Consider the following 68972-nt stretch of genomic DNA (forward strand, 5'->3'; position numbering starts at 1 on the left):
TCATTAGGATACCAATAGTTTTATAACGCGTTTACAAACCATAATTTGTTTTCAAACAAAATTAGTTGAAAGAAAAGGAGATTTCTTGTATATGACCCTAAACAACGATAGGGTTACAGAAGCGAAATCCCACCCAAAAAGGTATCCTAACTATGCAATGAGGTCCCATCTTCATGATTCCTTACGTGCTTGTTAATTCCCTGAAAAACATACGTTTTAAAAAGTCAACGCAATGGTTGGTGAGTTCACAGGTTTGAGACTGGACATGTAATCACGTTATTTATAAATTGTTGAATTAGTTCGCAAAGAAGTATATGATAACATGTTGAAACAAATACGATGATCCTCCGTAGACTAGATAAATCTACGAATTACTATGACGAACCCTGAGCCTATAACCAAACCACGACTTATATCCTTTTGCCCTGTTCAAATCTCACAAATGGAATATATGCACCCTGTTTCGATGCAATATCGGAGGTTAGCACGACTAACCTAACAGCAGGGGAAATGTCAACGTTAATAGTACTATTCGTATATTCCTATGGCTAACTCTGTTAGATAATGGTGTATGCAAGCAAGAGGCTTATAACACTACATAGTTCAACTCATGTTCACATAAGGATTGTGTGTTTCGTTTCTAATTATCGTATATAAAAGTATATGTTTATGCCCCCCCCCCCCCACAGATTAATAAAACAATAAAAAGGGGTAATGAAACTCACCTTGTTAGTTTAGCGTTCAGTCTCTTTACGGATTCAGTTTAAACCCGAGGTCTGTTGCCATCACACGTCCTAAACGTGTAGGGTCAGTTGGTTACCGTTATCGAATCGTAAGTCGGTTTATGCAAGTCGCTTTCACCCAACTAGTAGTTTCGTTGTTTGTGCCGGTTGCTTTCACCAACCAGGTGTTTTGTTTTATTGTGGCGGTTGCTTTCACCAACCGATCGTTTCGTTTAAGGTGTCGGTTGCTTTCACCTGCCAATCGTTTCATTCAAGGCGTCGGTGCTTCACCAACCGATTGTTTCGTAAGTAACATTTCATATGTTAATTTTCTGACCACCCGTTGATGATAAGTTTATATTATAAATATTTATATACTTGTATAAAAACTAAGATGATAATTCTTATTAGTGTTGGTTCTCTTTCTGTATAACTGATTCATTTGGTCGAGTATTAAATAAATATATTCTAAAATTATATATTTATTTCCGGGTAATACATCTTTAAGTTGCGATTAATATGTTAGTAAACTATAACAGCGTTAAATTTTTGTATTCAAATTGCTGAGTTGTTTTCATATATCATTTTGATCGTTTAGTTCATAAAAAAACTATTATTTGTACGTCTAAAGTATATATATTCCTCCGATATAAATATTTTTGTAAAATTTATCATTTTGACACTAAAATGTCATTTTTTCTATCGCAAATATATTTTGTCATTTCAAGCCTATAGCTTACAAAATTACATTTAAGAGTCATATTTTAAATACACAGATGTATTTTTATCATAAGAATTTATAAAAAGTCCATTTTATTTATTCAATTTTTATAAAATACGTTCGGACTAAAGAAACACTTTTACCTTTGCATCAAAAACTACATGTACTTGTTTAAACCTATTTTCTTATTTATAATATTTGAAAACCAAGTTTATAACTTTCTTAAGACACTTATTATTCTCTTGTTGTGTACACTCGTTTAACTCACTTTTAACTCGTTTTAAGTGATTCTCTCAAATGTAATACTCTTTAATCCTAAGTTTAAGGATAGTTTAGCTCACTTAGTTATAGGATTAAGGTTTAGAGAGGGGCTAGAGGGTCTTGAGCTTGTTTCTTCACATAAAGCTCGTTCAACTTCCCGGTAGAGACCTCCAACACCGTCTTGGTCTTAAGAGAAAGATAGAGTGTATGTAGAGAAAAGAAATGTGTGGCTTGTAGTGGTTAATAACAGAGAGAGATTGTGAGTGGGTTTTAGAGAGACAAAAGGTGCATGGTGGTCGAGGATTGTGGTTCCAGTAGCATGATGAAAGCCGTTGTGGGTGACCACACTATCGACGGTGACAGAGGTGAGTTATGTGTTGGGTTTCAACGGTGGTCAAGGAAACGGTTTATCGGTTTAAACCCGATTTTAATATTCGTTTCATAATTATTAATCATATTAACAAATAAACGAGCACAGTGGAATTACGAGTAACCACCATAACGAAACCAAAACGAGGATCCGGTTACAAACGATACGAGTACGAAATCTAAACAACCATAAACGTAAATAACCGAATTTAAGTTTACCTCGGTTACAAATAATTGGTTGAGACACCAAAGAGTAACAAACGATGTTAGGTAACACAACAGGGTGAACTGACAACTCCGGCGGCTTCACGGCGGCGGCGCACGGCGGTTCACGGCGGCGGCAATGGCAGGCGGCTACGACTCCGGGAACAGCAGCGGCGTCGGCGGCGGTTTCGGGTAACCAGAGGCAGAGCTACGGCAGTGGCGGTGGCGGTGGTCCGGCGATGGTGGTGACGGCTAGGGTTTAGGTGAGGTGCTTGTGTGCTAAGGATACCATTATGTTATAATAAGTGAGGTATATATAGGCACAAGATTAGGGTTTAAGTGTTAATTAAACCCAATGGGCTTTGAGCCCAATCACCAAACTAAAATCCTTATCCACCATTGAACCTTGCTTAATTGTGTCTGGCCAGTTAACTAATTAAGTGGGCTTGATGTTCGTTATCCTCGGTGTAACTCTCACGGGTAATAATCGGGTCGGCCCGCGTTGACTTGACCCGAACCGCTCCATATTTCCAACATTATAGTGGTACGGCTTTGCGGCGTCGTGTTGCGATGGTGTTATGGTGATATTATTGTGACGTTACGAAAATGTTACGGTGTAACGCAGATGGAGCTAGAGAGATGAAAGTGGCTGGTGGTGTTTTATGTGGTGGTAGGTGGCGGTTTGAGGGTGTGTTGCGATGACGTTACACCGTAACGTAAACGGAACGAGAGAGCGTTGAGGGTGGTCGGTGGCGTTTCGTGATGGTTTAATGGTGGTGATATTATGCAAATCCATGGAAAGTTGTAGTGACTTATGTGGCGTTGATTGTAATAAAGAGAATGAGGTGAGAACAAGAGTATGAGTGTGTGTATGCTTGGTGAAATGTTAGAAGTTGTGAGTGGTTCTTGTTTATCTTATTCTCTATAAAGAATCGAAGCATGGCATTAATATTAATTAAAAATGGATGGGAATGATTGAACCAGGATTGAAAGTCTAGTGTGTGTTCACTTTATGTTTCAAGTATATGATTATAATATAGATATGACAAGGTGTCATATAAGAGATACGATAATTCAAGAAAAATCATGGACGTGGCGTGCGTTGTTCGATAAAAGATTAAAGGATGATAGTATAATGATAATGAGTGCATGAAAGTATGATGTGTAGCTATCTCGGCCAACAACTCATAGATCTTTCACATTATTATTGTTGTGGTGCATATTATCTCCAAATAAATAAAAGTGTGTGTCGTGGATATATTTTGTAAAGGTTCAATATGTAGCATATTTAAGTATCTCTAGTTAAACTAGGATATTTAAATTAGAATTAGTATTTAATCCAATGTGTCACATGTACAAAATTTATTTCATATGAGTACGAGTTGGTGGAGACACTACTAAGAAAACGAGTTAAATTTTCTTTAGTAAAGTTTCACTATGTAAAATGTGGAATATTTATTTTGTTGAGTATAAATTGTTGGCGAAAAGTGATAAGAAAACCCGTTTATAGTATTATCAAAATATATATGTATACAATTATTCATCCGTAACTAATGATAAAATATATAGTTTTCGAACAAAATATTATTTAACCTCGTAAAATATAAATTTGTGCATATTGTGTGATATTATTATCTCCGTCTCCAACGTTCGTATGACGTTATGTCGGTGATATTTCACGAACTAGGTTCGTTTAAATGATGATAAAAGCTTGAATATTTAGTTAGTTTTCGTTGTTGATGATTTATATAATGATAATAAAATATATTCGTATAATATAGAGAATCACACCTTATAGGTTCGTTACATACGTTCGGGTAAGAAAGTTATCACCAATGCTTGTATTCACCAGACAAAATCCGAAAGTTCGGGTAATTTCTAAAATTACTTAAATGGCATGTATCGTGGTCATATGCTAACCTCGTTGTAATTAAACTTAATAAAATTTAATCATGAGAAAATTAACATAGAGAAATCATGTTTAGTAATTGTACGGTAAACGACTTAATTTACGGGGTGTCAGATATAATGTTAAGACATGCTTCTCACACCTTGTAGATTGTTTTATCAAAATCGGAGAAATTAAAATTACTAGTTTAGTACTCAAAGTGCACCAACCTTTGTGAGTGGTTATATATACATGCATCCTACTTATATGTAACACTTGTTTTAAAATATTTTGAGGTGATCAGGGACTTAGGAGGATCAGGAGGGTCCCCTGACCCTCCGGCAGGCCAAACTTCAAGGTCACCGGAGTACTCAGCCGTTTTATTTTTTTTATAGTTGACCCTCTTGATTCTCCTTAAAAACGCATCAAGGTTAAAATAATAAACAGAAAAGATGAAGAACTGTTTTCCGGCGGCGGTGAGCGGAGGTCCAGCGACCGTTAAGCTTTACGATATTGTAGGGAAAAAGAAAAGGAAGAAAGACGCTCTAGAGTTCTTAAAAATATGACTCTAGGCTTTTAAAATACTTAGCTGGGCCCAACAACAGAATAAAATGAAAAACCCTAAATTTTATTAACAATAATAATTAAAAACTTTTATTGCTATATTTTCAAGAGTTTTTTTCTTCATTTGCCACTATTTTCAAACTTCAAGAAAATTCGTAATCAACTCCTCTTAAAAATTTGTGGGCATAGTTCCACCTTTCAACAACAATAAACATTAAGTTTCTTTATCTTACTTTTGTTATTTTCTAGGTTATCAATTTTTATTTTAATTGGAGGGTGTATTATGGACATGTCTTTCGTTAAATTCTATTTACTAATGAGAATGATTAAAAAGAAGTTGAGAGGAAATTAAGTTATTTGAAGATAAACCGTCGTGTTATATTGAGAAAGATGTTTTTATAAGTGTTGAAAGTGAAGCAGTTTTACAAAGGTTTCAAGCTATAGGGCATCGTAGAATACAATTATCAGTTGCTAAAATGAATGGTAAGAAAAGGCGATTCATTTACGTTGAGAAAACAGAAAAAAATTTCTATTACGATCCCCCGATTAAAAAGTTCTGGTTCCGTCACCAGAGGTGATCCACGAAACACAAATAAATAAGTTACGCATTTATACTCTGTTGAGCACCTAATAGCGCTGATTACTTGGCCAACTTTTGGTTTTCTGGAATGAAACGATTGCTCTCAAATTAGCCTTCAATTGTATTCGTATGTCTTGTTCAGTTTGCATCTGCTTGACCATTTTTTGTTTTTCTTGTGATTCAAGGTTTCACTTTAGGATATTTGCTCCGAACGCTATTGATCGCAGAGAATCAATCAACTATAAGTGCCAAAAAAAACCAATTTGTGTATTTGCTTAAATTTAATGAGACATAAAACTTCTTCAGGTCACATATGCGGTGGTTTCAAGAACTTGTCAAGCGCTTATAAGCATTATGTCTTTATTATTTAGGTTTATTTTGAATGTTTATCTCGTGTTTATGATCAAGTGGAACTAGGAGAACACACTTGCTAAGGTTGTGTTTGTTTTTGCTTCAAACATCTGCAAGAGGCTTATGTATGAGGGCGCGCATAAATAAGCCTCTAAAGACAGTTTGTTTATAAAAAATCTGAAAATTATTTTTATGGTCTTAAAAAATAAGCTAATATCTACCATCTTCACACTTCTTCAAACTTCTTCACACTTCTTAAGATCCTACCAACACCTAATGTCCAACACCACCACCACCCACCATCCGCCGCCGCCGCCACCCACCATCGTCCACCACCACCACCACCCACCGTCCGCCACCACCACCACCCACAGTTCGCCGCCACCACCGTCAACCACCCACCACCACCACCGTCCACCACCCCCCGATCGGCCACAACCACCGTCCACTACCACCACCCACCACCACTGTCAGCCACCACCACCACCCTCTGTCCGCCGCCACCACCCGTCACCCCCATCGTCCGTCGCCACCACCCACCGTTCGCCTCCACCCCCTACCACCACCCACCGTCTGTCACCACCCACCACCGTCATCACTGTCACCACCGCAGTCCACCAACCACCACAACCGTTCATCACCACCCACTGCCGTCCACCACCCACCACAACCGTCCATCACCACCACCCACTGTTCACCACCACCGTTCAACGCCTAACACAATCGTCTACCACCACCCACTTCCATAGTTCGTACACCACCACTTACTTCCATAGTTCATACACCACCACCAATTATTTTAGAAGTTTACAGACGTTAAATGACTTATATTTACTGTGATATATATGATATGTAACTAATTTTCAGCGTATGCAGATGATATCTAGTTTATTGATGTACATAAAATTATACATCTTTTTAGCATCAAATAATCACTAAAAACAACAATTTCTATCAAATAATATAACTCAGAAGGCTACTTATCACATTAAAATGCAGTTTCAGGTAAACTCAAGCCTTAAACAAAGAAACAAGTAAAAAGACGAAGAAAAACGAAAGAAAACCCAAAAAAACATCAACCACGCCCCCGTGCACCAAGAACCACGCCCCATGCTTCTGAACACAAGAAAAGACAAAATTCTGCAAGAAAAGACAAATACTGGACACAAAAGCACGGGGCCGTGCTCAATCAACCACGGGGTCGTGGTCACCTTTCAGATAAGACAAAAAGAATTAGTACATGTCATTAAAAAGCACGGGGTCGTGGTCACCTTTCAAATAAGAAAAAAATAATTAGCACATGTCATTAAAAAGCACGGGGCCGTGCCTCAGGAAACACGCCCCCTTGGTGAGTCATCATGTACGATTTGATAGCATTTAATGCGACTGGACAGTGGACACGGGGTCGTGCCTCTCACTCCAGACTGCCTATAAATACAGGCTCATGTTGCATTCATTTGGTGTGCTTGAAGAAAATCTCTAATCGGTTTCTCTTATAAAAACACCCACATTACACTCATATTGAAGATCTTGTGAGGAGTTTGAAGGCTTGGAGGTTACCATTGTCATCCATCATTACCATCATCATTATCATCCATCATCATCATTAAAAAGGAAGATTCATCCACATTTGATTAGATTGTTCTAGTTTAATCATGTGTTTGTTATCATCATCCCTTTTAATGTTCATAACAATGCTCATTATGAGCTAAACTCCATTTACTATATGTAATCTATGAAGAATCCTTGTTTTACTTGATGATTATGTGAAACATGTGCTTTAGTTCGGTATAGTACACGGTTATTTTGCAATTATCCTTTGATGAAGAAATGTTTTATCATTTTAACTCAATACACCAAGGCTGATGATTAATAATCATTCATGTTAACTCATGTTCTTGGAAACTAGAAATGGTAAAAATTATACTTTGATGAATTATTCAAGATAAAACATGGATCCTTATGTTGTACTTAGAAATGATGAGATATAGGTTATGATCTATTTCTCTAGTTTTGATAACTCTAAAATAACATTGTTAACACGATTGCTTAGGTTATCATGCTAGTTAAAGAAATCATATGTTAATGGAATGTGTAATTATAATCTAATTAAATCAACCAATGGGAGGTTGTGTGAGTCAACTACAACCACTCGAAGTTGTTAGGATTGGTATTTGAGAAATCGAAGTTAATCCTAATCGTTCTACTATACCAAACTGCTTGTCTACTTAAATTGACATTATCGTGGTAGCATGACATTAGGAAAGGATGGACTTTAAAATGCGCATGCTACTTTCTTTTATGTCATAGAATACGTTCACTTAGAAATGTGGGATTATTCTATCATATATTATTAAGACAAGTTTATCACATGTTTATTTAATAATCATCAAGGAATAATGAAATGGATTCTTGATCTTATATGTTAACCTTCATTTAATTGAATTATTCACTTAGAATTTCTCTTCTTGTCACATATATATTATATATAAGTATTTCAATTTTATAAAATGTTTAAAAATCAACCTCAAAATGATTAAACCCTCCGATTAAAATAAGACGAAGATTCATTATTGGAAACATTTGTGTCCTCGGATCGATACTAATACCAATACTATTCTACATATAAGATAGGTACACTTGCCTATTTTGTGTGTGTTTAGTCTTAGTAGAAATCACTTTTATAAATTTAATACCCGATCTGATGCGAAAGCTAAAACCCCAATCAGTTATCATTTTATACTAGCACGCGTAACACACATCAAGTTTTTGGCACCGTTGCCGGGGACACGGTACGTTTCTAAGAACGATCCAAGTTTTAATTTAATCATTGTTTATAATTTGTACAAATTTTTAACTTTTATTTTAATTTTTTACTAACTATTAAATAATATATATTTTTAAGGCTAGCTTAACCTTTACTTTACTTTAGCTTAATTAACTTAGACCTTAGTTTAGTTTTAGAATAGCTTAGCCTAACTTATAGTTTAACTTCAACTAACCTTTAGTTTAATTTAAACAGTTTAAATTTGATTTAATCCCATGTATGTTCTCTACATTCGGACCTGAGCTTGTTTCTCCGATTTCTGAACAGGAACGACTTTTTCGTCGACGAACACGTAAACGGACTGCATAATCCGCCGAAACAATCAAAGACGAGTCACTAGACGCCATGTTGGTCCTGGATATTGATCGCTCACACTCACAATATAGTCATAACCCACACAATAAATGTGTCGACTAGAAGGTTAATGACGGTTGCTATTTTGGGTAAGAAAACTGTTTGTTAACGGCGGAATCAGAAACAAACAGGGTTGTTGCTTAAGGATTAATAAATGTAACAAACACAAACAATCACTCAAAAGATTTCCATTTATAGAAAGGATTCACACAAATGTTAATCGATTAATGTTTCTTTTAAGGAATGTATTGTCGGTACTAATCCTATGACAGCCGTCACACTCAATCAGGAATATTCTTTTAGGTCTGAAAAGTGTAATGTCTGCCGTGGTAGGCGTGCCCTAAATTATTCTATTTATAGGACTTCCACCACCTGACAGCTGTCATTTCTTCTAGAAACCCTAATGATTGGTACATATTCAAAAATACACTAAGTGCAAAAAAAGGTCTTCCGGGTAGACTTTGTGTCATTTGTCTTTTTCGAGTAGGCTTTGTGCCTTTTGTATTTTACGAGTAGACCTGGTAACCTTGAAGTGTGCTGGTGAACAGTTCTCCGAGTAGAGTTTACTTGGAGTATTTTCCTAAGAAAATACTCACCTAGCAGACTTTAATCTTCTTGACCATAGCAAACTTTGCTCGATATGGTCCTACGAGCATACTATTCTTCATGAGTCCCTTCAACCCTTTGTTAGAAGATAACTTAATAAGCAAGCCATAGTGTGCTTGTAACACTGTTTGAACTGTGCTGGTAGCACTGTAGCTTGCTCGGGGTTGAACCTTGCTGGAGAAAGTACTTAGAATATTTCTTGATCACTTTCAACAAGCATGCTGGACTACTGTTTATTAATCAAACCTTGCTAGATCTTCCAAATACTTGGCTTCAGAAGCTTGGTTTAGCCAAGAGTTTGCTAGTTAGAAAACTATGCTCGGCTTGAAGAACACCTTTGCTAGATGAGGTGAACCCTGCTCGGACGATCACTTAAGAAGACTTCAAGAAGATAGCCTTGACCGATAGGAAAAATACCTTGCTAGGACAAGTAAAACCCTGCTCGGATGTCCAAGTGTGCTCGGTTTCCATACTTAGCCGTTTTAGAGGAGTGTTGAGAAGATTCCAATCTCCCTTAATCTTACTTAGGTCACTTTAAGTCAAATATTTGACTCAACACGCCACAACATCGGGAGAAAATCAAACCGAAGACATGATGGAAGCACAAAACAATTAACCAAACATGAGCCAGTATGCCAAGCCAACTCTCGAAGGCTACGGCAGTGGAGTGGCTCCGCCTGATATCACCAAACATTTCGAAATCAAATCAAGCACCATTCGTATGGTGGAAAATTCAGTTCAATTTCATGGTCTTCTCAACGAAGACCCTCTTTCTCATATATCTCGATTCTTACGAATCTGCGGAACCTTTAAAATTCAAAACTGTTCAGAAGATCATATCAAACTCAAACTCTTTCCTTTCTCTCTAAGGGGTCAAGCCCTAGAATGGATAGAATCTCTTTCCTCTGGTTCCACCACTACTTGCGACTAGATGGTTGAACAGTTTCTCCTCAAATACTTTTCGCCTAATAAAACTGCCAAATACCGAGCCAGCATTACCAGATTCTGGACCGATGATGAGGAGTCGTTACATATAGCATGGGAGAGATAAAAAAAAGTCTTCTAAGAAGATGCCCACATCATGGATTGAGCGTATGGTTAGAAGTACAAACTTTCTTTGACGCACAATCCAGTCAAAACAAACAGGCCATCGACCAAGTTACTAGTGGAGATCTGGGATCCAAATCACCTAACGAAGCATTTGAAATCATGAAAAATGCAGTAAAGAAAAGTTTCTCTTATAACCCACCAAGATATACACCAACACATAAAAGATTGCACCACGTCGATTCAAACACTCTTGTCACCGCGCAGCTTGAAGCCCTTTCTAAGAAATTCGAACAACTTCAAGCCGAACTATTAAAATCCAAGATCACATGTGACACCTGTGGAGGAACCCATAAGACGAGTGACTGAAAACAAGTCATTATGGCTATGGAAGAAGTTGCTTCATCTCCCGTTAAAACAACGCTTTCAGCAACAACTACAATCCAGGATGGACAAACCACCCGAATTTCAGTTGGAAGGACGGTGGTAACACTCAAACCCTACCCGGATTCGAAAAGAGGCCGATGAATCAATCCTTCCAACCTAAACCTCAATTTCAAGAACAAAGTTCTAGTAGCCATCAGAATCCAATCCAATCAAAAATTAAAGAAATGTTTATCCAAATCATGACCAAAACAAATGAAGCAGAAAAGAAGACAGACTCAAGAGCCGTTAATATCATCGGAGTATTATTAAAGCATGAAGCTGACCTTAAAAGTCAACAAGCATCATTCCAGAATCTAGAAACTCAGATCGGACAAATTGCCCGAGAATTGTCTGAAAGACCACCTGGCACTCTTCCAAGTAACACCGTAACCAATCCGAATGTGATAGCCAATGCTGTCACACTAAGAAGTGGCACAACCACTATTGCCTCACCAACGTCAGAACCAGTTATGGAGAAGGAAGTTCCTGACAAAACGCAGGAGATATTAGTTCAAACAAGCACCGCACAACATAAGGAACCAGTCTGAACTTATGTTCTGCCTATTCCATACCCTGGATGGCTGAAACACGAGAGATTGGAAGCTCAGTACGGGAAGTTTTTATAACTCTTCAAGCAACTATACATCAACATCCCATTCGTCGAAGCCATTGCTCAAATGCCGAAATACGCAAAGTTTCTCAAAGAAGTGCTGATAAACAAAAGGAAGTTGGAAGAGCTCTCACATGTCACCCTGAGTGAAGAATGTTCAGCTGTCCTCGAAAACAAGCTGCCGCCGAAAATGACCGATCCAGGGAGCTTTACTATCCCTTGTCTCATAGGAAATTTGTCTGTTAGCAATGCCCTGGCTGGCCTAGGAGCCAGTATTAATTTATTGCCTTATGCGGTTTTTGCAAAACTAGGGATACGAAAACCAAAGCCCACCCGCATGAGCATTCAATTAGCTGACCAATCTGTTAAATATCCTTGGGGCATTGTTGAAAAAATGCTTGTCAAATTTGACAAATTTGTTTTTCCAATAGATTTTGTATTTTTAAACATGGAAGAAGACAAAAGTGTACCTCTGATCTTAGGAAGACCCTTCTTAGCCACATAAAGTCTATCATTGATGTTTGCACCGACAAACTCACTCTCAGGGTCAATGACGAGGCTATCACTTTTGACATAGGAAAATCTATGCAACATCCGCAACATTACGATGACACATTATAATGTGTAGACATCATCGATTCTATCATGAGTTGCTATGTGTGGAAATATTCCCTTAATGCCTCATTAGAAACACAAATCTTAACTGACACTATTACCAAACCCATTTCAGAAAACGATAATCTCAATATTGTCGACAACAATCAGGAAACATCAGAAGTAGTATGTGAGATCACCGAATGCAATGAAAAATCAAAACCATCAATCGAAGAACTACCAGCCTTAGAATTAAATGAACTACCAAACCATCTTAAATATGCCTTTCTAGAAAAAGACTCTCAACTCCTAGTAGTTATTTCATCGCACCTTTCTGAAGAAGATAAAGACGAACTTCTTAAGGTTTTTAAGAACCATAAGAAGGCTATCGCATGGAAGATCATGGATATCAAGATCAGTCCCTCCTTTTGTACTCACAAAATTCTCATGGAGGAAGAATACAAACCCGTGGTCCAACATCAAAGACGTCTCAATCCCAACATGCAGGATGTGGTGAAGAAAGAGGTAATCAAGATCTTTGATGCCGGATTAATCTACCAAATCTCATATTCACCTTGGGTTAGTCCAATTCAAGTAGTACCCAAGAAGGGAGGAAGACAATTGTACTGAACGAGAAGGACGAGCTAATACCAATGAGGAACATCACAGGCTGGCGAGTTTGCATTGACTACCAGAAGCTTAATGACGTCACAAGAAAAGATCATTTTCCACGTCCTTTTATTGACCAAATGCTTGACGTTTATCTGGAAAAATGTTCTATTGTTTTCTTGATGGATTCTACGGATACTTTCAAATTCCCATTGCTCATGAGGATCAGGAGAATGCCACCTTACATGTCCGTATGGAACCTTCTCCTACCGAAGAATTCCATTTCGACTATGTAATGCTCCAGCCACCTTCCAACGTTGCATGGTGGCCATCTTTCATGAAATGATCGAACACTCTATGGAGGTTTCCATGGATGACTTCTCAGTCTTTGGAGACTCCTTCGATCATTGTCTAAAAAACCTAGACAAAATGTTGGCTAGGTGTGAAGAAGTAAACTTAGTACTCAACTGAGAAAAATGTCACCTTATGGTCAAAGAAGGAATTTTTCTCGGTCACAAGATATCTCAAGCAGGACTAGAAGTTGATAGGCCCAAAATAGATACCATATCCAAACTGCCACCACCAACTTTGGTCAAAGCCATTAGAAGTTTTCTAGGTCACGCAGGATTTTATCGCCGCTTCATAAAAGACTTTCCTAAAATTGCTAGACCTATGACCAAACTTCTGGAAAAAGACGAACCATTCGTCTTCTCTGAAGAATGTGTTGAATCATTCAACATATTAAAGGACAGACTTGTTAACGCACCAATCATGACTACACCCGATTAGACCCTTCCATTTGAAATCATGTACGATACAAGTGACTTTGCAGTTGGAGCCGTACTCGGACAACGCAAAGAAAAAAATTTTCACCCAATTTGCTATGCTACTAAAACTCTTAATGATGCACAAGAAAATTACACCACATCAGAAAAAGAGTTATTAACAGTAGTTTTTGCTTTTGAAAAATTTAGATCCTACCTAGTTCTTTCCAAAACCATAGTTTACACCGACCATGCTGCCTGTTAGGACATGAAATGTCACATGTATGTCCCCAGTTCTATCAGGTTGGTTCAACAAGAAACCAACGATCGTGAAACCAAGTTAACGTACTGAAAATGTCAAACGAAGCTGATTCGATCGAATCAGTCACTGATTCGATCGAACCAGATCTCATTCGATCGAATGGGTATCTCATTCGATCGAACCAGTTTTCGATATATAAACGTTACTTAGGAAATTTCACAGAGGCTTTTCAACACAACTCACATTCACGAAAATCAGAGAAGCAGCAGCCTCCCGAAACACTCTCGAGCGTTCTTCGTGTTCTTGGTCGTTTCCTCCAATCCTAGGCGTCAAACACCTTTAGGAATCGTACCTACGTGTCCGTTGATCACCACCGAATCGCCGTGTTAGAGGATTCCACACTCTAACACGTTGCCCCGTGAATCGTTGGGAAACCGAGTCCCGAACCGGTCCTACAAAGTGGCATCAGAGCTTCAGGTTCTTGATTCACGAAAGATTCGTGGTGATATTCGTGTTTTTCTTGTCAAAAACATATATTTTGCTTGAAAAATTTTCGAAAACAAGTGTTTTTGTTCTTGGTGTTCTTAGTGTTCTTATCAAAAACTCATAAAAAGTCAAATATTTTGGTTTTTGATCTCAAAATTTGGTGTTAAGAGTGTTGGTTTATTGATTTTCAATCAATTCTAATCATCTGTGTTAGTTTTACACGTCTAAATCATCAATGTTTGCTCTTAAAATTTCGGATTTTATCAAGAACATTCAAAGTGTTCTTCGTTTTTTAAACGTTTGATCCATTTTTGTGTGTTTGCTTGTTTGTTTAAGTGTTAAAACACTTAAAAGAGTCTTATTTTGCTTCTAAATCGATTAGGATTCGTGTTAGTGTTTTTAAAACCGAAAATCTGGTCAAATCTTCTAAGTTTGGAAATTCCGAAAATCCCGATCGAACAAGTCGTATTTTTGGAACTCATTCGATCGAATAAGCCTTCTATTCGATCGAACCAGTTTGAATTTTGACCGAATTAGTTTTTCGCGCCGTGATTTACGCCAAGTCCATTCGATCGAATAAATTCATCCATTCGATCGAACCTGCTTCCAGTCGATCGAACAAGTCTCATATTCGATCCTCCCATTCGATCTCCTACTTATTCGACTGCCAGAACCCTTTCGATCGAACCGGACACTCCTTCGATCGAACCTGTCACCTCATTCGCTCGAACAAGATCGTATTCGATCGGATAAGCTTCAGAAGACCAGAACTGTGAATCAGTCAGGCATTCGATTGAATCCGGACACATTCGATCGAATAAAGAATACATTCGATCGAATCAAGTCACATTTGATTAAAAGGCTGATTTCTCAATACTTAGCAAATTTTCAATTATTTTTCAGTCTTTTCAAGTGAATTTTTTCACTAGAATTGACTGACACTTTTGTTACTAACGTTATTTGTTAAGTGTTTACAGATCAAAGTTTAAAACAAAGAAGCAAACATGTCTGCCAGTTCAAGTGCAAACAAAAGGATCCAATCGATCCTTGAGAGTGATTCAGAATCTGGAAGCTTCAACAAGCCTCCAAAGTTGATGGCACTCAATGAGTTTACTACCTGGAAGACAAGATTCCAGATCCATATCACAGGTGTGAATCCTGGACTATGGGAAGCGGTTCAGACAACGTGGGTGCATCCTACAAACGATGATGGTGAAAGCCTGAGCTACTTTAGGCTGTCAGAAGAACAAAAGATAGCCTTTGATGCTGAGAAGAAAACCTTCTCTTTACTGTCTCAAGCTCTCTCCAGCGATCTCTTCCATCAATTTAACCAGTTCACAACAGCGTCAACTCTTTGGAACGCACTGGTAGAACGATGCGAAGGATCTGAGTCGCTTAGAGAAATTCACGCACGGGAGCTAAAGCGTGAATTTGATTTGTTTGGTCCAGAATCCGGCGAAGACATTGAATCGTTGCTGTCAAGATTCTATCATCTTATGTCAGAGCTAAAGTCCTATAATGTCAAAACAACAGGGACTGAAAAGGTTAGATGTCTCGCTCAAGGACTCCCAACAAGCTGGAACACCTTCCTGACTGTGATGAGAAGAAGTCATCAACTGGAGACGATTCTTCTTTCTGACTTTATAAAAGAAATCAGACAGGAAGATGCTGAATTAAGAGCATCATCCAGGAAACCCAGAGCAACATCTGACAAGTCGCTGTACATGTCAAATTCACCAATGTCAGATTCAAATGACCATGCTCCAATGAAGACTGCGTTTGTCTCCTCAATGTCAAATCAATCTAAGGGGACCGAAACGAGATCTTCTGCACCACCAACATCAAATTCCGGAAATTCAAGTTCTAACTCCGGACCCAAGTCAACTGAAAAGGCAACGTTAAACACCGAAGGCTTGGGAAAGGTAACGGTGGAAGTTGCCAAAGAACATATGGCAACGTTAGGCACAATAATTGAATCATACAGCTTAATGGTGGCTGGTAAACTTGGCAACAGTCATCTGGACAGCGATGACTATGAACAGCTAGATGAAGACGATATGGAACGCATCGACATAATGTGGGCACTTGGCAGCGCGTTCCGTAGGGCTAGAAAGTGGGCTAAGAAAACAGGCCAAGCCCTTTCAATCAATAATAAATCCAAGTTTGGTTTTGATAAAACCAAAGTTAAATGCTACAACTGTGGCGAACTTGGTCACTTTGCCAAGGAGTGCTCTAAACCAAAGAGGGAAGGTCACCAATATCCCTTCCGAACTACTTCAACTTCATCTACTCCTGCTGCAGCCGCTGCAAATGTCAACAATGAGAGACAACTGGTCCCTCAGAATCAAACAGCAGCAAACAACGCCAACATCAACAATGAAACTGCTCTTGCTGTTCAAGGTGATGAAGGCGAGTCCTGGAACTTCAGCATTAACATGGCTGACATCACCATTGTGGATGGAGACTCAGAATCTGGGTCTGATGATTCCTCAACTGATGAAGAATACATTGTCGAGGAGCCAGCTACTGAAGTAAATGAAGGAGAGCATGAAGCTGAAGTGTCATCAGTGGAGATTAAGGAGGATCAAGCAAAAGAGTCAAATGTTCCTCAATCATCTCCAAGTTCAACAATTCCTGCAGAAGCTGCTACTGTTGAAGAAGTCAACGAAGTACTGTCAAAAGCAACTTCTGCATCTTTTCTGGAAAGAGCGGGGAATCTTTACTTTGCGTTCATGGCAGAGATGTCAAATGATGCCAAGGTAAGTTCTAACCCGACTACTCCCAAACCAGAAAATACCAAATGTTTAAAATGTGAAATGTCTGAACAAGAAATTCATTCTCTGAAAGAGAGAATTGAAGATCTCGAGGCTTATAAACAAGCAGCCTCAAGATCCTTAATTGAACTGACTGACGCTCTTGCTCAAAACAAGGCTTGGAAGCAGAAAGAGTCTGCTTATAAAGAAAAAGTTGATAGCCTTAAGCGTCAGAACAAGGAATTGGAGATATGTGTTCTAAATCAACAAGACTCTATAAACTTTCATATCAATAAAAATAATGTCTTGAAAAAGGAAATGGAGAACACAAAAGCTGATCTTGAATCATTGACTTTCAAGTTAAAGAGTTACTCCAATTCCTCTTATTTGCTAGAACACATTATCCCCAAGTTCCGGTGCAATAAGGAAAGAGGTGTGGGATATCACAATGTCCCACCCCCAGTGCTGAACCAATTTGTGAACACACCAGGAGCTGTGCCAGAAGATGACTCAAATGTTAAAACACCCGAGGACGCAAAACAAATTTCAAAGTCCAAGGGTAAAGAAGTCATTGACCCGGCTCCTGAGACCAAGCCAAAACCAAATGTTGTTGCCACAGACTTAGGTTCCACAACTAAGTCAGGCCCATCCACATCTAAATCAAAGGCAACAACAAGTAATTCTCAGAAGAACAAGTTTAATCATAAATCTGAGAAAGTGCATGTGGAACATGGTACCCAGTTTGTCAAGGAGGGTAACTTTAATGAAAAACATAATTTTCCAAAACCCCCTCCCAGACAAACTTCACCCCAAAATGTCAAATCCAAGGGGTACTATGGTAACAAACAACAACAAAGTCGTTACTCTCCACCACGTCAAAGGGAGAGAAACTACTGTTTCTCATGTGGAGAGGTTGGCCATGTAGCAAGATTCTGCTACAAGTACACGGATCCTAAGCAATACATATCAACTCCGGATCCTAGATATGTCAAGTCAACTCCTATGAGGCGACCGACCGTTGACATTCAAAGTCAAACACGGTCTCACACACCGCGGTCGGTTTCTCCTAGGAAACCTCAGTCAACCTCACCACACAGATCACCGAAGAAACAACAACATCAAAATGTTAAAACAAAAGTTGTTGATCCCTCAAACCCAAGTGTTTCCACTTCAACAAGTGAAAGTCAGTCTTCAACCAGCTATGTCAAACAGGCTAAGAAGAAGACTGACAGTTGGAAACAAATGGAAAACAACACTGTTGATAACAATGTCAAACCAGAAAACAGTGTTAATGAGGGTAAATGGATTGAACTGTTAATTCGTGACGAAAATGGAAAACCCAAGACCATAAAGGCTTGGGTTTCCAATGATGTTTAAACCTTTTGCTTTTTGTGTGCAGGTTGCTCTTTATGATCCAAGATTCAACATGTGGATCATCGACTCAGGAGCTTCCAGGCACATGACTGGAAACATGAATCTCCTATCCAGTGTCAGACAGATAAAAGGAGGTGCAGTTTCCTTTGCTGGAACTCAAGGTGGTTACATCACGGCCCAAGGAATTGTTTCAAATGGGCGAATTTCGTTTGATAAGGTTAATTTCATCAAGAAGTTGGAGAACAACCTGTTGTCGATAAGTCAAATCTGCGACAAGGGTTTCAAAGTTATGTTTGATGACCGAGACTGCCACATCTTGGCTAAGGAATTCACCATTCCTGAAGACAAAGTTTTAATGTCAGCCGCACGCCAGAGTGATCTCTACATTCTGGATATGGCTAAGGCAGAGTCATCGTCTCCAACGGCGACATGTTTTGTGTCCAAGGCATCCGAACGTGATACTGTCATATGGCATAAACGGATGGGTCACATTAATGTCAGGAACATGAATAAGCTTGTGCACAACAGGCTAGTTGAGGGAGTTAATCTGAGAAGTTTCAGTCTCCCTGACTCATGTGTGAAGTGCAAAGCGGGAAAGCAAGTAAAAAGGTCCCACAAGTCTAAGAGTTTCCACTCGATTGATATACCATTGGAACTCCTTCATATGGATCTTTTTGGCCCAATAAGCGTCAAGAGTATCTCTGGGCACTCATACTGCCTAGTGGTTACTGATGAATATTCGAGATTCTCTTGGGTGTTTTTCTTGAAAGCAAAGTCCGAGACATTTGGGTGTATAAATCTGTTGGTTACAACTCTTGAGTCACAGTACAATCTGAAGGTTCGGAGAATGCGTTCAGATAACGGGACAGAGTTTAAGAATGCGAATGTTGAAAACTTTTGCAAAGAAAGAGGCATTGTCCAGGAGTTCAGTGCCCCGTACGTTCCACAAATGAACGGGGTTGCTGAAAGGAAACATCGAACGTTAATCGAGACAGCTAGAACAATGTTAGCAGACTCAGTGTTGCCTGTCACGTTTTGGAGTGAGGCAATTGCCAACGCCTGTTTCACATTGAATCGGGTAGGCATTGTCAAGCGCCACGGCAAGACAAGCTTCGAGCTTCTTCAACGACGGAGGCCTAACTTAGAGCACCTGGAACCATTTGGAGCTCTTTGCACGTTACTTAAAAGGCAAGTCGATAATAAGTTCGAGGAGAAGATCATCAACGGCTATTTTCTGGGTTACAGCGTACCTCTCAAAAGGGTCTTCAACAGATCAACAAAATTAGTTGAAGAATGGTACCATGTCGACGTTCAACGCTACACAGAACCAGCCAAGGGGTCAGGAGAAGACTGGTTGTTTGATTTTGACAAATTGTTCAAGTCATTCAATCTGTATGAGGTTGCTATTCAGATGATGTATGAGGCGCAAAATGCACCTCCTGATGAATCACAGCAATCTTCACCTCATCCTGGTCCATCATCGTCTTCCTCCACAGAGTCTAGCGAGCAAGTTCAAGAGTCATCCGAATCTGACTCTGAAGATGAATCACCAACAGATGATGTACAATCGGCACCGACACAGGTTACTCCACAACCTTCATCGTCAAATCAAGAAGCGCCAAATGCAGAACAGCCTCTAACGTCTACTTCAGAGGCACCAACCGCTCCAGTTCCTGAGCCGAACTTAACTAACTTGGAACAAAATGTTGTCGTTCCTGACAATCCGGTGGTTAGGACTGAACGTGATCATCCACAAGACAACATTATAGGGGACATTCAACAGGGTGTCAAAACACGTCGACAGCTGAATTTTGGCCTCTACACTGAAATGATAGAGTCAGGATCAGTTGCGCTAAATGCCCATGAATGCTTCTTAGCACAAGAAGAACCCAGCAGCATCACCGATGCGTTGAAAGACGCTAACTGGGTCTCAGCCATGCAAGAAGAACTATTGCAGTTCAAGAGACTTGGTGTGTGGAAGCTGGTGGATCTCCCCAGAGGACAGAAGAAAATTGGCACTAAGTGGGTACTCAAATGTAAACGCGACGATCGGGGAGTGATTGTTCGCAACAAAGCCCGCCTGGTGGTCCAAGGGTTTAGGCAAATCGAAGGCCTAGACTACAATGAAGTGTATGCTCCAGTTGCGCGTTTGGAGGCAATCCGGATGTTCTTGGCGTATGCGTCTTTCAAGAGATTCAAAGTATATCAGATGGACGTCAAGAGTGCCTTTTTGTACGGTCACATCGAAGAGACCGTATATGTGGCACAACCTCCAGGTTTTGAAGACCCAAATCACAAGGACAAAGCCTACCTGCTCAACAAGGCTTTGTACGGTCTTCACCAAGCCCCGAGAGCTTGGTACAAGGAACTATCCAAACACCTTTTGAACAACGGGTTCAGAAGAGGAACGATCGACTGCACGTTATTTACAAAGGAGAAAGAAGGAGATCTCATTATGGTACAAGTGTACGTGGACGACATCATCTTCGGGTCCACGAATAAAACACTATGCAAGGAGTTTGAACAAGTGATGCAAGAAAAATTTGAAATGAGCTCCATGGGTGAGATGAAGTTCTTCTTAGGACTTCAGGTTGATCAAACAGACTCCGGTGTCTTCATTCACCAGACAAAATACATCAATGACATCTTGAAACGGTTCGAGATGTTGAGTTCCTCTTCACAGGGAACTCCGTTAGCGGTTAATCACGGGATTAATCCTGACGAGAAGGGTGAATTGATCAATCCAACTCACTATAGAGGGATCATCGGATCTCTAATGTACCTGACTGCTTCTCGGCCGGACATAATGTTTGCCACGTGTCTCTGTGCACGTTACCTGTCAAAGCCGAAGGTCTCCCATCTTATTGCAGTCAAAAGAATTTTGCGTTATCTGAAGGGTACTCCAGATTGGGGTCTTTGGTATCCTCATGATGATAACTTTGATCTACATGCGTATAGTGATTCGGACTATGGTGGTTGTAAACTCGATTACAAATCAACAACAGCAGGATGTCAGTTCTTTGGAAGTCGTTTAGTAACGTGGCAATGCAAAAAGCAGACGTCAGTTTCCACTTCAACAGCTGAGGCGGAATATATAGCGGCTGCCAGTTGCTGTTCTCAAGTTATTTGGATTCAGCAACAGATGCGTGACTACGGTATTGAATGTTCTACTACTCCCATATATCTTGATAATTCTGCTGCAATTTCAATTACCAAAAATCCTGTCCAATTTAGCAAAACGAAGCACATCGAAATTCGATATCACTTCCTTCGTGACTGTTACGAAAAGAAGTTAATCGATGTGGTAAAAATCCCCACTCAGGAACAACGCGCTGATCTCTTCACTAAAGCATTTGACAAACCACGGTTTTTATATTTGCTAGAGATCAACGGCGTTAAACGTCAATCAGATGATGTTCCTGAAGATATCATTTAAATTGTTTTTCATTTTTTCTTTTCTTAAAAATTTGAAAAAATCCAAAAAGATTTTGCTTTTATAATTTTTAGGGGGAGAAAGGTTTCAAGAAAAACCAAAAACAATATAAAATACAATATAAAATACAAAAACCCAAAAACATCAAAAATTTTAAAATTTTGAGAAGTTGATCTTGTTACAAGAAAGATGATAGTACACAGACGCTATCATACTGAGACATCAAAAAGATTTTTATTTCTGTATAGCTTATTTTCATTTTCCTTATATTGAAAAAATCCAAAAACATTCAAATAATCAGAAAATGAGAAATTGTATCCAACCTTTGGGAAGTGATGGCACACTGACAGTAGCATGATGTTAAAAAGATATAAAGTGAAAAATTGGTCATGCATAGTACTAATGTGATATATTGGTAGGCTTATCTTACTGAATTGAGTCTGGATTTGACCTATCTAAATCATTTAGATTGTCAGCTATGGGTGTACATCTAAGATAAATTGACGAGACGTCACTGTCTAAAGACCAATATCAATTGAGGATATGTCTTATCACGCGTACACGAATTACCATCGGCCCAAATTGGTTCCCCCAAAACCTAAATTCTTAAAGAATGTTAGATCTTCGTGTTGCAGGTCTGCTTTCATCGAAAGTCCCTTCTAAATCATATGCTTTATGCGTTGATTAAGGAGGAGTATTAAATATTTTATACTCCACCGGCTTTGGAATGATCTCCCTCTGTGATACGTAAGTATCGACCTGGACAGCGCTCTTCCATGCTGGTATATCTAAAGTTATTATCTCCCTCTGTGATACGTAAGTATCGACCTGGACAGCGCTGATAACTTGGATATCTGTATTAAATATCTTATGCTCCACCGGTTTTGGAATGATCTCCCTCTGTGATACGTAAGTATCGACCTGGACAGCGCTCTTCCATGCTGGTATATCTAAAGTTATTATCTCCCTCTGTGATACGTAAGTATCGACCTGGACAGCGCTGATAACTTGGATATCTCCTGAAAAATATAAAATAAATGATTTTGGGACAAGTAGATGAATACCGAACACGTATGTGAAAAACATGTCTAAGCGAACAAAGGGGATCCTATAAGCTTATGGTCGTTTGTCAAAAATAAGATGCGCCGATTTGACTGTTCAATATGTTGTGAGGTCCTACATGAGTCAATCAAAAATATGGTGGGACACATAGCTGTGATCACAAGCAATTATCATAGAAATATGATTAAAGCAATTATCAAATGGTCATTGACAGACGAGAGGATGTTTGTTTAAGTTTAAATGGACAAATATACCCATAATCGCATCGGTAATATGTATCGACCAAAAGAAATTATAAGAATTGAACTTACTGAGTGCTACAATGTCAGTACTGATCCCATGTTCGGATCTTTCTCACAAAAAGAATGTTCATTATGTCTAGTTTAATATTGTATATTCTTTTATTCAGAAAAATCAAAAACATGTGAAAAATCACGGAAAGTCTCAGTAGATAGTCAAATAAGTCTGTATGATTTCTTATTATAGATCATTCTCAACCAAAAATATTAATTTTGTACAGTTGCTTATTTCAGTTTGAATATTATAAAAATTCAAAAAGATTTTTATTCTGAATTATTTTTATTTTTTATTTTTATTCTGCTTTAATGTTGATGAATAATCATCCTGTGACAGGTAGTCTGATCCCTGTCCCTCCCTGTAAATACTTAAAAAAAAAAAGAAAAAAAAAGAAAGTTTTTATTTTTATTTATTTTTCATTTTATTTAGTTCTGTTTGTTTGAAAATCGATGAGAAATCATCGTGACAGGTAGTCTGATCCCTGTCTATTCCTACTAAATGTTTATCCAGTGTGTAGGAATGAAAGAAAACTTCATGCAGGTTGCTAAATGTTTATCTGCGCAACCGGCTGTGCATGAAAGAAAGAAGAAGTGGCAAGAAAACCCAAAGATGGTTGTGCCTGATATTTTATGGTTGCTAAATGTTTACTAATGTTTTATGGTCTATATGTTCTGTAGGAACTAAGCTCACATTATCGGAAAATGTCTAAGAAAACTAACCAAGTGTCAAAAGTTTATGTTTTCTTGCAGGTTCAAAGGCACCACGATCGATGGCGGGGAATAAAAAGTTTAAAAGTTTATTTTTTTCAAAGTTTTCCCTCATTCGATCGAATATGTGACTATTCGATCGAGTAAATCGATCGAATGAGCCGATTCGATCGAGTCAGTTGTTGCGAGAATGAGAGTGTTGCCAAGAGACTTATTCGATCGAATAGACTCACAATCGATCGATTGGTCCAATTGAACAAGTCTTGTGAATCGAATGAAATCTCATTCGTACGACTGAATTGCCATTCGCACGAATAGGAATGTTATTCGATCGAATGACATCTCGTTCGATCGAATGAGTCCAGAAACACTATAAATACTCAGACTCATTCGATCGGTCAGAAATGTTCGAAAAAAATTTCCAGAAAATTGCTCTCAAAATCGTTTTCTCGAATCCCTCGTTTTGATCCATACATCTTACTCGGTTTTTCACGTACATCACAAATATGTAAGAATTTTTGGATTATAACCGTGTTTTGATCAAGTATTTGGTCGTTTTGTTCTCGGAATCGGACATTAGAAAGAAACACACAATAAACTGTTTTTAACCGTTTAAAACTTGTAATTTAATGTTGATAAATGTTCACAAACTTCAATCGATGCTATCTGTGTGTTGTGTATCGTTTAAACGATCGAAAATTTCGATCGGGATTCTTCAAAATCTGGGCTGCCGTTTGAATGAGTCGAATCAGTCTATTCGGTCGAACGAGTCTCTTGTCCATCGAATGAGAATTATTCGGTCAGTAGTTCGATCGAATCAGAGGTCAAAGGTGAAATCTATCTCATTCGACTGTCTGTGATCGAACTAGATCTCACTCGATCGAATGAGTAGCTCATTCGATCGAATCATTACTCATTCGATTGAACCAGTCCAGAAAGTTTGAAAATGTTAAACGCATTCAGTCTTTTCGATATCTGTTCGTTCTAACACGTTTATGTTTGCAGATAAAATGGCTGAAGTTGCAGAAGTTTTTGTGCCTTTCAAAACATCAATCAAGCACAACATTGTAGCCTTTCTTGACGAAAAGGCAAGCCATGGGAAAGACTTTGCAACTATGATAAAATTTCTGAAACGGTCCAGGATTCACGGACCTATCTCTAGGGTAGTCGAACCCGTCATGTCAGTTCAACAGGAATTCTGGAGGAATGCCACGCACGACAAAACAGTTGTGCCGTCGGTAATTCACTCCACTGTTAGAGGGCACGAAATTGTTATATCTGCCCAAATCCTTAGGGAAGTCTGTGGGTTTGTAGATTCTGATTCAGATCCTACTGTGTTACATCCTGCTGGAACCAGAGGCTGTTTTGCCAGAATGAAGTACGACGGTGACCTAAATGCCGGTCTACTCCATAAAGCCAATCTGTGTCCAGAGTTCAAATATCTGGCACACGTGGTGATGCACTGCATAAGGCCTCAAAGAACAAGTTTTGATAAATTGAGGGAAAGCATGCAGTTTACAATGGCTGCATTAGTGATGAACCGCCCCTACAACTTTTCGCAGATGACCTTCAGCCATATGGTGGAGAATCTTACAATAAAACAAGGGGCGGGTGAGAAGTTTCTACAGTACCCGCGATTTGTGCAAATGATCGTCGATAGTCAAGCTCCGGGTTTACTGAAAGAAAATGAGGGTGATGTGGTGAAACTGGACCACATGAAGAACGAAACCCTCAACCGATTAAAATCATACAAGGACCGCCCCACAAGGCCACCACACAAAAGGTATTTTGGGCACGTGGCAAATCAGTCTTACAAGGCTCCTCCGAAGAGGAAGTGGAGGAAAGCCGCCAGTGATTCAGACGTCGAGAACTTACCTTATCAGAAAACTAGCGACGAGTCTGACACTGAGGAGGAGGCGGTACCGGCAGACACCAGAACAGATGCCGAAAAAGAGGCTGATTCATTCTTTAACGTTGAGGATCTGGATGCTGGTGATGAAGCAAGTGCATCAGATGTGCACTTTGCTGGTGAGGTTAGGGCCGAGGAGCAACTGGCCGATATAATTGCGGGCGAAGAAAGGCCTGCGAAGAGGCAAAAGAAGAAGGTTACAAGGAAGTATCGTAGTCTATTTTCTGATCTCCCACGTCCTCCACCGTTACAATCAGTTAGGACTTCGTCTGCTGCTCCTCCCGTTCAACAAGCACCGCCACCACCACAGCAACCAGCACCACAATCAGCACCACAACCGACTACTCAACCTCAACCAGAAATGTCTATACCTCCTCAGGTTGCAACAGAACTAGCTGATCTTCACAAGGCAATGATGAAGATGTTCATGTTCAAGACTGAGCAAGAAGAGCTGAATAGACGGCAAGAAGATCAAAATCGACTGAAAGATGAGCAGATTGCCAAACTTCAAGCCGAAAACGACTTGCTCAGAATTGAAAACACTCAGCTGAATGCGACTGTCGCCGAACAGGGCTCTTCTATCAAGGAACTACGAGAGTCGAATCTAAGCCTTGAGGCGAAAGTAACAGAACTGAAAGGAGATGTTCTATGTTTGGAAGGTCCAACAAATGTCGATGTGGACACAAACGAACTTGACTCTTCAGATGATGGTGGTGAAGGTACTAAAGAGTGAGTTGAGTGGATGTAGTGAGGATTTAAATGTTAAATCTTGTTAAATGATGATTTTTGTATAAACTCAGTTTCATATGTAATGATATTGTATTTCATGTTTATGATATTACATATGTTTATTTACAATTGTTGTTACATTGTGTTTGTTTAATCAAACAGGTGATGATAATCCGTTTAATGTCCAACCGCTGCAATCAAAAACAGCAGCAGAATTTTTCACGTTTCTACTGGACAATCCAAATGAGCAGCTAAACTTCGCAAGTGGAGACTTGGAAGAAGGTGAAATTTCTCATAATTTCACAGAAGAAGAATTGGAACAAATGTTTGAGTTATCCAACGTAGAAACAGGCAAGTATCTGGCTTTGCCTCTAACAGAACAAACGTCTTCTTCTGCTGCTACACCTGAATCATCATCATCTACGGCCACTGATCCCTCACACGTCGATCCCTCTCAATTTGATGACGTTGAAATGGAAGACTTGTCAAAGGAAGAGTATCCTGAATACTATACGTCTCAAAATGACGATCTTCCTAACTTTGCAAGTTTCTTCCAAAATGTAACAGAGGAGGAAATGCAGAAAAAGGCTGAAGAAAGGTCAAACAATATGGAACAGCCTTCTGAAGCGGATCAAGCCGAATTTTTAGAGAAAACCGAGGAATGCAAGAAAGCATTCAATGCTATTCTTGAGAAGATAAGATCCAGACAACAAGCGAAGCCGACCATTCCTCATACAACGTCATATAAAATGAAGGGTCGCAGAACTTCAGGAGAAATTATCGCTTGGGCATGTCTGAAGGATCTTAACTGCGTAGCTGTCAAGAGGGAAAGGGGGGTTGAATACTTTCAACGTATTACTGATTTGAAGACCCTTCCTACTCATGATCTGAACCGTCTGAATTATCTTGATCTGCTATACGCCAACTCATCTCCATTTGCCACGTATTATCAGAATGTGTTGCGAAAAGAGTACAACACAAAATGGAAGATGATCACACCACAAAGGCCGAAGAGATATCTAAGCAAAAAGGAGATCGATCCGATCACCAACAGGCCAAAAGTTATTTTGAAGTACATGCCACCACTCACAATGAAGAAGATTCCTCTTAGAAAGATGAAGCAGGACTTCTACAAATCATTCAGGCATTGGTACTATGATGGAAAACTGCATGAGGCAGTTATTGTGCTCAATGACAATGGAAATTGGAGCACAATTCGTATTTTTGATCCAATGTGGCTCACAAATTTGTCAAGGGAGGATGTCTATACGTTGTACAAGACAGAGATTCTTTACGCTCCCGAAGACATAGAGCAAGCGTTAACGTACAGAAATGTCATTAGGATTTGCTTTGCCTATGACATACATGCAGGATCAAATTGGAAAGAACAACAGAAGAAGTATGCCCAAGAAACTGAAGATTAATTGTCATGTCTATCATTTATCTTGTTTCTTATTGTAATTCAAAGTTAAATCTTCTGGTTGTAATTGTTTTGAATTGAATGAAATATGATTTGGAATATTGTGATAGATTATGCTTTAATGTCTATTTTGCAAATCTAATACAATTGTGCTTAAATGTTAATCCAAAATTCCAATTGACAGCGTCTCAGGATATGCGGAACCTATGGTAAGTCTGACTGACTGTACCATTTGGTAAAGAGAGAACTCCATGAAGAAAGGAGTTTGTGGATGCAACGTATGCACCACTAGTTTTGAGAAAAGAGAGAGTGAGATAACTCCAAGGGGGAGTTACGGTCGAGCAAGAGAACTCGATTGGTTACAAGCAAATAGAACTGGCTCCAAGGGGGAGTTTGTTAGGACATGAAATGTCACATGTATGTCCCCAGTTCTATCAGGTTGGTTCAACAAGAAACCAACGATCGTGAAACCAAGTTAACGTACTGAAAATGTCAAACGAAGCTGATTCGATCGAATCAGTCACTGATTCGATCGAACCAGATCTCATTCGATCGAATGGGTATCTCATTCGATCGAACCAGTTTTCGATATATAAACGTTACTTAGGAAATTTCACAGAGGCTTTTCAACACAACTCACATTCACGAAAATCAGAGAAGCAGCAGCCTCCCGAAACACTCTCGAGCGTTCTTCGTGTTCTTGGTCGTTTCCTCCAATCCTAGGCGTCAAACACCTTTAGGAATCGTACCTACGTGTCCGTTGATCACCACCGAATCGCCGTGTTAGAGGATTCCGCACTCTAATACGTTGCCCCGTGAATCGTTGGGAAACCGAGTCCCGAACCGGTCCTACACTGCCATACGATACCTCTTCAACAAGCAGGATGCTAAACCTAGACTTATCCGATGGATTCTCTTGCTCCAAGAATTCGACATAAAAGTCAAGGACAAGAAAGGAGCAGAGAATGTAGCCGCATACCATATCTCACGCTTAGAATGCCCAAATTCAGAAGAACACCACAGTAAATTATCGATGATAATTTTCCACATGAAGTTCTCATGCACATCCAAGCAGTCATGCAGGAAGAAGATGAAAGTTCTTGGTGTGCCGACTTCGCGAACTATTTGGCCTGTAGAATCTTAAGAAAAGGGCTAACTCATCAACAGCGGAAGAAATTCTTTTCTGACCTTAAGTTTTACTTCTGGGAAGATCCATACTTGTTTAGGATAGATGCCGATCAGGTTGTGCGTAGGTGTGTATCAGGAAAAAAAGCCTTAGATATACTCAAACACTACCATGAAGGACCTACTGGTGGACACCACAGTATCGACACCACGGTCAGGAAAGTGTTTGATGCAGGATTCTTCTGGCCCACCATATATAAGGACACACATGCTTTGATCCAAGCATGCGATGCTTGTCAAAGAGCCGGAAACATCTCAGCCAAAAATGAGATGGCTCAAAAAGGCATTCAAATATGTGAAGTCTTTTGATGTATGCGGAATAGATTTCATGGGCCCATTTCCTAACTCATTCGGAAACAAGTATATCCTTGTAGCAGTCGACTACATGTCTAAATGGGTTGAAGCACAAACTTTTCCCACTAACGATGATCGAGTAGTTGTACGATTTCTGAAAAATTTATTTTCACGATTCAGTACTCAAAAAGCCTTAATCAGCAACAGAGGGACTCACTTCTGTAGTGCTCTAATGGACAAAGTCTTAGCACGATATGGAGTTCACCACCGACTGGCAACACCATATCGTCCTCAGACTAGTGGGCAAGTAGAGGTCTCAAATCGAGGATTTAAAAGGATCCTAGAAAGAACTATAGGAATGAATCGTAAAAATTGGGCAGAAAAGTTAGATAACGCTATGTGAGCCCTTAGGACATCCTACAAAACCCCCCATAGGAACAACACCTTTCAAACTTGTATATGGGAAGGCATGTCATCTACCCGTAGAACTGAAACACAAAGCTTACTGGGCTCTTAGAGCTGTATATTTTGATCTAACGTCCGCTGGTAAAAACCGGGAACATCAAATTCACGAGCTCGAAGAACTAAGAGCATTGGCCTATGAAAACTCCTAGTCTTTTAAAGAGAAGACTAAACGTCTACACGACGCCCATTTTAAAGGAAACAAAAAGTTTCAAGTCGGCGATAGAGTACTGTTATACAACACACGTTTACGTCTATTCCCAGGAAAATTGAAATCTCGCTGATCAGGTCCATACATAGTTGAATAAGTTTTTGACTATGTGACAGTCGAAATTTTAAATTCTGAGGGCCACAAGTTCAAAGTTAATGGATATCGACTAAAACCATACATTTATGGGCCATTTGAAGATGTTTCGGAGATAATAATCCTCCAACCAACTCAATGAACATGCAAAAAGAAGGGTCTGGCTAAGACCCTCGATTAACTAGGCCCTGTATATATGTTTTACTTAAAAAAATAAAAAAAATTAGTGTCTCAAAAACACGGGGGCGTGCTTTTAGAAGCACGGTCCCGTGCCACAAAGTGCGGGCCGGAATCTTCGCTGTAAAAATCTCAGTCAGACTGGTTTATAACAGAATTGTCTGACCAAAAACACGGGGCCGTGCTTCACAAAGCACGGCGTCATGCCTGACAACTGGTTGGCTATAGCCAATGCATTCCTTGCACCAACTCAAACCAAAACACCCTCCCCTGAAATTACAACATGCCTACTGAGATGAGCGAAGCAATCCCCGTCCTTCGTCAACGGAGGAACGAAACCCGACACGTTTCCAAAACCGAGCTTCTGATGAAAATTCAAGAACTCGTCAAGGAACTCACCGAGATGAACCTCCTTGCAGAGATGCGTCTCGTCCAACTTACTGAATCGGTGGAGAACATGAAAACGGAGCATCAAGAGATCAACGAACAGCTCCAGTTTCAAGTGCTTGGTTTCACGTACTTCCCTCCACCAGGACCATTCGATAGAGGAGAACCTTTCGGTGGAATGTAGACACAGTATACTTATGTTTTATGGTAAACAAGTGCAATAGGCACAATGTTTTAGGACCATCGAGCTTAACCCGAGCAAAATTTGTGTTTATATGAAAACCGAACTTATCCCGAATTTGTGTTTAGGACCTTTAAATTAATGAAAAAGTACTCCTAGGAAGTCCAAAATGTTCAATTAACTGTAAAACATCATTCCAAGAATTCTGGCTCTCGCATTTTGTTGAAATATCAAAGAAATATTTCTGTGACAAAAAGCATGGGGTCGTGCTTCCAAAAGCACGAGGCCGTGGTCACCCTAGAATCTTCAGTATGATACGCGCTGACTCCGTACAATTCTCTGAATCAGAAACATTTATTCCCCTAGCAGCACGGGGCCGTACTTCAACAAGCACGGGGCTGTGCTCGATGTTCCGGTCTCTATATAATGCATGCAAAAACTCACTATTCCATTCATACCAAACAAAATTTACTGAAATGGAAAACAAAAGGGCGGAATGGAGGCCAGTGTGAAAGAGCAAGAATGTTGATTCTTCGTCACAACTTGAGGAAGAAGTCATCAAGCTCCAATCCATCGTAAGAGACCAAGTCGAGAGCAACATCCAAACTGAAGCTCGCCTAATCGAGCTAACCACAAAGTTGAGCTACTTCGGTTTGAGAATTTCCACATTGTGGATAGCCATAAGAAGATATGGATTTCAAACTCAACTATCTTAACCGGGAGATCGCAAAGCTCAACAAGAAGCTCTCCGAGCTCTTGGAAGCCAAACAAGCCCCGCCACACATTCAGGACTTGTTCGGGAATGGTGTTCGTTAGTAGTTTGGACTTTGTCTTGTGTTCTTGGGATTTGTTCTCGTTTCATGTTTCTCGATTCATGTTGTTTTCAATTTCCTTGTAATGTTTAAGAAATTAATGGATTCCTAGGACAATCTTCAAAGAAAATCAATTAAAATCAGACCAGAACGTTAAATAAACAGCAAACAAAGAAATACTTGAATTCTATCTGCAGCACGGTACCGTGCTTCCAAAAGCACGGGGCCGTGCCCAAGTCAACAGTTCAGTTACGTATTTTTCAATTAAAATAACATTTTCCAACCACTTAACCCTAAAACCACTTCGTCCCAAGACCGAAAACCGATGCCTTTTCACCAACTTCTCAAATCTTTTCCTCGAATCATTGATTTCCAACCAAAGGTATGTTAATTTAACAAATCTATTTTTCAAATTCATTATTTTAGGTCTAAATTAAACCCCAAATCTCACCAATTGATAAAATCGGGTCAAACCCGGAAATTATATGGGTAGATTGTTTGAATCTAGGATAGTGACTTGTTAAATAGATTTGTAGTTATGTTTTGTTAAGTAAAACTATTCGGGTTTGGATCTTGGATGATCCATATTACAAATCAAAACCGGGTGATGTTTAAAACCGGTTGGAATCGCAAGTTCGAGTCTTGAATATTGTAGAATTTGGATTAAAACACGGGCTATGCTTTAAAAAACACGACACGTGATCGGTTACAGGTCAACAAAAGTCAAAATCAGACATCGGTCAAACTGCCAAGAGCCAGCAGCATGGGGTCGTGCTTCCAAAAGCACGGTACCGTGCTTTTGCTAAGCATGGGTTCGTGCTTTAAGAAGCACGGCACCTTGGTTCTTTCTTATGTTCCAGGTTTTCAGCAATATTTTTTAAATTAAACTAATCCAAGTATATATTGCAGATGGCTGAGTACGGAGAGGATGAACATGCCTTCTTGATCTTCCATGAAGACATAGACAGAGATGAATGGGCCAGAACCCGAATGGGCTACCTTAACAATCGTCTTCTAGAACCGAATTTCTATGCTTGAAAGGAAACACTGATACAAGTAAACCAATGGAGAAGATAAAAATAGTTTGTTAAAGGGCCATGGAAGCGTGTTTTGAGTCTAAAGGGCAAAGCAGTAACATAACTGACCAAGGAATTCCTAGCCTCGTTCTCTTTCAAAACGAGGAATATGTCTATGTGGGATGAGAATGTTGTTGAGTTCAGGTGTGGGGGAGAGTGGTACACGATATCGGTCACCCAACTCGGGATCGATTTGGGTATTTACACGAGTGACGAGACTGACAGACCAATTTGGTATGAAGCTATGACTACATTTGGAGATGAAGATACTGACGATGAAGCAGCGGCAGGTGATACCAAAGTACAGACATGGCAACAACTGAGTTACGGGGATGAAGCCTACAGTGCCAGCAACACAAAGAGAACCACCCTACGCGACACACTGATGAGATACATTCACCGACTGCTAAGCCACACGGTTACCGCATGCGGTCAGAGTGAGGGGGTTGTGAACTTGAGGGATTTATGGGCCCTTTATTGCATAAAGAATGGCACGCCTTGCAACATCACTTATTTGTTTTGTCAACTGTTCAGAACCAATGCAAATGCAAAGAGCCGAAATACCCCAATCTTTAGTGGTCCGTGGATCTATAAGCTTTACAAAGCCTACCGTGCAGACACAGAAGGAACCTGAAGACCTGACCCGGTTGCTCTTGACCTAGGTTATTGTCTCAGCATGCAAATGGTCCAACAGATTAGCCGAAACCCAGAAGTATGGAGATTTCAGGATAACCTGAACCAGATTTGGGATCCTGAGGACCCGGCTGATATGATGATCCTGGATATACTAAAGAGGAGAGGAGGATCACCACCCAGACAGACCCGCCGCCTAACTTACTCTCAGCGGGGCGACCCATCATCATCAGGAGCCGGCCCCAGCTCATCGTACCACGACCAGTATTCATTTGAGGGCCTTTACGGGCTCATTGACCAGTTCCATACTCACACTACCGCCTCTTTTAACAGGTTATCAGGACAGATTGTTGACTCCAACACACAGCGAGCAGCAGGATATGCAGAGACGAGGCGAGAGATTGACTGTTTGGGTGAGCGCATGGACAGACAGTGGGGACTGTTCGACCCAGACACGGGTAACTGACGAGCAGCGGCACTGGTAGGTCTGGTATGGCCATGGGTCAGGGTGGTAGTACTTTTATGACATTATTATCGTGTTTGTTTTAAACAATTTACATTTTGTCGTTTGGTTGTTTGTTTATTTGGATGCTTATTATGGCCGTGGGTGCCAAGACACTTTATTAGGTACTTATTTAGCCCGTGTGGGGAGGATGTGGAAGATTCCACACCCAATTGTCAGTAGTATTATGCTTGGTTGTTTGTGGTTGTTTGCAGCTTTAAATTATCAAGGTACAGACAGGAAAACGGACGAAAAACAGGGGATGCTTTGTCGAAATTTCGTTAACCCGTAATGAAGTTCCTTTCCATTTTACCCACCATACTTCATTCGAATCTTAATCTTTTTAAGAATCTTTCCACATTGAGGACAATGTGAGATTCAAGTGTAGGGATGTGAATTACTTGACCAATTGCTTGCTCAACTAATTATAAGATTCTCTAATAACAATTTTTTGTAGCAAATAAAGACTATTTTTATAACAAAACCAAAAGAAAATCCAAGAAATTTTTTTGCAAATAACCAACTAATCTATTATAACAAAAAAGTGAAATTGTAGAAAGAAGTTTTGTAATATTGAGAATAAATTTATGCAAAATATGGCGTTTATACCCAATTCCCCCGTTACTATGATATAAAACTCATGCCATAAAAATATTTTTTTTCAGAAGATTTGAGTGAATCATATGTTTCGTGTGATTTAGAACTTGTCACAATTATTCACTTCAAGACCGCACGAAGCGTTGTATAAGGAAGAAGGTAATATTGTCACAATACCATTAAATCATCCTCCGAATTACAAAAACCCAAAAACCTTAACCAAAACCTTACCGCTTTATCCATCTCACCGGTAAAATACAACACTGGTCTTTTACCGGCAGACCCTAAAGAACTGGAAATGCATTCTTTCGATTTCAATTTCCTTTGCTGCATACATTTCGCAAAACCTAGGTTGCCTCTAGAACTTAGAGAGAGAATTTTTCTCTTTAGCAATAAGGTGAGGAAAAAGTGGTGCCAATATGAACAAAGGCCACCATTTTGTGGAGTTCCCAAAAGCGCAATGAAAAGAAGAGCAAAAAGATAAGAATGATGCTTAGGATGCGGAAACTGGTCTCACGAAGGAAGATGTAGAAAAAGTCAAACTCAGTCTTAACATGAATATACCGAACTAATGAGGGTGGGGGCTATTAGGCTCAAAGTCGAACAATCCATTAGAGTTGGGAGTTATGTTCAGAACAGGATTGAGGAAGAACTTATCCACATCCTCGATAAAACTGGTCTTGACGATCTGACATTAAAAGAGTCATTAGGTTTGTTTAAAAAAAACACACACACTATCAGGAGAAAAGAAGCTAACCATAGAAGACATCTTAAGATTCCCGAAAGTCAGCAGAAGTTGTATTTACCATCCCCATCTTCATCAACCTAAACCCTTGAACCACCACCAAATACCAAAACTCTACTCAAACAAAACCAACCCATATTACCTTCTGATCTATGCAGCCCTTCAAAAAGGTGGAGATTTGAACTTGTTACAAGCTTATTTATCACAGGATACATCTTGACTAAGAGTTCACATACATACATCACAAGTATGATCAGATAAAAAACCGAGTGTGAGTGAACATTGTGAGAACGTGACGTTTTGCATAAACAGAAGCTCATAAAAACAAATCGCCTTTTTATATCACTACATATATTCCTATGATTAAAGGTTGGTTATTTTATTCCCATTTTCTTGGAACTCTTTTGGGGATGATTAAGCTATGGTCCTAACTTGCTATTTTTAGAGAATATTTTATAAGTAGCTTGCTTGAGAACAAGCAAGGTTCAAGTGTGGGGATGTTTGATGTACAAAAAATTATACAGCTTTTTAGCATCAAATAATCTCTAAAAACTACAACTTCTACATAATAATATAGCTCAGAAGGCTACTTATCACATTAAAATGCAATTTCAGGTAAACCCAAGCCATAAACGAAGAAACAAGTGAAAAGACGAAGAAAAACAAAAGAAAACCCAAGAAAAACATCAACCATGCCCCCCCTGCTCCAAGAGCCACTCCCCATGCTTCTGAACACAAGAAAAGACAAAAATCTGCAAGAAAAGACAAATACTGGACACAAAAGCACGGGGTCGTGCTTAATCAACCACGGGGCCGTGGTCACCTTTCAAATAAGACAAAAATAATTAGCACATGTCATTAAAAAGCACGGGGCCGTGCCTCAGGAAACACGCCCCCTTGGTGAGTCATCATGTATGATTTGACAGCATTTAATGCGACTGGACACGTGGACACGGGGTCGTGCCTCTCACTCCAGACTGCCTATAAATACAGGCTCATGTTGCATTCATTTGTTGTGCTTGAAGAAAATCTCTAATCGGTTTCTCTTATAAAAACACCCACATTACACTCATATTGAAGATCTTGTAAGGAGTTTGAAGGCTTGGAGGTTACCATTGTCATCCATCATTACCATCATCATTATCATCCATCATCATCATTAAAAAGGAAGATTCATCCACATTTGATTAGATTGTTCTAGTTTAATCATGTGTTTGTTATCATCATCCCTTTTAATGTTCATAACAATGCTCATTATGAGCTAAACTCCATTTACTATATGTAATCTATGAAGAATCCTTGTTTTACTTGATGATTATGTGAAACATGTGCTTTAGTTCGGTATAGTACACGGTTATTTTGCAATTATCCTTTGATGAAGAAATGTTTTATCACTTTAACTCAATACACAAAGGCTGATGATTAATAATCATTCATGTTAACTCATGTTCTTGGAAACTAGAAATGGTAAAAATTATACTTTGATGAATTATTCAAGATAAAACATGGATCCTTATGTTGTACTTAGAAATGATGAGATATAGGTTATGATCTATTTCTCTAGTTTTGATAACTCTAAAATAACATTGTTAACACGATTGCTTAGGTTATCATGCTAGTTAAAGAAATCATATGTTAATGGAATGTGTAATTATAATCTAATTAAATCAACCAATGGGAGGTTGTGTGAGTCAACTACAACCACTCGAAGTTGTTAGGATTGGTATTTGAGAAATCGAAGTTAATCCTAATCGTTCTATTATACCAAACTGCTTGTCTACTTAAATTGACATTATCGTGGTAGCATGACATTAGGAAAGGATGGACTTTAAAATGCGCATGCTACTTTCTTTTATGTCATAGAATACGTTCACTTAGAAATGTGGGATTATTCCATCATATATTATTAGGACAAGTTTAACACATGTTTATTTAATAATCATCAAGGAATAATGGAGTGGATTCTTGATCTTATATGTTAACCTTCATTTAATTGAATTATTCACTTAGAATTTCTCTTCTTGTCACATATATATTATATATAAGTATTTCAATTTTATAAAATGTTTAAAAATCAACCTCAAAATGATTAAACCCTCCGATTAAAATAAGACGAAGATTCATTATTGGAAACATTTGTGTCCACGGATCGATACTTGGTTCTTACCAATACTATTCTACATATAAGATAGGTACACTTGCCTATTTTGTGTGTGTTTAGTCTTAGTAGAAATCACTTTTATAAATTTAAAACACGATCTTGTGAGAAAGCTAAAACCCCAATCAGTTATCATTTTATACTAGCACGCGCAGCACACATCATTTATAAAACAAACAGTATTATATTTTCAGCTTGCAGACCTTCAGACTACATCTTCAGTTGCAGACATGAAATCAGATTAAATCAGATTGCAGACAGTTTTTATCTTTAAAAACAAACAACACCTAAGTAAAGTTGTTTCCTTTAATCCTGCTTTGTTGAATGTTAACTTAACCAATCATACTAGCATTGGCTATCTGATTTTTTGTTATTATTATTTTTTTACTGATATGTTTTTTTAATTCTAGCTACATAACTTATTGACCTCTTTAAGTTCCTTTTATCGTGTAATTTAGAATATATATATATATATATATATATATATATATATATATATATATACTAGATGGGTGTCCGACCGATGCAGTGGGTGTTTGAACTTGTTAATCACGTACAAATATAAGTGTTTATGGTTCGGTTGAAACCTTAAAATCGTTTAAATCGGTCATTTGTTTGACTTATTTTTCTTTTTCTTTTTTTACTTTCGGTTTGTTGGTCGGTTTCAAAATTTTCAAAACGTAGTGAACGGTTGGTTCGCAGTTTATATCGGCAACTAGCCATATGAAACCAGACCAGACTGTAAATGTTGAATGCAATTTTTTATTATTAATTATTAGATATGTTTTGTTATATATATCAGATATAGTTAAAATTTAATTGAACATAATATTTTTATTAAAAATAACTTGGCTATACAACTTCAAATTAACCTAATTACAATATGATTCATTTTGTAATCTTTGTTGTTATTATTTCACGTCTTAGATCTTCCATTAATATTTACCATTTATGTGGCTAAAATTATCATTTTTTATTTATGATCATCTCAAGTGTCATATTATGTTGGGTTTTAGTATTAATTATTTTAAACTAAATTTATTATTAAAGTTTAAACTGTGAAACCAAACTGGAACCAAGCCGTTAGTAATGATTCGGTTTCAACTTTCAATGGTTGAGTTTGGTTTTGGACGACAAAAAATATGTATTAACGGTTGGACTCACAAGTTTAACTTAAAAACCATCAAAACCGACACTGACACCCCTACGTAACATATTAATTTATTTAAAATGAAAAAAGATTACAACAATATAATATCCAAATTAAAGAGAATAAAATGCTCGTTTTTATGGTGCAATTTGTTTATAAAAATAATAACGTATGAAAACGCTATAGTCGTTTAAAAATCATGGGTGGGAAGTTAGTTTACAAGTTAAATTAAAAACATAATATTGTTAAAGACGATGGACCAAACTTGTAAGTTGAATGGATTGTATTTAAAAGACATGTTTACCCTTACTAACACATGTACCTCAAGCTTTGAGTATTGTAAATTACTTAAAATGGGTGTCTTAATTTGCCATTTTTTAGTGTATTATAAATATATATATATATATATATATATATATATATATAATATATGTTACTTTAACTAAATTTTGCATTAGAGTTTAGGGCTGAGTAAATGATATCGTTATTAAATCGGTACTTGTATCAAGTTTTTGGAAAAATAAGGATCAAGAATTTGAGATCGGTACCGATACTTGTATTACCGACCTTTGTCTATGCTACCGGAACCGTAACGTACCATCAGTAGATATTCAGGATTTTCAGGATCGGTATTGAACCTGCTTCTCATTATCATAAAAAAAACCAAAAAAAGAAAGAAAAAACAAAATCTTTGTTTAAAGTCACTAGTCAAAATCGACTTCCACTCCCAAGACTACATCACCATGTCACTCTCTTTCTGCTCCTCTGCACTCAGTCTCCAAACCCACCAAAATCACCGTTCAATAATATCCAAGTTTAAAATCAAACCCACAAATCCCGTCTTTGAAAATCCTCAATTTCAACTTCCAAGATCAATAATACCCATCTTTCAAAAACAGCCCTCAAGATCAAGAATTTCAACAATAGCAAGATCAATTCAGCAAAACCCTGGTGAAACTGAATCTGAAGCTGCAAATTCGAAACGGGAAGCATTGTTGTCAACTTTAGCAAGCTTGTATCCTGTGTATGTGACAGTCGGAGGTGTCGTTGCATGCCTAAAGCCTGCAACTTTTTCCTGGTTTGTTGAAAGAGGACCCACTTCATATAGTTTCTCACTTGGGTTTATTATGCTGGCTATGGGTCTCACTTTGGAGGTCAAAGATTTGGTCAACTTGTTCATGCAAAGGCCTCTTTCTGTAAGTTGTTATGGAATCTTCAAATCATAAACTTGTCGGTGATAATGTTGCAATAAAGATTACGATGATAGCATTGAACTGGAAACATAGCAGATTGACCTTAATTAAATGGTCAAAGTAATAATGTTTAAGATGGATGGATGGATGGATTATGAATTTATGATTGAATTTCTGTATTTGGGTAGCTTGTTTGTTAAGTCATTTTAGTTTAATCTTGAAACAAATAATGCTGTTTAGAATACACACACACACATTCTAGGCAGAACAAAGTTTGTTGCGAGAACATGCAGAACGAAATAAATCATAAATTCTTCCAATTTTAGAAGTTGTACAAATATAAGGTAGTGGTTGAAATGCAATAAATGTGTCTAACCGAATTGAATTCAACTGGTTCAACTATTAGACTACTCGTAATGCAACAGCCTGCATTTACTACATGCATCCTAGTCATCACTGTCACATCAGCTTTTTACTCATCCTTCATACATGCATCCTCTCTTTTCTTTTTAACTCCAACCCATCCTTTTCACATGCAACCTCTCTCTTCCATATCATTATTTCTTTTTAATTTTTCTTTAAAAACTTTTATTTTGTAGTTTTAAAAAATATTTAATAAATAAATGTAAAAATATATTTAAATAATAAACAATAAAAAAACAAGATAAAATTAAATAAAAATTAAACTTGCATTACATTAAAAAAGTTACGTTTCCTAGAAAAAGTAAAATACATATATTTAAATTAAAGTAGAATTAAGATTAAAAATCAAAATAAAACTTAATGAAACCATAACCTAAAATTAAGCTTTTTACTCGGGCAAATCGACTCTTCATTAGCTTCATTAGCTTGCTTAAGATTCCAGAGATGTTCCATTATATCGTTGCATAGTGCGATGTGAGTTTCTTTGCTTCGTAAGGATCTAAACCTCTGCAGATAGTGTGCAAACTCAGTGGGTGCACCTCCATTATAACTTGGTTGTAACATCCTAAATTTTATAACATTAAATAAAGAAAGATTTCGTTGAATGGTCGGGTATTTAATAATATTAGCTAATATTAAACAAGAAATGATCATGGACTTGGATTTAAATTGAGATGGATTAAGGGTAATAGGTCTTAGGTCCATGGGCTTTAAGGAGTATAAATACTCCCTTAAACCATCCCTAAACCCTAAATCTTCATTCTTCCATCAAAATCCCTATACATTCAAAAACACACACACACCCCTACACCATAAACCTTCGGCCGAGAGTGAAGGTGAGATCCGAGCCACACAAGTATCGATTCTGGATATATTCTCGTGATACAAGATAGATTCAAGGCCTAACTTTCGTAACCAAGCTATACCGTAACCTTCAAACGCGTTAAAGGTATGTTCTCCATGTTAAAGTTTACGTTTTCATGAACGGTTAGTCTTGAGACTTAAACCAATAGTAGATCGGGCATAAACTAGTATTAAAGTAGTAACTTGATGTTAAAATGAACCTAACGAATCTGCGATTATGAGCGGCCCGTTAAAGAAAACCTTATTGAACGTTTTAAGCCTAAAGGTCCAAACTTTACGCTTGTCCGGGTCAATTCTTATCCAAAGTTGACCATGGGATCGATTACGAGAATGGTAAAAAGGTTTATACGTTGAAATGTAGCCGATTAGCGGAGTTAAACCAAACCAGTGGCCGTCACTGGATAACTTCGCTGAAAGCAAGTTCGCCTACTGTGAACTTCGCCTATCTGCAAGTTCGCCTACTGTGAACTTCGCCTAGTATAAGTTCGCTTGTATATGTTCGCCAAGCCATAACTTCGCCTGGTGTTAAGTTCACTTAATGTTAAGTTCGCTTAACACTAAGTTCTCTTACAGTATGTTCGCTTAATGTTAAGTTCGCTTAACACTAAGTTCGCTTACAGTAAGTTCGCTTAATGTTAAGTTCGCTTATTGTTAAGTTCGCTTAATGATAAGTTCACTGGAGTTAGCAAATTAGAAGAATAAATTAAAAACCTAATGAAAAATGTGTTAAGACAGTTAATGGAAATAAAATTTTTCCAAGCTGACCTGGCAGCTCGACCCCAGCCAGGGGCTTTGCCCCTTGGACCCTGCTAGGGGCTGCCGCCCCTAGACCCCGCTGCCAAGGGCGCTGCCCCCGGACCCCCGTTCGTTGTGGGTTATATAAAGATAGAAATACAACATGAGTAGTAGTAGTTAATTGATACATGTAAATATTACAGTTAGCCGTGCACAGCTCAAGAAGGGAATAACGATTAACGGAGAGCGTAACAGGATTCAGGTGAGTTTCTAGCCCCACTTATGTGTTATGTTTTCGGGGCTGTGTGCATACTCGATATGTTTGTTAATACACTTATCCTAAGTGATAAGTGTATGCCTTATATGAATGATGTGAAACGTATGATGATTGCTTGACGGTGCGTGAACGATCTTCGGATATTGCATGAACCGTCAGGTGGTAGTTAAGATATGATTGATAAGTATGATGAAAGATATGATGTATGTATGAATATATGATGTATGCATAATGTATGTATGTTATGATGATGGTACGTGAACGCTCTTCGGAGATTGCACGTATTGTCAAGGATAGTATGTATGAACAGGTACGGTACAGTTACACGAAACAAAGGGACCAGACCCTAATAATATCTGTGATGTTAGGGACCAGACCCTTATAATATCTGTGATGTTAGGGACCAGACCCTAATAATATCTGTGATGTTAGGGACCAGACCCTTACAATATCTGTGATGTTAGGGACCAGACCCTAATAATATCTGTGATGTTAGGGACCGGACCCTAATAATATCTGTGATGTTAGGGACCAGACCCTTATAATATCTGTGATGTCAGGGACCAGAGCCTTATAATATCTGTGAGGTTATAGGGCGAAATGCTCTTTAAAACGTATGATTATGTATGTAAAGAAAGTATGAAGGTAAGAATGAAAGTATATACACTTATGTGTGTATGAAAGAAAGTTAAGAGGTTAAGTATGAAATGTAAGAAGGTATTGTATGAGTATGTGATTAACTGGAACTCACTCAGCGTAGCTGACTTTTAGTATGCACGCATGTGAGTAGAATGAGGCAGGTAGCTTGAGGAGGACACATGGAAGAGTTGGACGAAGCTGGCATCTGAAGATTTTTGCTATGATGTTTTATTTTAAAAGACTATGTTTTGTTTTTAAATGACTATGAAAGCTCGATAAGACAAGAATTATGGTTATGGAATGTAATGGTTTGAATGTTTTTAATGTTCCGCGAATGTTTTAATTAACTCTGATATTTAGAACTGCGATTATGAGTAAATCGAACACGAAAGTAGTGCTACCGGTAACGGGGCCTTACATTGATGGCTCAGGCTCATGTTCTTCATGGGACCAATCAGTTATCATATGACCTTCATCTTCTACAATCATATTATGTAGAATGATACATGCATGCATTATATCACCTAACACTGGTATGCTTGTAGATCTTCCAGGGCCTCGTATTTTTGCCCACCTTGATTGGAGGACACCAAACGCTCTTTCAACATCCTTTCTACAAGACTCCTGTTGTCGCTTAAAGTATTGCATTTTAAGATTATTGTTTGGCGGATAAACGAAACTCTTTACCAGTGTTGACCATTCTGGGTAGATGCCATCTGCAAGATAGTATCCTTGCGTGTACTCATTCCCATTCACAATAAAGTTGCACTGTGGTGCATTCCATTCTAAGAGTTAATTGAATACTGGTGATTGATTAAGAACATTGATATCATTGTTTGAACCTGCCATTCCAAAGAATGCATGCCAAATCCAAAGGTCGTGTGATGCCACAGCCTCCATCATAATTGTTGGATGACCATGATCACCTCGAGTGTATTGTCCTTTCCAAGCTGTTGGGCAGTTTCTCCAACCCCAATGCATGCAATCTATGCTTCCAAGCATTCCAACAAACCCATATTTTTCAGATTGCAATTGTAGCAATCGTTGAATGTCATCTTGATTGGGCCTTCTAAGATATTGTGGTCCAAAAACCTCAATAATAGACATACAGAACTTGTGTACACATTCAATGGAAGTGCTTTCACCAATGCGCATGTACTCATCACATTGGTCAGCTGATGCACCATATGCCAACTGACGAATGGCACTTGTACATTTTTGTATTGGTGAAAGACCTTTTACACCAGCAGCATCGTATCTTTGTGTGAAATACTTAAAATGTTGACAGCTACCTGGTTTAGAGATTTACTTAACAATGCGATTAAAAAGACGTATGCTCATCCGAAACCTTCGTCTAAAGAAGCTTTCATTGAATACCGGCTCTGGAGCAAAGTAATCGTTCCACAAACAGGCATCTTCATCCTTTCGGCCTCTATTTATGTATTTTCGTTTGCCCTTTCGCCTAGAAGAACTTCCTTCTTGTGAATTAGCCTCATCTTGAGCATCAAGCTCAAACAGCTGCATTGCTAATTCTTCAACATCATTGGAAATGAGATGTTGAAAGTGTTGAATCAACATCATCGGGATGTTTTGTGGGACTTGTTCATCATCTGAACTCATTTTGAATTGTAGATAGAAGTGTTTAAGGTAAAGGGATGTGTGTGTGAAAATGGCTGATCTAGATAGGTATATATAGTGAAACTAGTCGTTATAAACTAGCCGTTAAAAAACTAGTCGTTAGAAACTAGCCGTTAGAAACTAGCCGTTAAACTATTCGTTAGAAACTAGCCGTTAGGAATTTGAATTTTTTTTAATTAAACTAGCCGTTGGGAATTTAAAATTACATTACATAAAAAGAAATTACATTTTCTAAAAATAAAGATATATAAAAAGAAATTACATTTCCTATAAATAAAGATACATAAAAAGAAATTACATTTCCTAAAAATAAAGATACATGAAAAGAAATTACATTTCCTAAAACTAAAAATACATAAAAATAAATTACATTTTCCTAAAAATAAAAATACATAAGCAAGCGTTAAATACGGTTGTAGTCGTATTTCTCGCGGATTTCAGTGCACATTGCCTCGTGTTCGGCTCGTTGAGCTGGATTCATGTAAGTCGTGTCAAGTAAGAGTAATTTTTTTTGTTTCATCTCGAGCTTCTTTTCCTTAATTTCATAGAATTTATCAATTCTATGCTCGAATTTGCTGATCGATTCACTCTTAGCACGATTGGTTGAGGATATCTCATCAATAAGCTTTAGCTTCCTCATGTCGTATTCAGACGACTCTATTCCTACTTTGCCCTTTAGCTTGGCTTTGGCCTTGTCCCTCCCAATTGGACGTGTTGGAGCAACCTACTGAACTTGAACTTCAAAGTCTTCATTATTAACATCTTCAAGTGATATTGTGATTTCAGGAGATTGGCCAAAGTTGGCATCGGAAGCAGAACTCGTATACCCCCCCCCCCCCCCGAGCTGTTACTTTTTGTTCTTTTAGGTGGTTGAAAACCATGAACATGCGTAGCAGAGTTGTACTTACGATGATCTTTGACAACATTCCATACATGCTCGTATGTGAAAGCAGCAGAAGTCTTGTTAGATGGATCGTTGATATACAATTGTTTAGCTTCTTGGATGTACTGGTCATCTGACTAACTGCTCCTGTAACGAGATTTCACTTGTAGATACAATTCATTAAATCTATTCACCTTATATTTAAACATATGCCAATGGCTTCGTAGATTGTGAGCATCTCGTGGAATTACAGGTTCACTTTCATTATAGTATTTTTCAACCTCACTCCAATAGGCATCCCCAGTTTGGTTGTTGCCAATGATTGGATCCACGGAACTTGAAATCACACCTTGGGCAAGCAACACCTCATCACTATTAGGCCACTTTTAACGAATCGTCTTTGTTGGTTGCTCGTCATTCTTCTCAGTCACCATCTTTCTTGGCTTCTTATTCTTTATCTTTTTTTGTGGCTTTGGTTTTGATGGTGATTCCACAAGATCTTCTTGAGTTTGCTGAAACTGAGGTTGTTCCGTTTGGGAGGTTTTTTGAAGCTGTTACCATTGAAGAAATTGTTGAAATTGTTGAGGATCAAAAGCAGGTTGTTGAAACTGTGGCATGACAGGAAATTGTCCAAATTGCGGGAATGAAGGTCCTTGTTGAAACTGGGGATATGGTTGTGCTTGTGAAAACTGAGAAAAGTTTTGTGATTGTGAGAAAAGAGGGAATGATGGTTGTTGTTGTTGTTTTGGGTTTTGTTGATAATCATCATCGTTTAACAAACCAGTGAAAGAAAATTGTTGTCTTGGATCCATTTTGAAAGTGTGATGTTGAAAAAATTTGAGAGTTTGTAAGATTTTGAGGTGAAAATAAGTTAGTATTAATGGGTATTTATAGGGGGGGAAAACTAGCCGTTTTTTTAAATATATTTGTCAAAAAAAAAAAATCTACAACTTATCTAGCCGTTAATGGCTTTTTCACTTTTAAAATTGCTTTTTTTATTTAATAAAGTATGTGATTTTTTAATAAAAAAATAAATTAAATTATATGGATCCCACATTAGGGTGCATTTGGTTGCACTTGGGAAAGTATGTGCATCATCTCCTTCTTTATACTCCAATGCATCCTTCTACATACATCATCCATGTCACCAAGTGCATCCTCTCCAAAGTAAGCATCGGAGAGAGTCTTATTATGATATTTCATAGTATTGAATCCCTTTACTTTAATTGTGTTTGAATAAGTGTGTTTAACTTGTCTTGCACGTATTTGTGTGTACCAGGGATGATGGGCAAGTTCGGGAATGGTACCGGTACCAAGAATCCGTGATTTTCGGGACCGGGACCGGTCGGTATCGATACGGTCTCGATCTCATCCCTAATGTGTACACTTTGAAATTGTGTGATATCTACAGATTGAATCGGATCCAAGTCTAAAACTTATATCTTTGTACTTTTTGTTTTTTTAGTGATTGCCACATTTTGTCACTCTTTGATTATGCATCTTTCTATATAAAGTGTAGAAAATCCTTAATTTTAGTCAAGTTACTAAAACTCATATGTCGCATAATCTTAACACTGCATTCTCGGGTTTAAAATACAAGAAAAAGAAATGATTAGATTGGATAGGGGAAGAAAGGAAAAGAAATTATATACTAGTTAAAAGGAATTCTCGAGTTAAAATAAAAGAAAAGAAAAGAAAGTGTTAATTACATTCTTGAGTTAGATCGGAAGGAAAAGATTAGGGTTGAGTAGAAAACCGAATAAACCGAATTGAAACCGACTAACCGAAAACAAACGAACCAAAGCATTAACTGTCACACCCGGCCCTGAACGGCGGAAACAGCCGGGCGCGCGCGAGTGGGGATTGATACTTAAGCACGGGCCATTGCAAACATTCAAGATAAGATTTTCATTGCGCATGAAATGTTTAATACAAATACATTACATTGTTTAAAAATTACATAAAATCATCCAAGTATAAAAACTGTTGAAGATTTCCACGCCATATCCCCTTGCGCGGCGAGAACAACCACGCGCATCGAAGGGATAGAACTAAAATCTTCCAAAAAACTAGTTTTAGATGTTCAGCGTGAGGTGCTCTAAGTGTGACTCCATGCGCTACCTAGTTATCTCCTGAAAGACACGTAAAACATTTGAATCAGTATAAACTGAGTGAGTTCACAAGTTTTAGTAACTTGATAAATCGTATCGCGTCATAGTCTTGGCGAAAATCATATTAAAACACATTTCTGATTTCATGTCTAAACATATGCTTGATACACCGTATGAAAACATAGATCTGACAACATGTTTCTGTTAAGACCGTTCCGCGGGTTACGCGCGAACGTTTCTGGAAAACGTACTCGTCTATGCAAAGTGGCGCTGCCACTACGAGCTAAAATAGTGTAATACCGTCCCGCGGGTTGCGCGTGGACATTTCTGAAAAACCGTGCTCGTCCATGCAAAGTGGCGCTGCCACTACGAGCGAATAATACTGTAATACCGTCCCGCGGGTTACGCGCGGACGTTGTGCCGGAAAACAAGGCGCTCGTCTGCGTAAGAGGAGCGACCTCTACGAGCGGGCTCAATCCCATAGTACTGCCCCATGACCATACTAGGCACTCGTCCATGCAAAGAGGTGCGACCCCTACGAGTGGGTGGATCAAACCAGCAGTCCCTACCCTTAGAGTTCCAATGGTAAAGTGATCACTTACTCGAGTTCTGGCGCACATACATCGTAAACCATAGATAACCGTTTGCATTGCTCATCATGAAACATAAATTAAACACAATCGTTTACATAACTTGTAAGTATACCATGATAAATCGTAATTTAAGCACGTGTCCCTCGCCCCGAAAACAGTTTAAAAACAGTGAAAATAGTGAAAATAGGGGCTGTGAGACTCACCTGTGGTTCTTGTTAAGGGATTAATCGAGATTCGGGTTTTCTTGGTGTTGGCCTTTGAATTGAAGGTCTAGAATACGATTAAATAACAAGAACTATATATATTAAGATCAAGAAATAGGAGAATATAAGGGTTGGAAAGTAGATCTCAAGGTTATAATCTCGGCTTACCTAGTAACAGGATCGGAAATGAAAACAACGGATGCTTGGGAGATGATTAGTGCAAGTTTGCAGTTCTTAAGAGAGGAGTTTGAAGTGTGTGATAATTTGGGTTACATATTTATAGGCAAACTCAAGGGAACACAATCCCTTGCTTTAGGGAATTGTAATCTTTTCATATCTAGGTGTAATGATGATAAAGTATGGAAATTATTATTATTTATTTAAAAGTGGAGGAGTGGATAAAAGATCTTGTTTTGATTTGGACAGGACATGCAGGTCTGGGGTTGGTGAGAATAGGGTGGCTGACAGTTGACTTTTCATGTTACAGTATGCTTTTTCAGGTGCTTTTGTCAGTGTACAGTTAAAAAGTAGAAATTTCTGAAACACGCTACTGTTTCCTTTTGGGCGGGAATAATCCTCCCTAAATCTGGAGATTAGGCTAAGTGTTCTGCGCGTATAACTTCGTGCGCATAGCTTTCTGCGTGAAGCACATTTCTTTGCTGCGGGTAGGTGCGTAACCTTCTCGCAGTTAGGGACATTGAGTTTCATTTGTAGATTCTTCAGGTGGTCTTGGTATTTCAACATAGTGATCAGTCATGTTGAAGTCAATTCCATCTTGGAGCTTCAGACAAACTAGCTCTCAATGTTCCCGCCATGCGGGTAGGTTAGTTCCCTTCCGCACGCGCATAAACGATTTAGGATGCACCCGCCTTAGCATCATGCGGGATGGTCAACCCATTAGACAACATAACGTTAAGTTACATGAAAACATAAAGCCAAAACATTCGCGCATGGCGCATATAACATATGCCCACGCTGGTTCTTACATCGCGCGCTCGCGCAGGGCGCACATAACGTGCCCATGCTGACTCTAACATAGCGCGCTCGCGCAGGGCGCACATAACATGCCCGCGCTGACTCTAACATAGCGCGCTCGCGCAGGGCGCATATAACAAATGCCCGCGCTGATTCACATAGCGCGCTCGCGCAGGGCGCATATAACAAATACCCTCGCTGATTCTAATTTAGCGCGCATAATATTCACAATCACCTAATTATTAGGTTGATTACTTAGTTTATAGGGTTGGGAAATTACCAGGTGTCACATTTTCCCCCTGTTAAGAGAATTTCGTCCCGAAATTTAGGAGACGTTGCTGGCAGAAGCCATGCTCTGAAAGAGGTGTGGGTATTTCTTGCGTATTTGATCTTCTCTTTCCCAAGTGAATTCAGGCCCACGCCTTGAGTTCCATTGAACCTTTACTAACTTGATTCTGCTTCTGCGTAACTTTTGTTCTTTCCAATCGGTTACTGCTATAGGTTCTTGTACGAAGTGCAGTTGTTTGTCGATGTGAATCTCTTCCAACGGCAAAATCAACGTTTCGTCAGATAAGCACTTTTTGAGGTTGGATACATGGAACGTGTCATGAACTCCACCGAGTTCGGCGGGTAAACGGAGTTTATAAGCAACCGGACCGATCCTTTCCAGGATCTCAAATGGTCCAATGTAGCGCGGATTCAACTTTCCTCGCTTGCCGAAACGGGGGACTCCTTTCCATGGAGAGACTTTCAAAAGTACTCTATCCCCTACTTGAAACTCCAACGGTTTCCTTCGCACATCTGCGTAGCTCTTCTGTCTGTCGCGCGCTGTCTTAAGGCGATCCCGTATCTGAAAAATCTTGTCTGTTGTTTCTTGGATCAATTCTGGACCAGTCATTTGCTTGTCACCCACTTCAGCCCAGCACAGTGGGGATCTACACTTGCGCCCATACAAAGCTTCAAACGGCGCAGCCTTGAGGCTTGTGTGATAACTGTTGTTGTAAGAAAATTCAACCACTGGGAGATGAGTATCCCAGCTACCTCCGAAATCGATTGCGCACGCGCGCAGCATATCTTCCAATGTCTGGATTGTTCGCTCGCTTTGTCCATCCGTTTGGGGATGATATGCCGTACTCATGTCAAGACGAGTACCTAAAGCCCCTTGTAACGATCTCCAAAACCTTGAGGTGAACCGACTATCTCTATCAGAAATGATGGACACTGGGACCCCATGTTTTGAAACTATTTCTCGAATATACAATCGGGCTAACTTTTCCATCTTATCGGTTTTCTTGATCGGCAGGAAGTGCGCTGACTTAGTTAGCCGATCTACAATAACCCAGATCGTGTCATAACCCCCAGGTGTCCTTGGCAGTTTGGTGATGAAGTCCATAGAGATTTGTTCCCACTTTCACATGGGAATTTCTGGCTGTTGAAGCAACCCTGATGGTTTCTGGTATTCAGCCTTTACCTTCGAACACGTCAGGCACTTACTGACATACGTCGCGATGGCGCCTTTAAGATTGGGCCACCAATACAGCACTTTAACATCTTGGTACATCTTGTCTGCGCCAGGATGTACGGAATACCGCGTCTTGTGAGCTTCGTTTAATACTTGCTCGCGCAATCCTCCCTTGAGAGGGACCCATATGCGGTTAGCAAAATATCGAGTGTCGTTCTCTTTGAGCTCCAAATCCTTAATCATACCCCCAAGGGATTCGTTTTTAACAAACTCTGGTTTCAAGGCTTCTTGCTGAGCGTCTCGGATGCGGGTAGAGAGATCTGCGCGAATGGTCAACCTTAGAGCCTTGACTCGTAGCGTTTTTATTCGCTCCTTCCTACTTAGCGCGTCTGCTACCACATTCGCCTTTCCAGGGTGGTACTTAATTTCACAATCATAATCATTCAACAACTCCACCCATCTTCGTTGCCTCATGTTTAAATCCTTTTGATCAAATATATGTTGAAGGCTCTTGTGATCCATAAAGATTACACACTTTGTACCATAGAGGTAATGGCGCCAAATCTTTAGCGCGAAGACAACCGCTCCAAGTTCCAGATCATGCGTTGTGTAGTTCTTTTCATTGGTCTTGAGTTGGCGCGAGGCATATGCTATGACTTTGTCTCGCTGCATAAGGACACATCCGAGTCCCTGATGTGAAGCGTCGCAGTAAACGACGATGTCATCCGTCCCCTCGGGCAGAGACAAAATTGGCGCACTACATAATTTCTGTTTTAACATTTGAAATGCCGCTTCCTGATTTTCGCCCCAAACAAACTTCTTGTCTTTCTGAGTTAGCGCGGTCAGTGGTAGAGCTATCTTGGAGAAGTTCTCAATGAAGCGTCGATAGTAGCCAGCTAGTCCTAGGAATTGCCTCACCTCAGTTGGGGTTTTTGGCGCTTCCCAGTTTTCGATGGCCTTGACTTTGGAAGGATCAACGTGTATTCCTTTCTCGTTTACAACGTGACCGAGAAAGTGAACTTCTCTAAGCCAAAACTCACACTTGGAAAACTTCGCATACAACTTTTCTTTCCTCAACAATTCCAAAATCAATCTCAGGTGTTGCTCATGCTCGGCCTTGGTCCGAGAGTAAATCAGAATATCATCTATAAACACAATCACAAACTTGTCCAAGTATGGTTTGCACACGCGGTTCATCAGATCCATGAATACAGCCGGCGCATTAGTTAGCCCGAAAGGCATCACTAAGAACTCATAATGGCCGTATCTAGTTCGGAAGGCTGTTTTCGGCACATCTTCCTCATGGACCCTAAGTTGGTGGTATCCTGACCGTAGATCTATCTTCGAATAATAACTGGATCCCTGCAACTGGTCAAATAAGTCGTCAATCCTCGGTAAGGGGTACCGATTCTTGACTGTCAGTTTGTTCAGCTCCCTGTAGTCAATACACATTCTGAACGAACCATCCTTCTTCTTAACAAACAGTACTGGAGCTCCCCAAGGTGAAAAGCTTGGGCGTATGAAACCCTTATCCAATAGTTCCTGTAGCTGATTGGATAGCTCTTGCATCTCAGATGGAGCTAATCGATAAGGCGCTCGAGCTACTGGCGCAGCTCCTGGGACTAAATCAATACGAAATTCGACTTGTCGCGGCGGCGGTAATCCGGGCAAATCTTCAGGAAAAACTTCTGGAAATTCGCGCACTACTGGTAAGTCTTCAATTCTTCGCTCATCTCCTTTCTTCTCTACTACATGCGCCAGGAAGGCGTAGCACCCTTTCCTTAGGCACTTGCGCGCCTTTAGGCACGAAATCAGTTTCGTCGCAACTCCCCTTCTTTCCCCTTGAATTACCAAGGTTTCTCCGTTCAACAGTGGGATCCGAACCTGCTTCTCATGGCAAATAACCTCTGCGTGGTTCTCGACTAACCAATCCATACCTACCACAATGTCAAAACTTCCCAAGTCTATTGGCAACAAGTTAATATTGAACCCGTGACCTCCCATGACTATTACACATTGTTCAGTTCTTTCGTTCGCGCATAACTGCCTACCATTGGCTAGTTCTATAGTATAAGGCGTGTCTAGCCTACTGCTTGCTAGGCCTAGGGAGTTTTTAAACTCAGCGGATATAAAACTTAGGTCAGCGCCAGTATCAAATAAGACAGATGCAAAATGGCCGTTAAGCAAAAACGTACCGGTTACCACATTCGGCTCTTCTTTAGCTTCGCCTGCGCCGATCACAAAAGCTCTCCCGCGAGCTTGGTTTCCCTTTTGCGGGCAATCCCGACTAAAATGCCCTGGCTTCCCGCATGCGTAGCAGTTGTCGCTCGCTCCAGCTTCTCTGATACGGCAATTCACCGTCTTGTGCCCTGGCCTGTTACATTTGGCGCACGTGACGCTCGCGCATTCACCCTCGTGGTGAAACTTGCATTTGTTGCACCATGGGTAAGGCCCGCTGTATCCTTTCCTTGATGGCTCCGCGGCTTGGATCGCGTAAACCCTTGCGCTTTCCTGCTTCTTGAACGGTGGCTGCTTGGAGTCGGACCCTCGGTGGTGAGAGTTCCATTTCCTCTTGTCAGAGGTTCGCTGCTCGTTTCCGCGCGTAGTCAACATACCCGCACGGACCGTATCCCTTGTAAGGGTGATGGCCCGCGCTACCGCCTCATCAAAGGTTGGAGGCGCTGCGGCGTTGAGCGGAACCCTAACAACAGGAGGTAACCCAAAGATATACCTCTCGATCTTCTTTTCCTCCGTGTTTGCCATGTCTGGCACCAACTGGCAAAGCTCGTTGAACCGGTTGTTGTAGGCGTCGATATCCGTTCCTACCATGGTGTGGTTCCAGAATTCCTGTTGCAGACTCTGAATTTCTGCGCGAGAGCAGAACTTTCTCATCAACATTTCCTTCAGTTCCTCCCAGGTCTTGTGAAGAGCAACTTCTCGCCCCAAAGTCTTCACTTGAAGCTTCTACCAAGACGAAGCTGCTTCTTGGAACATGCAGGTCGCGTAAAGGACCTTCTGGTTCTCACTACATCTGCTAATGGAGAGAACTATCTCCATCTCGTCAATCCAGTTGTAGAGCCCAATGGCCCCTTCGGTACCCTTGAATGGCCAAGGCCTACAGGCCATAAATGTCTTATAGGAGCATCCTTTGTCCAAGGCTCCTGATTCGGGTTCTGGGGTCTCGTTCTGACGACCCTGACTTGATTCGGCCTTGCTGGCCTCATGAGTTGCGATCGCTTGCGCGATTATTTCCGCGAGTTCCTCGGGTGTCATGGTAATTCCCTTGGCTCTAGTTGGAGGCATTCTCGCTTTAAAAGAGTGAAAATATATCAAACTTAGCGCATGTACTCTGAGCACATAATGTTCTTATCTTTATTCACTAGACACTGTGTGACCCGTGTTCCTAAGTGTGTGTATAGTTTCTTTTGAAAATATTTTCTTTGAAAAATATTTCATGCGATTTCCCCAACGGTTATAGTCTAGGTTAAAACTTCTTTTCCTAGTTCGCTATAACCAGTGCTCTGATACCAATCTGTCACACCCGGCCCTGAACGGCGGAAACAGCCGGGCGCGCGCGAGTGGGGATTGATACTTAAGCACGGGCCATTGCAAACATTCAAGATAAGATTTTCATTGCGCATGAAATGTTTAATACAAATACATTACATTGTTTAAAAATTACATAAAATCATCCAAGTATAAAAACTGTTGAAGATTTCCACGCCATATCCCCTTGCGCGGCGAGAACAACCACGCGCATCGAATGGATAGAACTAAAATCTTCCAAAAAACTAGTTTTAGATGTTCAGCGTGAGGTGCTCTAAGTGTGACTCCATGCGCTACCTAGTTATCTCCTGAAAGACACGTAAAACATTTGAATCAGTATAAACTGAGTGAGTTCACAAGTTTTAGTAACTTGATAAATCGTATCGCGTCATAGTCTTGGCGAAAATCATATTAAAACACATTTCTGATTTCATGTCTAAACATATGCTTGATACACCGTATGAAAACATAGATCTGACAACATGTTTCTGTTAAGACCGTTCCGCGGGTTACGCGCGAACGTTTCTGGAAAACGTACTCGTCTATGCAAAGTGGCGCTGCCACTACGAGCTAAAATAGTGTAATACCGTCCCGCGGGTTGCGCGTGGACATTTCTGAAAAGCCGTGCTCGTCCATGCAAAGTGGCGCTGCCACTACGAGCGAATAATACTGTAATACCGTCCCGCGGGTTACGCGCGGACGTTGTGCCGGAAAACAAGGCGCTCGTCTGCGTAAGAGGAGCGACCTCTACGAGCGGGCTCAATCCCATAGTACTGCCCCATGACCATACTAGGCACTCGTCCATGCAAAGAGGTGCGACCCCTACGAGTGGGTGGATCAAACCAGCAGTCCCTACCCTTAGAGTTCCAATGGTAAAGTGATCACTTACTCGAGTTCTGGCGCACATACATCGTAAACCATAGATAACCGTTTGCATTGCTCATCATGAAACATAATTTAAACACAATCGTTTACATAACTTGTAAGTATACCATGATAAATCGTAATTTAAGCACGTGTCCCTCGCCCCGAAAACAGTTTAAAAACAGTGAAAATAGTGAAAATAGGGGCTGTGAGACTCACCTGTGGTTCTTGTTAAGGGATTAATCGAGATTCGGGTTTTCTTGGTGTTGGCCTTTGAATTGAAGGTCTAGAATACGATTAAATAACAAGAAGTATATATATTAAGATCAAGAAATAGGAGAATATAAGGGTTGGAAAGTAGATCTCAAGGTTATAATCTCGGCTTACCTAGTAACAGGATCGGAAATGAAAACAACGGATGCTTGGGAGATGATTAGTGCAAGTTTGCAGTTCTTAAGAGAGGAGTTTGAAGTGTGTGATAATTTGGGTTACATATTTATAGGCAAACTCAAGGGAACACAATCCCTTGCTTTAGGGAATTGTAATCTTTTCATATATAGGTGTAATGATGATAAAGTATGGAAATTATTATTATTTATTTAAAAGTGGAGGAGTGGATAAAAGATCTTGTTTTGATTTGGACAGGACATGCAGGTCTGGGGTTGGTGAGAATAGGGTGGCTGACAGTTGACTTTTCATGTTACAGTATGCTTTTTCAGGTGCTTTTGTCAGTGTACAGTTAAAAAGTAGAAATTTCTGAAACACGCTACTGTTTCCTTTTGGGCGGGAATAATCCTCCCTAAATCTGGAGATTAGGCTAAGTGTTCCGCGCGTATAACTTCGTGCGCATAGCTTTCTGCGTGAAGGACATTTCTTTGCTGCGGGTAGGTGCGTAACCTTCTCGCAGTTAGGGACATTGAGTTTCATTTGTAGATTCTTCAGGTGGTCTTGGTATTTCAACATAGTGATTAGTCATGTTGAAGTCAATTCCATCTTGGAGCTTCAGACAAACTAGCTCTCAATGTTCCCGCCATGCGGGTAGGTTAGTTCCCTTCCGCACGCGCATAAACGATTTAGGATGCACCCGCCTTAGCATCATGCGGGATGGTCAACCCATTAGACAACATAACGTTAAGTTACATGAAAACATAAAGCCAAAACATTCGCGCATGGCGCATATAACATATGCCCACGCTGGTTCTTACATCGCGCGCTCGCGCAGGGCGCACATAACATGCCCGCGCTGACTCTAACATAGCGCGCTCGCGCAGGGCGCACATAACATGCCCGCGCTGACTCTAACATAGCGCGCTCGCGCAGGGCGCATATAACAAATGCCCGCGCTGATTCACATAGCGCGCTCGCGCAGGGCGCATATAACAAATGCCCTCGCTGATTCTAATTTAGCGCGCATAATATTCACAATCACCTAATTATTAGGTTGATTACTTAGTTTATAGGGTTGGGAAATTACCAGGTGTCACATTAACCGAAGGTTAATTTTTTGGTTATTTGAAAAACCGATTTTTCGATTTCGGTTAGGTTATCCATTTAAAAAAAACCCGAATAAAACCGAACCAAACCGATTATGCATTCTACATACTCAAATCCATCAATTTATCACTTTACATTCTTTGTTAAGGTAATTAGTTACACCTTTTCTTTATTCTAATCTTTTCTATTTGGAAATTTATTCATGGATAATAATGACTAAAGACTTATTATTCTATATTAGATGGAACGTGAATAATTATTGTAGTTCATTATTTGATTTTGAATTTTTTTAAATGTGCACGCAATTAACCGAAAACCGAGTAACCGAGTAACTGAAAACCGATCGGTTAGGAAACTAAAATAACCGACTACTTCGGTTTTGGTTTAGGTTTCACCCAATAACCGAACCGAACCGAACCGTGCTCAGCTTTAGAAAAGATAGGGAAAAAAATTGTAACTTTACAATTATGTCCTCATAAAAACATGGAAAAGAGAATTGAGATAGGATAAATTAGTAATATTGTAATGGGCTATGAACTTTCCTTCATAATAATGCCATATTTGGCAGGAAAGTTTTGAAGGAAAAAAGACCTAAGTTTTTCTTTCCATTCTCTTTCTTTTCTTTTAATAGAAAAACTCAAGAATGAAAAAACAAAAAAAATTTTATCTTTTCTTTTCCAAACCTTTAAATAAAAAACTCAAAAATGCAGTATAACCGTTTGTAGATATTATTTGGATGTGCGGCACAATACACAATAATGCCGGCTTTTGGATATCTGATAAGCAAATCGTTGGGCCTCTACCGTCTCTTTCAGTTGGTTTAATCTTACTTGCTTGTTGTCCCGGAGGAACCGCCTCTAATGTGGTAAGTATACTTTTTCACTTTCAATTTAAAAAAAATAAATAATTTTAAATTTTTTCTTAGGCACACTCGTTTATGTTCTCGTGTTATAGTGTTACAGGTGACCTTGATTGCTCAAGGAGACGTGCCATTGTCTATTGTAATGACGGTTTGTAGTACTCTTGGAGCAGTGTTTCTTACTCCTCTTTTGACCAAGGTTTTGGCGGGAACTTATGTTCATGTTGATGCCATCAAACTTTCCATCAGCACCATGCAGGTAATTTTGCAACAGGGTTGTCTGTTGACCAACTGTTTCTAACGTCAAATAGATAAAATAGTCAGCAACCATTTGCAGTTTTTATAAAGATTGGCATGTGTTTTTAAAATTCTGACAAAAATAGGGACGTATAATAAACCAAGAAATGATGGTGTACTTTACTGATAAAACGTTAAATTTTTATTTTAGAATCTATTTTTTTTTTTACTTCAAAAAGTAACTATGCATGTATGCATCTTTATTTGTAACTTTCAGGTGGTTGTTGCGCCCGTTCTGGCAGGGTCTTATTTACAGAGCACCTTTCCTTGGGCTGTGAAAGCCGCGATGCCTTTTGCGCCACTATTTGCTGTCTTGACCTCATCCCTATTGGTTTGCAGGTAGGGGATAGAGCAGGTAAATTAGGTAATGGGTCAAAATGGGTTTGACCAGTCAACACTTTTGGTTCATTTTTTTGTATTTTGTAAATACATAATGTCTTTAATATGATTACCAAAATTATAAAAGTAAGTAATTATTTATTTAAGTTTGTTTTTTGTACGTGGTTTGGTCATTTTAATCAGTTCACTCGAAAATGGGGGATTTTTAACCCTTTTCGTCACTGTAGTTTCATTTTTAACCATCATCTTCTCGGGCACTAACTCTGTTGGATTTTTAATAGTTAGCTATTATGAAATGACCAAAGTACCCTTTTTATTAAAAACATTAAATAATAATAAAAATGATAATAATAAAATAATAATACTCCATAATAAAAATGAAATGGTAATTTAAGAAAACTCAAATTGATTCCTAACCATCAAAACACCAACGCTCTCTCCTCTCTCATAATTACCACAGTGATGAAAAGGGTTACAAGTTCTCAGCTTTGCACTCATCATCATCGTCATCGTACTCAGTATATCCCACCAATAGCAAAGCTATGGTAGGGTCTGAGGAGGGTAAGATGTAGACAGTCTTACCTCTACCCCATAGGGATAGAGAGGCTGCTTCCAGTGAGACCCCCGTCTCGATAGTAGTTTTGCATCAAGCCTTGGACATAAAGCACATAGCACTCAATCATCGGGATACCGGCTGATTGGTGCATGTACCCTCGTCTTTCGGCTATCAACGCCACCACATGATGCCTGATTAACCTTCCGCCACTTTTAACGTTATATTCACGAGATTAGTAAAATAACGTCAAAATTAGTGCAATTTCATTTTTGCCCATCCGAGGGTTTACACATATATACATAATATGCGCGCACCTCAAGCATGGCGTATTCTCAGCTTTACACTGAACTGGTTAAAATGGCCAATCCACAAGGACGAGAAAAGAACTCAACTCTAATTTCTTTACAATAAAATGATTTGGGATATTTTAAGATTTTGGGTACACATTAAGTGACTTTAATTCATTTCACTTTTAGCTGATTTTGTAAGTTTGAAATAAAAGTCGAATGCACCCATTTCCTTGTAACTTATGAACTTGACACATATAGTTTTTACATATATTTGTTTATATCTCAGAAATGTAATTGTTGTTTTCTTTGACTCGTGATTTCTAAGTGTATTCTCTGAAAACGTGGGTCGTCTGAAGTCATCGATAGCTCTCACATCTCTATCATCAGATATTTCTCCCCTTCGAGCCTTTTTCTCAAGTGAAATGGGAATGGTTGTGCTTTCGGTCCTGTTACTTCATTTTGCAGGTTTTTTTGTTGGGTAAGTTTTTTATTTATTTATCTTTTTAACACTCAGAGGTTGTTTGGTTCACTTTGTTATAAAGAAAAGTTATATTCAAAGGTAATAATAATAATAATAATAATAACATTAATTATTATTCTTTATTTGGATGAATAAAATGTGTTCCTGCAGGTATATAGCAGCAACTCTAGCTGGATTTAAAGAGCCACAACGCCGAGCCGTATCCATTGGGGTAATAATACTTTTGAGGGTCCACAAGTCAACCCAATCCACAGCCCATTTTTCATTCGTTATAAAAAGAAGCGACTCTCGATTACATGTTTTATCTGTTTTCCAGTGTGTTTACATGGTACCAAAGCTAAGGCTAGCTTTATGTTACATACTAAATAGTAGAAGGATTGGGATTGTAATAGCTGAATAGTTTAGGGTCTATCTCGGTCATTGAGTTTTTGGCGGGAAAAATTTTCTTGAACGAATTTTTTCCAGAATACTCCTTATAACAAGACTTCATTCTTGAAAAATTTTGGTGAAAACATTTTTTCCTGGTGATTTTCGGCGAAATTTTGGCGGAAATTCGAAAAAAAATTGTCTTGAACGAAATTTTTTTCTTGGACGCCTCTTTTGAGCGGAACATCTTTCTTGAGAATTTTGGCGATCATATTTTTTCGAGAAATTTTGGCGGGAAAATCAGTTTAATCTCTTTAATTACTCAACGGATTCTCCACAACCTATCTCAATGTTTGGAAGTACTCTTAATCAGTTTGCTCCCTCACAAGAAGTATATCAAAATTCATCTGATATAAGTTTTAAACCATGTTCTTTAAATTGTGGTGAAAAAATAGAAATGTATAAGATTCATTACGACAGTCTAAGTAGAGATATGGAGAGAATAAAATCAGAAAATTTTAAACTTAAAAAAAAATGAAAAGGGCTTTCTAGACAAAATAGAAGCACAAAATAAGGACATTAAAAAGCTTAATTCTGATTTTAGTATAAAAAGTTGTTATCACCTAGATGTCAAACAAGAAATTGCTGAGTTAACTGCTAAACTGGAAGCCTCCAAGTTAGAAATCTTGAATCTAACTAGCAACTTTGAAAATGCTGAACTTGATTTTAAAAAATTCGATGGTTCCAGTAAAGTAGTTAACTCAATGATTGAAAACCAATTGTGGTGGAAGGAAAATGAATGTGAGGGAATAGGATACAGTCAAGTTCCCCCACCTTACAACCACAATTATGTCCCTACCCCTGTCACCAAAGAACAGGTTGAAAAGATAAAAGACATTAAGTATGGTAAACAGGTTCAATCTGAAATTGTTGGATCAAGATCCCTAAAGGAAATCAAACCTGTTTTTAAATGTGTGAACAATTTTTATGCTTCTACTTCATGTGCAGATATAGTAAATGATGTTGCTTCTGATGGTAAAGGGGTTCAGGCTAGTGAAAATGAATCTCATTCTAACGTGTCATCAAACTCAGATGACACCACAACTCAAAATTGTACTAATAATAATACACCGAGTTGTGGCAACAAAGGGAAGGCACGTAAGAAATCAGCACAACAAGGACAGTCTCGTCCTCATAGATCTTCCGGATCTCCATGTGTTGATAAATCAGTGGGTGGTACTTATATTAAGAGGCAAACATGTTACCACTGTGGCACGCCAGGACATATAGCCAGAAATTGTGTTCATCGTCTATATGTTCCCTATTACACGAAAATTCAGAAGGCTGCGCCAAGTAGAAAGAAGAATGGAAAAACCTTTCATAAGAAGGAATTCCAACATGAGGCTAGTGCTTACGTTGACATTAGAAGAAGGATGAAGGCGTGTTTCGTCTGCGGGAAAGGCGAGCATTTGGCAAAGAAGTGTCACTACCGTGCTGTTAATAGACAAGCTCCTCAGGTGAAAGGTAACAGGTTTCAACCGAATCCAGTGGTTAAACAAAATGCTTATTTTAGAAAACCACGTGTATCTGTACAACGGGTCACAGATACTCAAGGATTCAAAGTTAACATGACAGGTTTGCACTCAAATGATTTAGAAATTGTTAAAAGAAAAATAAATTTTCAGAAATCAAAGAGTGTTGAGAGTTCTAAGAATTCGAATTCGAATTGCTTCACTCCAAAGTCTGTTCTATCAAATTTCATTAAACCAAGACAGACTTGGAAACTTAAAACTCAGCAAACAGAATCTGTATTAACAAATGATTCTGTTAAAGATGGGAAAGGTATGAGTTGGCAAGAGGTCACATATGTTGATGCTCAAGGGAACCCCAAGACATTTATAACTTGGGTTCCTATGTCCAACTGATCCCTCTATGCGTGTAGGAACAATCACAAATTCATTGTTTATTAAATGGGTTGTTCCAGGCACATGGTAGGGCAAATATCCATTGTTTTTAAATCTTTAAACTTTAAAATGGATTATTTGTTGCATGGACGGGATTTTAGGGTGATAGAACGTTTTTAATCTGCTCTGTAAGTGTGTAGGAACAATCAAGGAATACATTGCATATTAAAAGGTTTGTTCCAGACAGTCAACTCGCAAGGATGCAGAATCTCAAAACAAGCTTATTCCTAAGGGGGAGATTCTCACAAATGAAAAATGATGTCTTGAAGATAAAAGGTAACCGTATCACTTTGGTATGATAGATTGATCAATCAAAAAGATTTTAAAATTTTAAATTTAAAAATTCAAAAAAATATGTTCACGTATAGTTTTTCAAGTATAGTGTATTTTGTTTCTCAAAAAATGAAAAAATGACTTGAACGTGCATGAGAAATGATAGTACATTAGTTGGCTGACTATCACACTTCATTTTTTATTAAATACTTCGTTTCGACGATTGAGTCTTTTGAGGTTAAATTTGTACATAAACGTTTTTGCACAAATTTTGGGGGGGGGGGGGGAATTTAAAAAATTCAAAAAGAGTGTGTGTAAGTTTAATAATAAAAAAATTCTATGCCTTTCAAAATTCACTCTCGCTTAAAATTATGTCGGTTGCTCAAGTTTGAAGAACATATACTTGTATATGTTTGGTCCGGTGATCTACTTGTAGATTCACAGGATAGCCATTTATCTAAAGACTGAAAGCATCTGGGGCGTTTGTGATGTGTTTCTGTGTTTTGAATTCTTTCACTTAAAATTATGTCGGTAATTTCAAGTTGGAGGGACACGTATTCTCATATGTGTTTTGGTCCTGTTAACCACTAGTGGTCATACGGGATAGCCATTTACCTGAAAATTGAAGAGTGACCAGGGTGACTAAGTTCTTAACATGTTTGTCTTTTGTAATTTTATGGGAAGTGATATTACTATTCAGTTAACAGTTTTTTAGAAGCTTTAAAATATTTTCAAATGAAAATTGATCTAACCTTTGGAAAGTGATAGATAAATTGTTTATGTGTGCCTAACGAGTGAAGTTATTAAGCTTAAAGGACTCTAGAACAGTCATTGATGTGTATGTAGCTTTCCATGATGCGTAAAAGTTGAAGTGATATAAACTAAATATACTGAACTTACTGTGGAGAGTCATTTTGAAGAAATGTGCATGTCTCCATATACATCTCTCCGAATGATAGGCAGAAAAGCAATTACCCAGTCATACACGAGCCCGTTAGTGTCTTGATCACCAAAAATATTGTGCTATTATGTTTATTATTTAAAAAAAAGGAAAAGATGAAAAAAAGGGAAAAGATGAAAAAAAAAGGAAAAGATAAAAAAAAAGGGAAAAGATGAAAAAAATTAAAAAAAAAACTTATTATGAGTATGTATATAATTTGTGATGTTAAAAAACTTGGTATTTCAAAAGCTACAGAGATGGGGGCACACAAGTAAGTCCTGTCATGTCTCAAATGAAAGGCTTGTCAGTTCACTGGCACTAAGTCCAACGTTCAACCTTAAAGCTTAAATTGTTGCTTATATATAAAATCTTTTGATCAAGCACTAGGGGGTTGGAGTCAAATTGGGGTGATCTGGGGAAAGTTAAATACGCTTTGAGAAGAGATAGGAGGCATCACAGGTCCATAAGTGATGTCCATCTAAGCTTTATGCTGAACTGAACCTAATTCATATCACTGATGCAATGAAAATCATGCTAAGTTCATTATACCTGCTATCAACCTGTTTCTTTATGTCATAATAACGCTGAACATGAATCTTTGTGAAAGCACCTTAAACAGTATGATTCCATGTTCGGATCTTTTCATAAAGGCGGCATTTTTATCAAAAACTGAAATTTGATCCCAATTTTTAGCTAAATTACAAGAAGACCGGGTGATTAAATTTGTTTTATTTGTTGTTTTTGGTTTTATTTTATTTCATTTATTTTATTCTTTACTTCTTGATTACTCTTGTCAAAACAAATGTGTTAAGAAATTGTTTGGAAGTTTTCAGCTCATGAAATCTGATATCGGTTATTGTGTTATAGTTGGTTTAGCTGGTATGATCTCATTTCAAGTCTTTTCAAGAAAATTAAAAAAAACATAAAAATAAAAATTACAAAAATATGTTTGTCTTATTTTATCTTATTTAATTGTTTTTCAAAAATATTTTGGTTGATCTTTCTATCAAAGTTGATTGTTCTTTCAAGACTGATTTCTTGCAACGGAAGCATATGAAGTTTCTGAGATTCAAATTGGATGATGCAATCAAAAGGGGGGAGATGGTAGAGTATTGGATGTAGATGCTGAAGTTGCTGATCATTGAAGTTGCTGATCATGTTCAAGTAAAGATTCTGAAGATCTTGAAAGCATCAGTATAAAGGCGAGATTGTTGGGTCATAAATTGGTTAGAACGACGCATATCAAAGGGCCACGACATGATCAATACTAATGTGATGTAAATGAAGACGAGTTGAAGAACTACATTGGTGTAATACCGAAATTCCTATGAATTTCGGTTAGGCTGGTATGAAGTGAAATAAACAAGAACGAAGCTACAAACCAAGGAGGAGATTGTTGGTCCATATTTGGTGGTTTGTACTTAGTTATATGTTTATTGGGTTTTCGTATTAGGCTATGTATGTAAACCGAGATCCTTTTGGATCTCGGTGGGCCTTGGGCTATAGTTGGGCTAGTGTGATGGATACCCTATATATATAACATGTTGTATAGGGTTTTAGGGGATAGTGAGTTGGCTGTTCACATTAGCAGAGAGTGAGCAGAATTAAAGGTTGTTCATTCCAAATTGTATAATCAAGTATTGTAAGTGCTTAATCACCCGACGTATTCAATAATATACGTGTGTTTTGAAGCAATCTTGTGTTAATCTACTTGTTATTATTCGTGTTCTTGAATCACCGAGTGTTGGTATTCCGCACCAATATTCATTTAGTTGATATCATATTGTAGTGATCCAGATTCGGGACTTACAAAACTCTAAAGTTGTGTTCCCGAGTCTCATTTAACAAGGGGAGGGGAATGAAGGGGAATTATGACATGAAAGAAAGCTAGGGGGAAGGAAAATGTGTGATTTTATTTAGTGTTCATGAGTTTAATGAATAGGAAAGGAAAATAAAAGAAATTAATCATTTTAGGTATTCCTGAGTTAAGAGGAAAAGAAAAAGAAAGATACAATTTTCCTATTATACCCTTTAAGTAAACTATTACATGGAGTTAGATATAAGGGTAATTTTGGAATTGATAGAAGTTACAATTATACACAAATATTTTCTCTCCTAATTTCTCCAATTTGAGAGGATGATAATATACTCAATTTTTTTTAGCATTTTCCCTCATTTCCCCTCCCCTCCTTTTTCTTAAAAAATCTCTGGAACATGATTATTTATTATTTTTCTCTCTTTTCCTTCCTCTCCCCTTGTTAAATGAGACTCGGGAACACAATATAAATCACTCTCTAAATTATAAAAACACTCCTCCCATAAAATAAGGGGTTGAATGGGAATGCTCTAAAGGGGATGTCGCGAACACATAGGTTTCTTTGATGTTTCTGTGGCGTTTGTGGATGGATATTCATGTGCATTAGGGGTTGGTTAGTGGTGATTGTAAGGGACCCTTCGCTCGTGTTCGTAGTGAGGGACATGCTTAGCGGCTGTTTGGCAAGTGCTGAGCCATTAAGTGTTGAATCAGTAAGATGTCTGAATGATTAAGAGAGTGTGAGTCAGGAAGTGCTAACCATTAAGTTTTGTTTGGTTGGACCTCTGAATGAATGTGAAAAATGACTATTTTACCCATATGAACTATTCGGCTGAATGAATGTTTAGTCAGGGAGCTCTTAATAAGCTCTTAATAACTAAACTGAATGACCAAACTTTTTTTTAATACAATCCAAAATACATATTATAAGAAATTTTTATTATTATAACCAACCAAAATACATCTTAAAAATAGTTTACAAAGTCACTGGCACAAATAACTTAACAATACACCCACGTGTAGACAACACCCCTAAACATCAAACAAGGCTTGATCCATATCTGCTTGTTCACTCCACAGTTGAGTTGATTGTTTATTTTACTCAAAAGTGAGGTTTGTTCTTCAATCCATGGTCAAAAGGGTGTTTTTTTTCCCAATGAGTGGCCCAATTTAGATATTGTACCTGCATTAAATATATGTGTCGATAAGTTTGGTGATACACAAAAGATAATAGCATAATAAATGGGCATGTAGCTGCAAATATAAGCCCTTTTATACAAAATACATTACAGGTAAGCTACATGAATACCTAATAAAGCAAACATGATAAAACAAACTCTATTGGTATTGGTATTTATTAAAACTGAAATGTAGATAAAGCAAACATGTTCGCGAAAGTCACACCATTTTGAAGTAAGTGTGAGAAGTGTATTTACCTAATAAAGTATACCTGATATCTTTTCTTGGTTAGTGATCTCAAGAGTGCCTCGACTAAACTACCAAAAATCGCGCCATTAGATACAATATGCATTGTATGATGATAAGATGCAAACACAAGGATCTTAATGTTAATCAAATAGCAAGACACGATTTGAGTAAAATTATTCTGAGGGTCTGCAAGAAGATCAAAAAATAAGAAATTATATCAAGAATTATGTACAAAAAAATACGAAAACATCTTCTGGCGTCGAGGGAATTGCACGTATAGAGATTCAAAAAAGAATCGACCTAATCCAAATCATAATCTATATGGGATTTCCAAAAATATTAATTGAAAGTCGACCCCGAGGAATCGAAGAATTACAGATGAATTTACAAAAAGAATTTCATTCTGTAAATCGAAAACTTAACATTGCTATCACACGAATTGAAAAGCCTTATGGAAACCCTAATATTCTTGCAGAATTTATAGCCGGACAATTAAAAAATAGAGTTTCTTTTCGCAAAGCGATGAAAAAGGCTATAGAATTAACTGAACAAGCAGATACAAAAGGAATTCAAGTGCAAATTGCAGGACGTATCGACGGAAAAGAAATTGCGCGCGTTGAATGGATCAGAGAGGGTAGGGTTCCACTACAAACCATTCGAGCTAAAATTGATTATTGTTCATATACAGTTCGAACAATCTATGGGGTATTAGGCATAAAAATTTGGATATTTATAGAAGGTGGATAATAAACCTTTATTTCCCTTTGCATTCTATCCAGCGATGGAACAAAAAATGATAAATTCGTTTATTCTTTTTTTTATGTTCAATAAAAAAAACGAACAATTATAATTCTATAGAGTTTAATAAAAATTCAATGAATCTTTTGATAAAATTGCTATGCTTAGTGTGTGACTCGTTGGTTTTTTGAGGGTTAGTATAAAAAACCAGCCTCATAGTATAAACAAATAACTATAGAAGTAATAACCAACTCATCAGTTCATATTATCTGGATCCAAAGAACCAGTCAAGATATGATATATTGGTCATATTGTTGTAGCAACTGAAATCTTTTTTATTAAAAAAATTTCTAAGTTGTCAATCGAAATCAAAAAGAAAGGGTATGGATAAATGGAAGGATGAGAGAAAGAAAGAAAAAAAATAAAGAATATTGATGATATAGATATAGAATTCCAATATGTAAGGTCTATGAGTCATCTCAGAAAAAATCTGCGTAATAAAGCATCAATACGGATTCATCATTAAATGGATCTGCTCATCGAACAAAAAATAAAGAGCTTCGAGCCAATAAAGACTAAGAATATTGACTCAAAAACTAATAGCTCCGTTGTAGAATTCAGACCTAACCATTAATTAAGAAGCGATGGGAACGATGGAACCTGTGAATTCAAAAGATTTTAGTGAAAAAGAATTCGATTCATTGATCGGGATGGCGGAACCGGCCAGAGACCAATTCATCTATTCGGAAAAATTATGAACTAATGAGAGAACTGAAATAGAAATTGAAAGAGTAAATATTCGCCCGCGAAAACTTTATTTTCTTGGATTGCTAAAATTGGGTCAATCCAATACGATAAAGAGTAAAACAAAAGAAAGATTTGTTTTAACATTATAAAACATTCTTTTAACATTATAAAACATTCTAAAATAGATAAATAAAAAATAGATAAATATAAGAAAAAATAGTTATTTAATATATTTATATTTAGTTATCGATAAAAACAAGATATACAAATTAATAATATATTTAATCTAGATTAAATGAAATCCATGATTCAGTATATTAATTATGAAAGTTAATTCAAATTATTTTCTATCTGAATTGAATTCAAAATCTTGAATTTGAATTGATTTATTCGCGAGGAGCTGGATGAGAAGATACTCTCACGTCCGGTTCTGTAGTAGAGATGGAATTAAAAAAAAACCATCAACTATAACCCCAAAAGAACCAGATTCCGTAAACAACATAGAGGAAGAATGAAGGGAATGTCTTATCGAGGTAATACTATTTGTTTTGGTAAATACGCTCTTCAGGCACTTGAACCCGCTTGGATCACATCTAGACAAATAGAAGCGGGTCGACGAGCAATGACACGAAATGCACGTCGCGGTGGAAAAATATGGGTCCGTATATTTCCAGATAAACCAGTTACAGTAAGGCCCGCTGAAACACGTATGGGTTCAGGTAAAGGCTCTCCCGAATATTGGGTAGCTGTTGTTAAACCAGGTCGAATCCTTTATGAAATGGGTGGAGTAACAGAAAATATAGCCAGAAGGGCTATTTCAATAGCAGCGTCTAAAATGCCTATACGAGCTCAATTCATTATTTCGGGATAAAAAAGAAATAGGCCTTAAAAATAGCGGGTGCAGGTTTCTTTTTTTGAACAAATAATATTTCTTTTTTTCTTCGAACTTTGTATTGTAAAAAACAGATCAAAAAAAAAATAAATAAAATAAAATGATATGATTCAACCTCAGACCCATTTGAATGTAGCAGATAACAGCGGGGCTCGAGAATTGATGTGTATTCGAATCATAGGAGCTAGCAATCGTCGATATGCTCATATTGGTGACGTTATTGTTGCTGTGATCAAAGACGCAGTTCCAAACATGCCTCTAGAAAGATCAGAAGTGGTCAGAGCTGTAATTGTACGTACTTGTAAAGAACTTAAACGTGACAACGGTATGATAATACGATATGATGACAATGCTGCAGTTGTGATTGATCAAGAAGGAAATCCAAAAGGAACTCGAGTTTTTGGTGCGATTGCCCGAGAATTGAGACAGTTCAATTTTACTAAAATAGTTTCATTAGCTCCCGAGGTATTATAAAACGAGACCACGATATGGTTATA

At 38.5% G+C, this 68972-nt stretch overlaps 3 pseudogenes across 1 annotated transcript; 2 read left to right on the plus strand and 1 right to left on the minus strand.

Annotated features, from left to right (window-relative positions):
* The first annotated feature begins 39261 nt into the window (after window positions 1-39261).
* LOC143578616 (uncharacterized) lies at window positions 39262-59714 on the plus strand (annotated as a pseudogene). Its single transcript, XR_013143312.1, has 6 exons — window positions 39262-39788; window positions 57218-57357; window positions 57455-57610; window positions 57866-57987; window positions 59159-59311; window positions 59465-59714. The product of XR_013143312.1 is annotated as an uncharacterized LOC143578616 (transcript).
* Window positions 43138-44391, minus strand: LOC143581063 (protein ANTAGONIST OF LIKE HETEROCHROMATIN PROTEIN 1-like; annotated as a pseudogene).
* Window positions 59715-68094: 8380 nt separating the features above from the next.
* Window positions 68095-68972, plus strand: part of LOC143573996 (uncharacterized) — a 980-nt pseudogene continuing 102 nt past the window's right edge.

This window comes from Bidens hawaiensis, unplaced genomic scaffold (assembly GCF_021521415.1).
Source record: "Bidens hawaiensis isolate Kalapana, Puna unplaced genomic scaffold, B.hawaiensis_p1.1 tig00000142_1, whole genome shotgun sequence".
Classification (NCBI taxonomy): Eukaryota; Viridiplantae; Streptophyta; class Magnoliopsida; order Asterales; family Asteraceae; genus Bidens; species Bidens hawaiensis.